The sequence below is a fragment of the Anolis sagrei genome, chromosome 4 (genome assembly GCF_037176765.1).
Source record: "Anolis sagrei isolate rAnoSag1 chromosome 4, rAnoSag1.mat, whole genome shotgun sequence".
Classification (NCBI taxonomy): Eukaryota; Metazoa; Chordata; class Lepidosauria; order Squamata; family Dactyloidae; genus Anolis; species Anolis sagrei.
In genome coordinates this window covers 4,872,170-4,944,258 of record NC_090024.1, presented here as the reverse complement: position 1 = coordinate 4,944,258, position 72,089 = coordinate 4,872,170, and the positions used below count along the sequence as shown (strand labels likewise).

The window sequence follows — 72,089 nt, the reverse complement described above, 5'->3', positions numbered from 1 at the left end:
CTTTTGTCTTCCAACAAAAGTGTTGGAACACCAAAGCTTTCAGCAACGGAAAAGCAAACCTTCGAGATGCATATATGCCTTGGCTCAATGTTATGATGCTGATGCCTCATCAAACTACATATCCCGGCATTGCATAGCATTGAGCCAAGACCATTAAATTGAAGGCGACGTCCCACAACGTGGAGTGCCTGGAGCAGTTTCCCCTTTTGCTTTGGCTCAGCACTAAGATTATCATATCACACCAATCTAATTTTGGAGGTCTCGTTTAGCCAAAGCAAGGTGAGCATTAGATTTGAGTAAATATGATAGATTTAGAGAAACCTTCTCTAAAGATTTCCAAACAGAACATAAATGCCCCTCTGTTAGAAGCACTTGGATTGTGTGTTCCTGCCTGGCAGAAAAATGTTGGACTGGATGACCTTTAGAGATCCCAGGCTCTAGGATTCTACGAATCCTTGAGGAAAAAACTGCAAGGCAGATCAGCTGGCACGAAGGCGAGGAAGCAAAGGGCTCAGCAAATTCCAAGATCAGGGGAGAAGGTGAAATTGCGTGGGAGGAAAGAAAGGAGAGAGGCCTCAAAATGCCCCCCAAAGCTGGCCTTGGCTTTGGAGGGTCAGCATTTCAAGAGGTGGGATCGAATGCTGCACCTGCGCCGTACGGATCCGCACATCTGCAGAGGAGACCGCGGTGCCATCCGCAAAGTCAATGGGGAGAATGCGGCAAAACCTTTCCCAGAGACCATTTCCCATGTGGGATTAGGGGCTTGGGGGTTTCCCATCCCCTAACAATAGTTTCTCCAAGGTTTGAGGTGGATATGGACATCTGAAAAGCCAATAGGATCACACGGTGCATCTAAAATTTGTCAAGTTTGACACTACTTTGACTGCCAAAGTTCAATACTATTGTATCATGGGACTTGCAGAGAAGGCTAAAGACATTAGCAAAACTACAACTCCCAGGCTTGCATAGCATTGATCCATTGCTGTTAAAATGGTGTCAAATAGCATTCACTCCACAATATATGGTTCCTGGGTGAGGTTTGCATCAGAACTCTTTGGCAAAGAAGGTGAAAGACCTCGTAAAACTACAGCTTCCAGAGCATTGAAGCATGGCCATTAAAATGGTATCTACCAGCATTGATTCTACAGTATGGATGCATCCTCACTTTCTCAAATGCCCATTTAATTAACGACTGCAAACTTGCAGATAAGCAAAGCTGTGAAAGTTAAACCCTCAAAAGTTCAGGTTTGACTGCATCATTCAGGATATGGTCTGAGTGTATAAAAGGTCTTTACTAGGCTTGGTTGATTAAAAAAATGGTTCAAAACTCATTTCGCATGAAGGGGGCGCTGGTGGTTCAATTCTAAAGTCACTTCCGAATTTTTCCGAAAAAAGTCGGAACTTTCCGAAACTCCCAAAACTTCTGAATTGATTCGTTAATGGCAGACGCAATTGCGCAATAGGCGGAAAACAGGACTGGCACTTGGGAAACTTTCTCCCTCACTCACTTTACACCAGTCTTGATGAAACATGATATACTGCTACAACACATCCTCTTCTGTTAGCATACCAAATTTCAACATGTTCAGGTAATCCACCGATTTTAAAGAATTTTTTAAACAATTTCAGCATTTGAAGCCATGGAGAAGAAGAACTCAACAGGTTCCTGGACCATCTTAACAGCATCCACACAAACATCCAGTTCACCATGGAAAAAGAAAATGAAGGAAGACTGCCTCTTCTAGATGTCCTAGTCATCCGCAAACCAGATCAACAATTGGGTCACCCCGTCTACAGAAAACCCCCACACACGGATAGATATCTACATAAAAACTCCAACCATCACCCAAGTCAAAAAAGAAGCCCCATCAAAGCCTTGGCAGACCGTGCAAAAAGAATCGGCGAAGCCCACCTCCTTCAAGATGAACTGAACCACCTCAACTGGGCTCTCCAGGCCAATGGAGACTCCACCTCAGACATCAGAAGAGCTGCAAGACAACCGAGAAGAAGCCACGAGAGTCAAGACCAAGATCCACCCAGAGGGAAAGTGTTCCTGCCATACATCAAGGGAACCACTGACCGCAGAGGGAAGCTGATGAGGAAACACAACATACAAACTATCTCCAGACCCACCAAGAAAATCCAACAAATGCTCCGTTCAGCAAAGGACAAGAGGGATCCTCTCACCTCTGCAGGAGTCTACCGTGTACCATGCAGCTGTGGACAAGAAGTCTACCTAGGGATCACCAAACGCAGCAGCATTGCCTAATACATGAATCAAGGAACATGAAAGGTGGCCCTGAAGACTCCTTCAACCAGAGAAGTCAGCCACAGCAGAGCACTTGATGAACCAACCTCGACACAGCATATTATTTGAGAACACAGAAATGCTGGACCACTCTCACAACCACCATGTCAGACGACACAGAGAAGCCACTGAAATCCACAAGCATGTGGACAATTTCAACAGAAAGGAGGAAACCATGAAAATGAACAAAATCTGGCTACCAGTATTAAAAAACTCTAAAATTGCAACAGCACAACAACAGAGAGGAAGCAGGCAGGGACATCTACCTCTCAATAAAAGTTTGCCCCAGGCACTGCCAGGCCATTGTATGCTAATGAAGGTGGTCAGCTGAAACATTCCCACCTAGCTCCAGCAGAGAAGAGTCCTTTGTCTCACCCTGGTCATTCCACCGATATATAAACCCTTTTGCCTAGTTCCAACAGACCTCACTACCTCTGAGGATGCCTGCCATAGATGCAGGCGAAACGTCAGGAGAGAATGCCTCTAGACCATGGCCATATAGCCCGAAAAAACCTACAACAACCTAATAAAAGAGCTACTTCCTTGAATTTTTAAGGAAATAACAAAAGGTTATAGGGGATAACTCCTCACAACTTTCAGACTCATTCATACTGTTGGAAGTCACTGTTTGCTGAGGCCTAGCAAAGTTGGGAAATGTAGTGTCGAGTCCCCAAAACACAACCCAGAAAAATAAAAATAGCAAAGGTTTAGTGGTGAGCAAAAAAGAAGTTTCCAGAAATGACTTTATTAATTTCACCTTCTCCTTGCCTCCCAAACAATCATTTCCTTCTTTCTCTCTCTTCTCTGGCTCCAAACCCTTCCTCTCTCAAAATCTTCTCTTCTCCCTTGCCTTCCTCCGTTCTCCAAACCTCCTTTCCTCTGGCTCCAAACCCTTTCTTACACCCCACACTGGGGTGAGAAGGGCAGAATATAAATACAGTAAGTAAATAACAATGCTTTTCTCCACAATCTTCAAGCCCAGGCCCACGAACAATGTGCAGTAGTAGTCTAGCTTAGCCTTATTCAGAACTGAAGGAGTGATGTAGAAATCTCAGCATTCCTTTCTGATGGTTATGGATGAGAGGACACTTTCCCATACAGAGGCTCAGAAATGAGGAAATTAAGAAAGGGAGGTCCCCCCGGCAGCATTAACCCCGGTCCTCCTTGATGCATGTCGCATTCTTAATTACTGTTTGTGCAATTAAATGTAGCCTGCAATACAGGCAGCAGGGGGGATTCACTCCGCTCTGGGGAAAGAGAAGGCTGGCTTTTCAAAAATTGCAGACTGCAGGCAATGCGATGGAATTGCAAACAAGAAATGTGGAGTGTTGTTGGGACTCAGCCTGTGCTTGAACCTGAGCCTGTGCTTGGACCTGTGAATGTGTTTCAGTCTCCTGATGTTTCTGTGTCTGATGTGGGTAATGAGGAGGGAAACCAGTCCCCTGTTGCTTCTGATGTGGGGGATGCTGGGACTGACTCTGGGGTGCAAGATGGAGACACTCTGGTCAATGAGTTTCATGCAGACACTGACAGAGAGGCTTCGGTGCAAAGGGCAGATTCTCATGAGAATGTTCCTGTCAGGCCTTGGGAGAAAGGTTTATTCCCTCCGCCTGTGAGCTTTCCGGGTTCTAGTTTGGAAAACCTGCTTTATTTATCGTGTCAGGGGCAACCAGACCATTGTATTACATTTCTAATAGAACAAAACAAACAAACAGGTTTAAAAAACCCCACAAAGTTTGCAAACTTGGTAGTTGATTAAATGCCCTTTGAGCAGTATCTGGCCACTTGGAGTGCCTCTGGTGTTGCCGCAAGAAGGTCCTCCATTGTGCATGTAGCAGGGCTCAGGTTGCATTGCAGCAGGTGGTTAGTGGTTTGCTCTTCTCCACACGCGCATGTTGTGGGCTCCACCTGCTAAAGTTAATGAGGAGTCAGATAAGCAGAGTCAGCAGCTGGAGATTAGCCAGAATCAACAAGAGGCTCAATGTTTATGTAGATTCGAAAGAATTCGTCAGTTAAGGTCAAAGACTGGAAGAAAACGAAACCAGTTCTTGGGATTTAAGGTTTGCCAGTAGAAAATCTTGTCAGATCAGGCATCATTTGGAAACCTAGCACAAGCCTCATGGAATTCCTCTTCAAGTGATCTCGTCTTCATGGTTTTTTCTAGCCTTTCAACTTGACTAGCAGTGTCTGGTCTGTTCTTGCTTCTTGGTTGATTCCTGTCTCGATTAGCAGTGCCTTGGAATATTATTTTATGCTTTTTGAACATTGCTTTTGAATGCTACGTTTGGACGCTGTGTCTTCTTCCTGCCTTTAAATGCCTTGTTGCTTTTTGGAACCTTATCTATCTTTACAAGCATTTATTTCTACTGGCTTTTTTTTTTTGCTAAGCTTTAATAAAAAGGATTGTTCCTTCACTCAATGTGTGGTGTGTTTATAGTCAGATGGGCCATTCCCTGTTCTGGAGTGCAACAAGTGTGTATACATTGCAGAACTGATGTAGTTTGACATCACTTTGTAATCATTGACTCATGTAGTTTGGCGAGGCACCAACTCCATTTGGCAGTGAAAGCTATAATGACAACTTCTAGGATTCCTTAGCGTTGAGATGTAGGGGTTAAAGTGGTGTCAAACTGCATTGGTTCTTTGTGTAGACACATCCCTGGAAGCTTCAGAAGATGCTGGATTTGGGGTATAATAAGTGGGCAGAAACCCAGGACAGAGTCCATAAGGCCCCATTCTGAGATATTGATCATCCTTAGGAATGCTATTCGCTCATCTCCTCTTCTGTCCACTTTCTTCAGTGCCGGGGAAGCAAAGCCGGTTTTATTTTTCTCCAGGCTTTTAGTGGACGATGTGTTTCGCTTTTAATGGATGGGGCTTGGACAATAGATCAGTGGAGTATTTTATTTTTCTCCCCACTCTATGATTTCACTGCTTTGGCGCTTGCTTTTTATGCTCCTTGGAGAATAATGTGTTTTGATATTCACAAAGATTGCTTCTTATCAGCTTGGCCTTTTGGAGCTTCTGTGCTGTGTCCAAACGGATGCATCTACACCAGGCACGGGCAAACTTTGGCCCTCCAGGTGTTTTGGACTCCAACTCCCACAATTCCTCACAGCCTCAGGCCCTTTCCTTTTTCCCCTCATCTGCATAAATACTGTAAATAAAAAATGCTTTTCTCCACAATCTTCAAGCCCAGGCCCATGAACAATGTGCAGTAGTAATCTAGTCTAGCCTTATTCAGAACTGAAGAAGTTTCAGTTTGGACATGCTTTATACTCAAGTAACTTCTATATGAGAAACTGCTAACCAGTGTCGTAGTGGATTGACATGTGTTAGGCTACTAAATTGTTTAGTGTTCCTCAAAGGTCATCTATGGAATAAGAAACCATGGCATACAGCCTCTACGCTCATCAGATGGAACCAAACTTCTGAAGGACAAAAAATCAATTGCACTACGTTGGAAAGAATACTACCAAAGCATCCTGAATCACAGCTCCAATGTGGCCAAAGAGATTCTCTCACAAATCCCGCAACAACAAACCAGGGATGAGCTTGCAGTACTGCCTAGTTTGGAAGAAGTCAGCAATGCGATCAGCCAACAAAAAAATAACAAATCCAGCGGACCTGATGGGATCCCTGCTGAAATCTTTAAAGAGGGAGGACCTGAGCTGACACACCAACTCCACCAGCTCATAGAAAAAGTGTGGGAGACCAAGAAAATCCCAGGAGATTTCAAGAATGCCACCATCATCACTCTCTTCAAAAAAAGGGGAAAGAACAGAGTGCGGAAACTATCAAGGTATCTCCCTTCTAACCTCCGCTGGGAAAATCCTCGCAAGAATCCTTGCAAACCGCCTTCTACCCCCCCCCCCCCCCCCCCCACGGAAAATCCTGCAAATCTCTTGGGAAGACAAGCGGACAAATGTCAGTGTGCTGGAAGAAGCAAAAACCACCAGCATTGAAGCGATGGTCCTCCGCCATCAACTCCGCTGGACTGGCCACATTGTCCGGATGCCTGACCACCGTCTCCCAAAGCAGTTGCTCTACTCCGAACTCAAAAATGGGAAATGGAATGTTGGTGGGCAGGAAAAGAGATTGAAAGATGGGCTCAAAGCCAACCTTAAAAACTCTGGCATAGACACTGAGAACTGGGAAACCCTGGCCTGTGAGCGCTCCAGTTGGAGGTCAACTGTGACCAGCAGTGCTGCAGAATTTGTAGACTCACGAAAGAGAGAAATGTGCCAAGAGGAAGGCGCGTCAAGCCAACCCTGACCGGGACCGCCTTCCACCTGGAAACCAATGCCCTCAATGCGGGAGATGATGCAAATCAAGAATAGGGCTCCACAGTCACTTACGGACCCACCCTGGAGGATTATCCTACTTGGACAATGAGGGATCACCTAAGTAAATAAGTAAGTAAGTAAGTTCTTCAACTAAAACATATTGTCTTACTGAGGAGCCGGAATTGCCTCCCATAATCGGAAGCCGGGGGAGAGGTGTCCCTTTTGGGGCGAAGGAAGCCCATTATGCCTCCCTCGAGGTTTCCATTGACTCTCTTGGGATGCGCTTTCCTTTCCAACGGTTGCAAATCATCCAAGAAGGGCAGGCATCCAGAAGACCGTCCATGGCCAAGAAAGCATTGCACTTTCCCCAAAAGAAAAATGCACAAAAGGACTTCCTCTAGCTGAGCTGGGAAGATGGAAGCCTGAGAGGCAGAGCAGAAATAGTCCCGCAAAGGCAAAGCAAGAACGGACTTTAAGAGTCCCAGTTCCAATGTTTGTTTGTTTATTTATTTATTTATTTTACTATATTTATATATCGCCCCTCTCAGCCCAGAGGTGACTTGGAACGGTTCACAAATTGGCAACAATTCAATGCCTCAACAATTATACCAAGTAAAAACAATCAAGAAATTCTGTTAAAAACAATGGCATATGATATAAAAAATATATAAACTGTACAAAGCCTTAAAACATTATCCTAAGTGTCTCCATGTCAAGTCATTATTCAATAGCTGTTGTAGTTCAGCGTGTTGGTAGCGTTGCTACTCCTGGTAGCAGGGAGAAAAGGTCTGCTCAGGAGTCGGAGGGAGAACAACAGCGAAAGCGCATTATTTATTTATTTATTTACTTACTTTATTTGTATACCACTGTTCTCAGCTCTTAGGCGACTCACAGCGGTTAACAACAAGAACAGCAAAAATTCAATGCTATCAACACACGGTATAAAAAACAGTTAACATTATAACATATTATAGAAAAGTATACAATTAACAACAATATACAATTAACACCAATAGCCATTCACTGGTGTCTCATCACTAAAAACATGATCCAGATCCGTTATCCATTGTTCCATTCCTATGTTCATTACATTCATTGCGCTGACTATTCGAATGCCTGCTCAAACAAACAGGTTTTCACTTTTTTGCAGAATACCATTAGTGATGGAGCTAGTTAATGTCCGTGGAAAGGGCGTTCCACAGTCGTGGGGTCACCACTGAGAAGGCCCTATCTCTCGTCCCCGCCAGCCGTGCCTGTGAGGCAGGCAGGATCGAGAGCAGGGCCTCCCCGGAAGATCTCAAAGTCCTGGTGGATTCATAGGCAGAGATGCGGTCGGATAGGTAGCTTGGGCCAGAACCGTTTAGGGTTTTAAAGGCCAACGCCAGCACTTTGAATTCAGCCCGGTAGCAGATCGGTAGCCAGTGGAGTTGGCGCAACAGGAGGGTTGTATGCTCCCTGCGCTCCGCTCCCGTTAGAATCATGGCTGCCGAGCGTTGGACTAGTTGAAGCTTCCGAGCCATCTTCAAAGGCAACCCCACGTAGAGAGCGTTGCAGTAGTCTAAACGGGGTGTAACCAGAGCGTGGACTACCGTGGCCAAGTCAGACTTTCCAAGGTACGGGCGCAGCTGGCGCACAAGCTTTAGCTGTGCAAATGCTCCCTTGGTCACCGCCGAAACTTGGGGTTCCAGGCTCAGCGATGAGTCCAGGATCACACCCAAGCTGCGAACCTGTGTCTTCAGGGGGAGTGCGACCCCATCCAACACAGGCTGTAACCCTATGCCCTGTTCGGCCTTGCGACTGACCAGGAGTACCTTTGTCTTGTCTGAATTCAATTTCAATTTGTTCGCCCTCATCCAGACCGTCACAGCGGCCAAGCACCGGTTCAGGACCTGAACAGCCTCCTTAGTAGCAGGTGGGAAGGAGTGACAGAGTTGGACATCATCTGCGTATAGATGACACTGTACCCCGAAACTCCGGATGATCTCCCCCAGCGGCTTCATGTAGATGTTAAACAACATGGGAGACAATATTGAGCCCTATGGAACCCCACAAGACAAAGGTTGTGGGGTTGAACAGGTTTCTCCCAGTAACACCTTCTGAGATCGACCCTCTAGAAATGACCGGAGCCACTGCAAAACAGTTCCTCCAAGACCCATCCCCGCGAGGCATCCCAGAAGGATACCGTGGTCGACGGTATCGAAGGCCGCTGAGAGGTCCAGCAGCACCAACAGGGACACACTCCCCCTGTCGAGCTCCCAGAGCAGATCATCCACTAAGGCGACCAAGGCTGTCTCGGTACCATGTCCCGGCCTAAAGCCAGACTGTGCATTAGGGAAATCATTATGGCCCCAAGTGATACTGATACATTTCAAGGCTTCTCAGATTGCGAAATGGGGGATGGGGAGGAGAGCAGAGGGTAAAGAGGTCTGCTCGCGGTCCGGAGTCCGAAGGGGAATTGCAAAGGAAGCGCATCCGGGAAATACTTAGTGCACCAACAGAGGATGAGGACTTCCTGGGGTTTGAAAGGAGTTCTGGGTCTGGGAGTGATATGGATGAGGAGGAATTAGATTGGACCCGTGTGCAACAAATAAGGGACATTTGTAACCAACCCACCTCTAGTGAGGAATTTGAAGGGTTCACGGAGGATTGGCAGCCAGGGGACTCTTGGCAGGATCTAAGTCTTAGCAGACGCTGGCAGAGGTGGAGGGATGGGTGCTCGGATTCAGCTGTGGGGATGGAGGCAGCTGAGAGCGATGAGGAAAGGGTGGGGAGCTCATCAAGCTCTGATGAGGAACTTTGAGATAAAAGTGGGGTCTGTGGACATGATACTTCGCAGAAGGCAAAGTGTCTTTATTGGACATAACTCTTTGTACTGCCAACTCTTGAATTTGGGTCCTGGGCTGCAGCTTCGTGTGTTCCTGTTTTCCTGCTCCTCTGTGATTCCTGCATTCCAGTGTTTGTTTACCAACGGCTTGACTACAGAACGGTTTGACCATCGCTTTTGGCTTTCTGGACTTTGATCCTTATAACTCTGTACTTGAACAATTCCTTGTTTTGGGACTTCGTTTTTCCATCTTCTATGACTGTGTTTTTGTGCTTTACCAACTTTCAAGCGAATTGTTTAACTTTGAGTTTAATCTGGATTATAAGGCAGTGCTATAATCCAGGTTATATTTTTGTTACTGGTATCGCTTTATTTTTGATGCCAAATTACTCCTGAAACTCTTTGCACTGAAGTTAAGTGCTTTGAAAGACTATTTTTGTACAATAAAGCTATGTTTTGAACTCTTATCTTGTGTTTGGCTCTAATTAAGGCTTCTGGGTCCCAACAATTGCATCATCAAATGGTTCCATGATTTTATATAACTATGTAAATATAGATGCACTCATTAGCAAAGAAGGCTAAAGTCCTTGGAAAACTACAACCCCAAGCTGTATTAAGTGTAGGTGGGCTGTTTTGGCAGAGAAGGCTAAAGTCCTAGGAAAACTACAGTTCCCAGGATTCCCGAGCATTCAGCCACAGCCCTTAAAGTGGTGTCACATCGCAGTAATTCTCCAGTGTAGATGTACCCCACGGTGAAGGAGAGGGAGAATATCAAACACTAGCTGTCCCCTGCCACGAGTTGCTGTGGCCCAGTCTGTTGATCTGGAAAATAAAGTAATGAGAAAGTGTTGGTTTCTAATCTATGTAATGTCTTTCTGCTTGTGAGTAAACAGTATTTCTTGTTGTGTCTTTGTCAGTGTTGATGTGGAGAGTGTCTGGTTTGCCTACTCTGGAACATGCAACATATCATAAGGGTCTCTTTCAAATCTATGATACTATATCTGTGTGTGTGAGAGAGAGAATCATATCTATCTATCTACATTTATGACTGGATGGTTCTTTGTCAGGAGGGCTCTGATTACATTTTCTTGCCCTGGTGAAGAGAGTTGGACTGGATGGCCTTAAGTATTTTCTGTTGGTCATGGGGGTTCTGTGTGGGAAGTTTGCCCCATTTCTGTCGTTTGTGGGTTTCAGAATGCTCTTTAATTGTAGTGAACTATAAATCCCAGTAACTACAAATCCCAAATGTTAAGGTCTATTTCCTCCAAACTCCATCTGTGTTCATAATTGGGCGTATTGAGTGCTTGTATCAAGTTTGGTCCAGATCCATCATTGTTTGAGTCCACACTGCTCTCTGGATGTAGGTGAACTACAACTCCCAAACTCAAGGTCAATGCCCACCAAACCCTTCCAGTGTGTTCTGTTGGTCATGGAAGTCCTGTAAGCCATGTTTGGTTGAATTCCATCATTGGTGGCGTTCAGAATGCTCTTTGATTGTAGGTGAACTATAAATCCCAGCAACTACAACTCCCAAATGTCAAGGTCTATTTCCCTTAAACTCCATCTGTGTTCATATTTGAGCATATGGAATATTCGTGCCAAGTTTGGTCCAGATCCATCATTGTTTATAAATCCCACCAATGACCATTCTCAAATGACAAAATCAATTTTTTTGAGTCGAGGACATACATTCGACTGTGAGGTGTCTTGTGTCCAAATTTGGTGTCAATTCCCCCAGTGGTTTTTGAGTTCTGATGGTAGCACGAACTAACATTACATTTTTATTTATATAGATTGCCCTGGCCACAGATCATTTGCATTTGGACTCAACAGTGTGCAAACTCCCTTTCTTGCTTTCGTCTCTCTCTTGTCTTGTCTTGCATGGAGGACGTTCTGCTGAGCTGGCATTTTGCAGCCGCTTTTCCAAATGGCTGAGCAATTTCTGTTTTGGTCTCTTTCGGGTTGCAAGGGCCGTCAGTTTGCACTGGCATTTTCACAACAACAACACGGCATTTTGAGCCCATTCCCTCACTTTGGCATAACTCTGATGTGCCGCCAATGAACTGAATGCAAATAATTCAGAATTATTGCTGGGATTGTTTTACACACACAAGCAGACTGCAATAAAAAGTCTGTTAGGCATGAACGAAGTCTGATGGAGCATGTACAATGCCTCTACATTGGAGAGTTAATGCGATTTGACACCAATAGGATCTTGGGAGTTGTAGTTTTGCAAGGTCTTTAGCCTTCTCTGCTAAAGAGTAGAGGCATTGAATGTTTGCTTATGTATGTAAATACTGTAATTTGCTCTTAGGGGAGAAGGGCGGAATATAAATAAAGATTATTATTATTATTATTATTATTGTTATTATTAAGAAACAGCCCCCATGATTCCATAGCACCAAACTATGGCAGTTAAAGTGGTATCAAACTGCATTAATTCTGCATTGTAGATGTACCCTGGGTGTACATGTTCAGCTTCTGCCTTGTCAGCTTGTTTACTCTGCTTGAGTCATCCACACTTCTTATCTACCTTTGCAAACTGCATTAATTCCACAGTGTAGATGCACGCTGGGTGAGAATGGTCAGCTTCTGCCTTGTCAGTTTGTTTACTCTGCTTGAGTAATCCACACTTCTTATCTACCTTTGCAAACTGCATTAATTCCACAGTGTAGATGCACGCTGGGTGAGAATGTTCAGCTTCTGCCTTGTCAGCTTGTTTTTTCTGCTTGAGTAATCTATGCTTCTTACTGGCATCTATACAAACTGCATTAATTTTACAGCATAGTAGATGCATCCTTATAGTTGGAAAGTGAATTCATTCTGGATTCTAAATCAAATCTTAAAGGACTCCCCACCCCAAAAAATATAGATTCAACACCTTGGATTTCTCATTTAAAGTTCAGATTAAATCAGACTCCAAGAAATGAGATGGGAGATTGAAATTACTATATTTGCAGCTGGTATTGAGTAAGGGGGATTTGGGGCAAGAAAAATATCCAAAAGCATCGAAAATTTTGCTTTAACTAAAGTATGGATAGGAAGCTTTCATGGTTGTGACGTAAGAATGTGGTTCAGGAACAATACTTTCTCACTAAAACATTTACTGGCTTCATTGTTTGCAGCTATCAGCTTTCCAGGTGAACTGGTTCTGTAAGTTTCGGTTCTTGAGCATGTACAGAATGCCTGGGTAAAAAATGGCAATGGGAGCAAAGCAACCAAGCGCAAACTGTGGAGGTCTCTTTGCCTTGGAGAGAAAGGGACCGTTCCAGCCTGCTGGGTTGTATTCCAAAGGCCCCGGAGGAAAGCAATTATTTTTCTCTGATTTTTAATTAATGCAATTGGAAGCGGAGCGTGTTGGGAAAACAGAGAGGAAAAGGCCCCTCCGAGGGACACACTCTGACAACCCTGTCATCGCCGATTAGCGGGTAATGACCTCCGTGACGCCTGTTGTTATTAATCAGATTAATAAAAAACGGTGGCGTGATCCTTGAAGATTGGCTGACTCCGGATAAAAATGTCCGGGGAGGAGGGAAACCATTGCAAAGGGGGAGAGCGGAGATTTGTAGTCCTCCCTGCCTCACAATAACCAGTTGCAACAAGTCTTGGGCATGGATGCAACAGCATATAGGTGCAAAACTACATCTCTTCCATAAAGACACACCAGGTGCATCTACACTATGGAACGAATGCAGTTTTACACCACTTTCATTTCCATGATTTGATGCTATGGAATCATAGGCGTCTGTAATTTTACCAAGCCTGAAGCCATCTCTTAAGAACAGACAAGCATCCCGAGCTCTGAGGATGACCTGGGAAGGAATCCCACTGGAGCACTGCAACACACCCAAATACCTGGTAGTCACTCTGGACCGTGCTCTGACCTACAAGAAGCACTGCCTGAACATCAAGCAAAAAGTAGGCGCGAGAAACAACATCATACGAAAGCTGACTGGCACAACCTGGGGATCACAACCAGAAACAGTGAAGATATCTGCCCTTCTGCTATGCTACTCTGCTGCTGCTGAGTATGCATGCCCAGTGTGGAACACATCTCACCACACTAAAACAGTGGATGTGGCTCTTAATGAGACATGCCGCATTATCACGGGGTGTCTGTGCCCTACACCACTGGAGAAGTTACACTGTTTAGCTGGTATTGCACCACCTGACATCCTCCAGGAAGTAGCAGCCAATAGTGAAAGGACCAAGGCAGAGACATCTCCAGCTCATCCCCTGTTTGGGTATCAGCCAGCAGGTCAACGACTTAAATCAAGACATAGTTTTCTTAGATCTACAGAGACACTCACTGGAACACCTCAGCAAGCGAGAGTCCAAAAGTGGCAGGCCCAAACCCAGCACCTCAATCCGTGGGTGATACCAGATGAGAGACTCCCCCCTGGGCACACAGAAGACTGGGCGACTTGGAAGGCACTGAACAGACTGCGCTCTGGCACCACAAGATGCAGAGCCAACCTCAAGAAATGGGGCCACAAAGTGGAATCCTCGACATGCGAGTGTGGAGAAGAGCAAACCAACTACCAAGTTTGCAAAATCTGTGTTTTTTTTTAATCTGTTTGTTTGTTTTGTTCTATTAGAAATGTAATACAATGGTATGGTTGCTGATGACATGATAAATAAATAAATAAATAAGCCATCTCTGCCAAAGGGTGCAGCTTTGTCTGCAAACTACACATCCCAAGATACCGTTGCACAGAGCTATGGTAGTTCCAATGGTGTCAAACTGTGTTAAGTCTGCAGTGTAGATACCCACCAGAAGTTCAAAATAAACACATCATCCCAGCCATACAATGGTGCTGTTCAACCTAACACAAATCAACAAAGAATCATAGACTTGGGGAGAAAGTGCAGATGAATTGCTTCTCATTTACTTTGAGTAGTGGTTTAATATTATTATTATTATTATTATTATTATTATTATTATTATTATTGGGTTGTTGTAGGTTTTTCAGGCTGTATGGGCATGTTCTAGAAGCATTCTCTCCTGATATTTTGCCTGCATCGGTGGCAATTGCCCTCAAAGGTTGTGAGATCTGTCATAGATGCAGGTGAAACGTCAGGAGATATTTTCATGGTCCAGAAGGTAGAAGAGGCAACAAGGGGATTGGCTACTCTTGATCTCATCCTAACAAATGCGGAGGACCTGATCAATGCGGTCAAAGTGGTAGGATCCTTACGGGCAAGTGACCATGTGCTCCTGCAATTTGAGGTACAAAGGAAGGCCGAAACTAAGACAAGTCAAACCCGCATTTTGGACTTTAGGAGAGCTGATTTCCAAAAAATGAAGGAAACGCTGAGCAGCATTCCGTGGACACAGATACTAAAAGACAAGGGAGTTACGGATGGATGGGAATTTCTCAAGAGTGAAATACTCAAGGCGCAATTGCAAACCGTGCCAACAAAGAGAAAAAATAGGACAAGTGCAAGGAAGCCAGATGGATGTCCAAAGAACTTCTAACTGTGCTAAGACACAAAAGAGACATGCACAAGAAGTGGAAAAAGGGAGAAATCACCAAAGAAGAATTCAAACAAATAGCCAACACCTGTAGGGAAAAGGTCCGCAAAGCCAAAGCAAAAAACGAGCTCAGACTTGCCAGGGACATTAAAAACAATAAAAAGGGCTTCTATTCTTATGTCAGTAGAAAAAGGAAAAACAAGGAGGCGATAGGACCTCTTCGAGGAGAAGATGGGGCAATGCTGACAGGGGATAGGGAAAAGGCAGAACTACTTAATGCCTTCTTTGCCTCGGTCTTCTCACAAAAAGAGAGTCTTCAACCTCAGCAAGATGGAGTTGATGAGGGATTGGAGGACATCCAACCCCAAATTGGGAAAGAAGTCGTCCAGGAATACCTGGCCGCTCTTAATGAGTTCAAGTCCCCAGGGCCAGATCAACTACACCCCAGAGTATTGAAGGAACTAGCGGAAGTCATTTCGGAACCATTGGCAACCATCTTTGAGAGTTCTTGGAGAACGGGAGAAGTTCCAGCAGATTGGAGGAGGGCCAATGTGGTCCCAATCTTCAAGAAGGGGAAAAAAGACGACCCAAACAACTACCGTCCGGTCAGCCTCACGTCGATACCGGGCAAGATTCTGGAAAAGATTGTTAAGGAAGCGGTCTGTAAACACTTAGAAACAAATGCAGTCATCGCTAATAGTCAACATGGATTTATCAAAAACAAGTCATGCCAGACTAATCTGATCTCTTTCTTCGATAGAGCTACAAGCTGGGTAGATGTGGGGAATGCCGTGGATGTAGCGTACCTGGATTTCAGTAAGGCCTTCGACAAGGTCCCCATGACCTTCTGGCAAGGAAACTAGTCCAATGTGGGCTAGGCAAAACTACAGTGAGGTGGATCTGTCATTGGTTAAGTGGACGAACACAGAGAGTGCTCACTAATGCTTCCTCTTCATCTTGGAAAGAAGTGACAAGTGGAGTGCCGCAGGGTTCCGTCCTGGGCCCGGTCCTGTTCAACATCTTTATTAATGACTTAGATGAAGGGCTAGAAGGCAGGATCATCAAGTTTGCAGACAACATCAAATTGGGAGGGATAGCCAATAGTCCAGAGGACAGGAGCAGGACTCAAAACGATCTTGACAGATTAGAGAGATGGGCCAAATCTAACAAAATGAAGTTCAACAGTGACAAATGCAAGATACTCCACTTTGGCAGAAAAAATGAAATGCAAAGATACAGAATGGGGGACGCCTGGCTCGAGAGCAGTACGTGTGAGAAAGATTTTGGAGTCCTCGTGGACAACAAGTTAAACATGAGCCAACAATGTGATGTGGCGGCAAAAAAAGCCGATGGGATTTTGGCCTGCATCAATAGGAGCATAGTGTCTAGATCTAAGGAAGTAATGCTACCCCTCTATTCTGCTTTGGTTAGACCACATCTGGAATATTGTGTCCAATTCTGGGCACCACAATTCAAGAGAGATATTGACAAGCTGGAATGTGTCCAGAGGAGGGCGACTAAAATGATCAAGGGTCTGGAGAACAAGCCCTATGAGGAGCGGCTTAGGGAACTGGGCATGTTTAGCCTGAAGAAAAGAAGGCTGAGAAGAGATATGATAGCCATGTATAAATATGTGAGAGGAAGCCACAGGGAGGAGGAGGGAGCAAGCTTCCTTTCTGCTTCCTTGGAGACTAGGACGCAAGGGAACAATGGCTTCAAACTACAAGAGAGGAGATTCCATCTGAACATTAGGAAGAACTTCCTGACTGTGAGAGCCGTTCAGCAGTGGAACTCTCTGCCCCGGAGTGTGGTGGAGGCTCCTTCTTTGGAAGCTTTTAAGCAGAGGCTGGATGGCCATTTGTCAGGGGTGATTTGAATGTAATATTCCTGCTTCTTGGCAGGGGGTTGGACTGGATGGCCCATGAGGTCTCTTCCAACTCTTTGATTCTATGATTCTATGATTCTAACGCTTCCGGAACATGGCCATACAGCCCAAAAAACCTCCAATAACCCAGTGATTCTGGCCATGAAAGCCTTTGACAATATTATTATTATTATTATTATTATTATTATTATTATTACATTTATGTTTATTTATACCCCACTTTTCTCTCCAACAAGGAGATGCAGAATCCTAGAGTTGGAAGAGACCCCCCAAAGACCATCCAGTCCAGCCCCCTTCAGCAAAGTAGAAAGACACAATCAAAGCCCTCCCGCCAGATGGTCATCTAGCCTGTTTCAAAATAGAAGGAGACTCCACTGGACTCCCAATTAGCAGCAGATTCCACTGCAGAGGAGCCCCCGGTGGCGCAGTGGGTTAAAGCACTGAGCTGCTGAGCTTGTTGATCGAAAGGTCGCAGGTTCGATTCCGGGGAGCGGCGTGAGCTTCCGCTTTCTTCTGCCAACCTAGCAGTTCGAAAACATGCAAATGTGAGTAGATCAATAGGTACTGCTCCAGCGGGAAGGTAACGGCGCTCCATGCAGTCATGCCGGCCACGTGACCTTGGAGGTGTCTACGGACAACGCTGGCTCTTCGGCTTAGAAATGGAGATGAGCACCACACCCCAGAGTCAGACATGACTGGACTTAATGTCAGGGGACTACCTTTACCTTTATTCCACTGCCGAAATGCTCTTACCGGCAAAATGTTCTTCCAAATGTTTAGGTGGAATCTCAATTCCTGCCATTTGTAATCCATTGCTGCATTGTGTCCCAGCCTCTGGAACCTCCCATTTGTTAATATGATCTCCTTTCCAATATTTAAACATGGTTCTCATGTCACATCTCAATCTTCTCTCCTACATCTAAACATCCCCATCTCTCTTAGCCACTCCTCATTGGGACTCATAGTTTCCAGACCTTTGATCATTTTGGTCTCCCTTTTCTAGAAATCTTCCAACTTGAGTTCTGGTCCCCAGAACCGGGCACGTGCCTTATTCCAGGTGACATCTGACCAAAGCACGAGAGAGTGAGACTGGGACTTCCCTTGATCCCTACACTACAGTCCTGTTGGTGTAGCCTAGAATCACACTGGTGTCATGTCCCACAGTTGAGTGTGGTTGGTATAGTGGCATGTTGGTGGTGGTTTGAATATATAATGCCTGGCAGTCTGGTGATGGTTAAGACAGTATCATACTTAGCAGGTTGGTGGATGCTGTGACAGGTATGGAAGGGGCTCATTTCCCCCCCTGGTTCTAAAGGTCAGAGCGATCTGTATGTAAGGAGGCTGTCGAGGTCCTGAACCGGTGCCTGGCCGCTGTAACGGTCTGGATGAGGGCGAACAAACTGAAACTAAATCCAGACAAGACAGAGGTACTCCTGGTCAGTCGCAAGGCCGAACGGGGTATAGGGTTACAGCCTGTGCTGGATGGGGTCGCACTCCCCTTGAAGGCGCAGGTTCGCAGCTTGGGTGTGACCCTGGACTCATCGTTGAGCCTGGATCCCCAGGTTTCAGCGGTGACCAGGGGAGCATTTGCACAGCTCAGGCTCGTGCGCCAGCTGCGCCCGTACCTTGGGAAGTCTGACTTGGCCTCGGTGGTACACGCTCTGGTCACATCCCGCCTTGACTACTGCAACGCTCTCTACGTGGGGCTGCCCTTGAAGACGGCCCGGAAGCTTCAGCTGGTTCAGCGAGCGGCAGCCATGTTACTAACTGGAGCGGGATGCAGGGAGCACACAACGCCCTTGTTGTCCCAGCTCCATTGGCTGCCGATTTGCTACCGGACCCAATTTAAGGTGCTGGTTTTGGCCTACAAAGCCCTAAACGGCTCCGGCCCAAAATACCTTTCGGACCGCATCTTGGCCTACGAGCCCACGAGGACCTTGAGATCATCTGGGGAGGCCCTTCTCTCGATCCCGCCTGCCTCACAGGCACGTTTGGCGGGGACGAGAGAGAGGGCCTTCTCGGTGGTGGCCCCCGGCTGTGGAACACTCTCCCTGCAGACATCAGACAGGCGCCCTCCCTCATGTCCTTCCGAAAAAGCCTCAAGACATGGCTGTTCGAGAAGGCATTTAATTAAGTGCTTTAATAATGTGGTAAAGATGACTGGAATGGAACAAGGAATATGAGATTGGTTATGATTCCACTATGAGACGAAGCGGATTATTTAGTGTAACTTTGTAATTGTTGTATTGTTAATATGTTGTTTGTAATTGCCTTTTTGTAAATTGCCTTTTTATATGTGTTGTACACCGCCATGAGTCGCCCTAAAGGGCTGAGAATGGCGGTTAATAAATGCATCAAATAAAATAAATAAATAAATTCACAGGCTGTAGTGATTGGCCTTTTTTTGCTGCTGCATCCCATAAGTCCAAATAACTTGAAGGCACACAATGGTAGCAAGACGCTCACCAAGAAACACCTGTTGTTGGCAAAATCTGACCAAAAATTGTACTTTGTGGCAAATGCTATCTATGAAAGCCATGAAACCACTGATGTGGCTTAGAATAGAACCTTATACTACCAGGCATGGGCAAACTTTGGCCCTCCTCCAGGTGTTTTGGACTTCAACTCCCACAATTCCCAACAGCCTACCAGCTGTTAGGAATCGTGGGAGTTGAAGTCCAAAACACCTGGAGGGAGGGCCAAAGTTGGCCCATGTCAGTCCTAGGCTCCCAATAGCTTCAGCACCTTGGAAAGCTCCTTTGGAAGCCTGTGTACCTGTGTTTGCCCATGCCTGTCTGTAAATGCACCATAGGATACTGGAAATATCAATGCTGACCGCTTGGCCCTTTGCATTGGATGAAGACCCCCACCCGGCTTCTTCACGGCTCCCCCAGGGCTTGCCCTCTCCTCGCCGGCCGATGGAGCCTCAATTAAATTCGGAAATACATTTTTTTAATACGACTTTCACCTCGTCTCCCTCTTGGGCCATTAAACCCATTATGGCAGAGTTAAGTAAAGGGCTGGGAGGGGGGCAGCAAGGAGGCTGAGAGCCCCGGCGGATTTGGGGAGGGAGGGAGGGGGGGTCTGCTGTCATGCCATCTTTATGGCCCAGCCGATGAGGTCTTTATTAAAGATTCAGCAGCCATTTCCTCCTCCCGCAAGACAGGCCGCTGTCCCTTCCATTAAAGGCCAGGCTCAACCGATGGATGGATGGATGGAGGGATGGAGGGATGGATGGATGGAAAGATGAAGGAAGGAAGGAAGGAAGGAAGGAAGGAGCACAGGAAGGAAGGAAGGAAGGAAGGAAGGAAGGAGCGCAGGAAGGAAAGAAAGAAGGAAGAAGGGAAACAACGCAAGAAGGAAGGAAGGAAGGAGAGGGGGGGAAGGTAGGAGTGAAGGAAGGAAAGAAGGAAGGCAAGAAGAAATGAAGGAAGAAGGGAAACAGCTCAGGAAGGAAGGAAGGAGGGGAGGGGAGGGAAAAGGGAGGAAGGAAAAAGAAGCACAAGAAGGAAGAAGAGAAGGAAGGAAAGAAGGATAGAAGGAGGGAGGGAGGGGAGGTAGGAGTGAAGGAAGGAAAGAAGGAAGGCAAGAAGAAATGAAGGAAGAAGGGAAACAGCTCAGGAAGGAAGGAAGGAGAGGAGGGGAGGGAAAAGGGAGGAAGGAAAAAGAAGCACAAGAAGGAAGAAGAGAAGGAAGGAAAGAAGGATAGAAGGAGGGAGGGAGGGAAGGTAGGAGTGAAGGAAGGAAAGAAGGAAGGCAAGAAGAAATGAAGGAAGAAGGGAAACAGCTCAGGAAGGAAGGAAGGAGGGAGGGAAGGTAGGAGTGAAGGAAGGAAAGAAGAAAGGAAAGAATGAAGAAGAGAAACAGTGCACGAAGGAAGGAAAGAAGGGAGGAAGGGAAGAGTGAAGGAAGGAAAGGAGAATGGGAAGAAGGAAGAAGGGGAACAGTGCAGGCAGGCAGGAAGGAAGGAAGGAAGGAAGGAAGGAAGGAAGGAAGGAAGGACGGAAGGGAAGAAGGGAAGAAGGAACGAAGGAAGGAAGGAAGGAAGGAAGGAAGGAAGGAAGGAAGGAAGGAAAAAAGAAGCACAAGAAGGAAGAAGAGAAGGAAGGAAAGAAGGATAGAAGGAGGGAGGGAAGGTAGGAGTGAAGGAATGAAAGAAGAAAGGAAAGAATGAAGAAGAGAAACAGTGCACAAAGGAGGGAAGGAAGGGAGGAAGGGAGGAGTGAAAGAAGGAAGGGAAGAAGGAAGAAGGGAAACAGTGCTGAAGGAAAGAAGGAAGGAAGGAGAGAGGGAGAGAGGGAAGGTAGGAGTGAATGAAGGAAAAAAGAAGCACAGGAAGGAAGAAGGGAAGGAAGGCAGGAAGGAGGGAGGGAGGGAAGGCAGGAGTGAAGAAAGGTAAGAAGGAAGGAAAAAGGGAAACAGCGCAGGCAGGCAAACAGGAAGGAAGGGAGGAAGGAAGGAAGGAAGGAAGGAAGGAAGGAAGGAAGATGGGAGGAGAGAAGGAGGGAAGGAGGGAAGGAGGGAAAGAAGGAGCAAAAGAAAGACAAAAGGAAGGAAGAAGGGAAACAGTGCAGGAAGGAAGGAAGCAAGGGAGGGAAAAAAGAAGAAAGGAAGGAAGCAAGGAAGTCAGGAAGGAAGGAAGGAAGGAAGGAAGGAAGGAAGGAAGGAAGGAAAGAGAGGGAGGGAGGGAGGGAGGGAGGGAGGGAGGGAGGGAGGGAGGGAGGGAGAGAGAGAGGGAGGGAGGGAGGGAGAAAGGCACCTACCGACTGTAGGTAGCAGGAAAGCAACACATTTGCTCCAAGATTTTAGTCCAAAATCGAAAGGAGCTGTATTCCAAATGGCTAAATGATAGAGGAAATAAAGGGAGTAGAAGATGTTTGGATCCACTCCACTCCGGGTTATAGTCTGACTTTTAAAGGGACTTTCCCAAATGGTTGAAAGTGATCTTGTTGGGACGAAGCAGAGAGGAATTTGCAGAATTTGCTCAATCCAGCCTGAACTTTAAAGAAGCTCGCCCATTTGGTGGGATGAGGGAGGAAAACAAGACTTGCTTCGGAAAGAGAGACTCATTCCAGTTGATTCCGCTTTGGGTTTTAGTCTGAATGTTAAAGGAGTCCACCCAAAGTATTGCATTTTGAAGTATGGGATGAAGAAGGGAGAAGAAACTTGGCGTAAAGGGAGGAGACTCATTCTGATCATTTTATTCTCAATTTTGTCTGGATCGTTGTTCTTCTCCTGTGAGCATGGAGAGGGACAAGATGCCTGCTGCGAGTTAGACAGTTACTAACCCCACTGAAAAAAAGCAAAAGCCCAGTGGAGTCAATGCATTCCAATCTGTCTGGATTCAATATGTACATGCTCCTCCTCTCCAAAGCATATTTGCAACCGTTTAAGTCTGATGGAGTCCCCAGTGGCACAGCGGGTTAAACCGCTGATCTGCTGAACTTGCTGACCGAAAGGTTGCTGGTTCAAATCCGGTGAGCGGGTTGAGCTCCCAGCTTCTGCCAACCTAGCAATTCAAAAACATGCAAATGTGAGTAGATCAATAGGTACTGCTCCGGCGGGAAGGTAACGGTGCTCCATGCAGGCATGCTGGACCTTGGAGGTGTCTGCGGACAATGCCAGCTCTTCAGCTTAGAAATGGAGATGGGCAGCAACCCCCAGTCAGACTCGTCTAGACTTAATTACCTTTATTTAAGCCCCAAAGTTAAAATTCTAAAGGAGCTCTCCATGGTGCTGAATCTATTGAGGTGCATATATATATACATGCACCTCAATAGATTCAGTTAACACACATGAAATGTGCAGATATGCATGGAGTAAGATGCGCTGATATGCCCAGAGCCAGGAACAGCTTGCAATCCACCACCTCCATGGCAGATAATATAATTCCAATTCCAGTGGGTGAAGCAAGCAACCCAATGGAGAATCCCAGTGAAGCCTCCCCAGGGCTGGCTATAACTTGTCATCCCTTGGCTCCTTTGGCTCTGGCACCATGCAAAAACCCCATAGAGGAACAGCTGGCCTCTTTGGCGCATGTTCCAGGCAAGTGGCGCATGGGGAGGCCAGGCCTGGAGTCTCAGAGAAATAGACGGAGGCCTGGGGGAAATGCCATGCTCCTCTGGGCTTCTCCAAAGGGAGAATGGATGTCGTTAAATCCCGCTAGAAGGCAGCAAAGTCTGGCTTGATTGCACGCAATTGGGCTTTTGCCGCTTGGGAGCAAAAAAGGGAAGAGATGCAATGACAGTTAGACTTTGCTTAGCTTAGGCGATCCCTCCTACCTCAAGGATGATGGTCTTCCAAATGTGTTGTCTTGGTAGTAGGTCCGTAAGCGGCTGTGGAGCCCTATTCTTGACCTGCATGTTCTCCCGCAGTGAGGACATCAGTTTCCAGATGGAAGGTGGTCCTGGTCAGGGTTGGCTTGATGCGCTTTCCTCTTGGCACGTTTCTCCCTTTCGCCCTCCATTTGTGCCTCTTCGAATTCTGCAGCACTGCTAGTCATAGCTGACCTCCAGTTAGAGTGCTCAAGGGCCAGGGCTTCCCAGTTCTCAGTGTCTATGCCAGAGTTTTTGAGGTTGACTTAAGCCCATCTTTCAATCTCTTTTCCTGTCCACCAACATTATTATTATTATTATTATTATTATTATTATTATTATTATTTACAGTTTTTATATTCTGCCCTTCTCACCCCGCAGGGGACTCAGGGTGGATCAAAGTATACACATATATGGCAAACATTCAATGCCAGTTTGACAAACAACATATACAGACAATACATAGAGGCTATTTTAACTTTTTTCTGGCCGCCAGGCAAGCTGCTGCTTTCATCGTCCACCAGCGACACCGATGAAGTTCTTCCGCATTCCACATTCCCCGGAGTCTTTTCTTTATGGCCTCATAAATTAGTTAATTTAGCCTCCCACACAAGGTGGTACCTTATTTTCCAACTTGACAGATGCAACTGTCTTTCGGGTTGCAAAGGTTGACAACAGGCTACACAATGGCTGGACACCCACTCCAGCCCGGGCTGGCTTTGAACTCCTGACCTTTTGGTCAGAGTGATCTTAATGCAGCTGACACTCAGCCAGCTGTGCCACAATCCCGGTGCCATTCCATTCCATTCCATTTTCCATTCTTGAGTTTGGAGTAGCGTAACTGCTTTGGGAGGTGGTGGTCAGGCATTTGGACAACGTGGCCAGTCCAGTGGGGTTGATGGAGGAGGACCATTGCTTCAATGCTGGGAGGTCTTTATTTATTTATTGGCAACATTTGTATACCACCCCTCTCAGCCCGCAGGCGACTCGGAGTGGTTCACAAGGCAACAATTCAATGCCAACATCGTAAAAACATTTAAAAGCAGTAATATATCAGTTAAAACCATAACAATAGTAAAAAAAACAACATTTTGTCTCCTAATTAAAACGTCATCCAAAGTCATAATCCAATTGTTCCATAATATAATGTCTGCTACACTGCCTTTTCAAGCGCCTGCTCGAACAGCAAGGTTTTGACTCCTTTTCGGAAAATCAAAAGGGAGGGAGCTGATCTAATGTCCCTAGGAAGGGCGTTCCACAGCTGAGGGACCACCACTGAGAAGGCCCTGTCTCTTGACCCCACCAAGTGTACTTGTGACGCAGACAGTCAAGAGCAGGGCCACCACTGAGAAGGCCCTGTCTCTCGTCCCCACCAAGTGTACTTGTGACGCAGACAGAGTCAAGAGCAGGGCCTCCCCAGATGATCTTAACAACCTAGATGGTTCATAAGGGGAGATGCGTTCAGACAGATAAGTGGGGCCAGAACCGTTTAGGGCGAAAGCCAGCACTTCGAATTGTGCCCGGTAGCAAACTGACATCTAGTGGAGCTGGTGCTGCAGAGGAGTTGTGTGCTCCCTGAGCGCCGCTCCTGTTAGCAATCTGGCTGCCATGTATTGGACCAATTGAAGCTTCTGGACAGTCTTCAAGGGCAACCCCACGTAGAGCGCATTGCAGTAGTCTATACGGGATGTAACCAGAGCATGGACTACTGTGGCCAAGTCAGACTTCCCAAGGTACGGGCGAAGCTGGTGCACAAGTTTTAACTGTGCAAATGCTCTCCTGGTTACCGCCGAAACCCGGGGTTCTAGGCTCAGCGATGAATCCAGGTTCACACCCAAGCTGCGAACTTGCGTCTTCAGGGGTTCACAAGTTGGGTGTGATCCTGGATTCATAGCTGCGTCTTCAGGGGTTTGTCTGCCTGCCTTCCCAAGAGTAGGCAAACCAGACCATCTCCACGTCAACACTGACAAAGAAACAGCAAGAAATACTGTTTACCCACAAGCAGAAAAACATGACATAGATTAGAAACCAACACTTTCTCATTACTTTGTTTTCCAGATCACCAGACTGGGCCACAGCAACGCCTGGCAGGGGACGGCTAGTGTGTGTGTGTGAGAGAGAGCAAATATGTGTGTGTTTGTGTATGTATGTGTGTGTGGGTGTGTAGATATATATATATACACACACACAACCACACACATATTTAATGTTAATATATTTTTTAAATATTTTTAAAATAATAATTATTATTTAAATAATTATTAATTATTAATTAATTACACACACATACATATTTCAAAATCCAAAACACTTCTGGTCCCAAGCATTTGAGATAAGAGGCAATCAACCTGTATTTATGGTTTCCTTCCATCCATAAGACAGTGTCCTACTGCCCCCTAGTGGCCTTGAGAAGAAAATCCAACTTTTCCAATTTTATTTCTGGTTTTTGCTTTTCTGATAAGACATAATAACTAACAAGGACATCTAATCACCTCCCAACAAAAGATTGCCTCAGGCACTGCCAGGCCATCAAATGCTAATCAAGGTGGTCAGTTGAAACACTCACACCTAGCTCCAGCAGACAAGAGTTCTTGGTCCCATCCTGGTCATTCCACAGATATATAAACCCAATTTTCCTAGTTCCAACAGATCTCACTACCTCTGAGGATGCTTGCCATAGATGCAGGCGAAACGTCAGGAGAGAATGCCACTAGAACATGGCCATATAGCCCGAAAAAACCTACAACAACCCAGTGATTCCTGCCATGAAAGCCTTCGATAATCCATAATAACTAAGTTTCGCCTAAGGCTAGAGTTCTAGAGACCGTGGTTTGAATCTCCACTTGGTCTCACTCTCTCAGCCTCAGAGGAAGGTAAAGGCATTAAGACCCCTAGATCCCTTTTCCACATGGACTGTTATTAAGAAAGGTGTCATCGGTGCATTTCCTTTTTGTTGCCTTATGTTGGTTGTGGCCCAGCTCTTGTTTGTCGAGGTCGTTCTGGTTCAATCATAAAACATGGGAAAAGTGGAAAGGACTTAACCCCCCTCCCAAAAAAAAACCCCTAAATGATGGTACAGTGCATATGTGGAAACAACTCCCCTGAATCCTGCACAAAGGAAAGAGTTGGCCATACCAGCTTTGAGAGGAAAGAAAGAGGAAGAGAAGTAAGAAAGGAAAGATGAAGGGAAAGAAAAAGTAGAGAAGGAAGGAAAAGGGAGGGAAAGAAGGAAGGAAGGAGAAAAGGAAAGAAAAAACAAGGGAATGAAAGCAGGAGGGAAGGAATGAAAGAGAGAAAGAATGAAGGAAGGAAAGAGACATGAAAGGATGGAGAGAAGGAGGGAGGGAAAGACAGAAGGAAGGAGAGAAGAAAGGAAGGAAAAAGGTAGAGAAGGAAGGAAGAAGAGAAAGAGGAAGGGACAGAAAAGGGGGCAGATAAGGAAAGAAAGAGGTAGGGAAGGAAGAAACCAGACTGAGGGCACAGCAAAGCATGCCTGGGGACAGCTAGTATCTATATACATAAAAATGTAATGTTCGTTTGTGGGGTTAACATAACTCAAAAATCACTGGGCGGATTGACACCAAATTTGGACACAAGACACCTCTCAGGCCAATGAGTGACCATCACTCATAAAAACACTGAAAAACACAGTGGGGGAAATAGACCTTGACATTTCGGTGTTGTAGTTACTAGGATTTATAGTTCACCTACAATCAAAGAGCATTCTGAACCCCACCAACGACAGAATTGGGGCAAACTTCCCACACAGAACCCCCATGACAAACAGAAAATACTTGAGGTCATCCAGTTCAACTCCCTTCACAAGAGCAAGAAAACGTAACCAAAGCACTCCCGACAAAGAGCCATCCAACCATAGATATAGATACATACACAGACACAGATATAGTATCATAGATTTGAAAGGGACCCCTAAAGAAGGACAATTGTATGTTGCATGTTCCAGAGTAGGCAAACCAGACACTCTCCACATCAACACTGAGAAAGAAAGAGCAAGAAATACTGTTTACCCACAAGCATAAAAAAATTACATATATTAGAAACCAACACTTTCTCATTACTTTCTTTTCCAGATCAACAGACTGGGCCACAGCACCGCGTGGCAGGGGACAGCTAGTCTCCAATAAAAGTATTGTTTTTTCCTATTCAACACGTGGTGTTTAAAGTCAGAGGATTATTCCTGTTCTGGAGTGCAACAATTTTAATAAAAGAGCACTGCTCCTAAAATGCCTTGCAATCCAGATCTTGTGGATTCAGTTCAATCAACCTGTGGTGCGATCTTCCTCTTTTCCTACTTCCTACAAGCATATCCGATGCTGGTATTATGTATTGTTTTGGGGTGAGGCTAGAAGACGATGTTCATCATGGAAGCCTTGGGCAAGCCACACTCTCTCAGCCTCAAACAATGCCATCCTCCCCCAGGAAAGAATATTGTGATAGGATTGCTGTTAAGTCTCAAAGTGACTTGAAGGCACATAATAGCAACTGAAAAAACCAAAACAAATCCAAGATCTAAAATATAATATGAAATATATTTATTTGCTTAGAACCAGTGTACAATTATATTGTAGTGTGTGTGTTGTTTTCTGTGTCAGGCATGGGCCAACTTAGACCCTCTAGGTGCTTTGGACTTCAACTCCCATCATTCCTAACAGCCTCAGGCCCTTTCCTTTCCCCCCTCAGCCGCTTAAGCGGCTGAGGGGGAAAAGGAAAGGGCCTGAGGCTGTTAGGAATGGTGGGAGTTGAAGTCCAAAACACCTGGAAGGCCCAAGTTGGCCCATGCTTGCTTTATAAGATCCAGTTGTGCTATTTGTATTCAAGCAATTCTGCAATGTCAGCATCGTCCCCAAGTAAAATCCTGAAATCTTTCAGTTTAGTGTCAACTTCGGCTTCTCTGGAAATATCTGAAACCCAAAACACTTATCCGGTTGGGACTTCACATTCATTGGGGCGGAAACACTTTTAAAAACCCATCATTGAGAGAACACGTCTATAGGAATCTCTACGTCCTTTGGCACAACTCTGTGCAAGAATTCCAGAGAGAGCATATTAATGAAACGAGGAAAAATTAGGCCCCACAAATATGCAAGGTCAACCGAACTTCTTAAAGTATGTGATAACTTGTAAATATTACAACTCTGGGTTGCTGTGAGTTTTCCAGGCTGTCTGGCCATGTGCCAGAAGCATTCTCTCCTGACGTTTCGCCTGCATCTATGGCAGGCATTCTCAGAGGTTGTGAAGTCTGTTGGAAACTAGGAAAATGGGGTTGTTGGGAATCAGTCTGTGTTTGTGTTTCAGGATCCTGATGTGGGAAATGATGGTGCCGAGGCTGAGGTGCAAGATGGAGATGGTTTTGTTAATGATTTTCATGCAGACAATGACAGAGAGGCCCCAGTGCAAAGGGTAGTTTCTCATGAGAATATCCCTGCTGGGCTTAAGGATGATGGTTTACTCCCTCTTTCTGTGAGCTCTCAAGATTTGGGTTTGGAAAACAATCTGACACCTGGGAATTTTAATGAGCAGCCAGATAGGGAGCTGAAGAAAAGGCGGTTGGAGATTAGCCAGGATTGACAGCAAACTCAGTGTTTATGTCTCTCCGAAAGGCTTCGTCTGATAAAGGGGAAATGTGTGGGGAAGCGAAACCAGTTTCTGAGTTTTGGGATATAAGGTTTGCCTCAAGGGGAAACCTGTTAGATCAGGCATCATTTGGAAACCAAGTTCATGGGTCATGGAAATCCTGTTCAAGGAGTCTTGTTACTGTGGAGTTTTTTAGCCTTTTGGATTGTCTTTGCATCTTGTCTGGTTAAATGTTGTCTTGGATTGCTTTTATTACTTGTGTGGACATTGCTTTGTGTTCCTGCTTTTTATGGACTTATTACTTTTTGGAAACTTATTTTCTTACAAGCATTTATTTCTTCTGGCTATTTACTAGGCTTCAATAAAAGAAGATTTGTTTCTTCACTCTTTGTGTGGTGTGTTTTAAAGTCAGAGGGCTTCTTCCTGACCTGGAGTGCAACAGGCGTTTATATATCTGTGGAATAGTGTCCAGGGTGGGAGAAAAAACTCTTTGTCTGTTGGAGACAAGTGTGAACGTTGCTATTGGGCACCTTGATTAGCATTTAATGGCCTAGCAATTTCAAGGTCTGGCTTCTTACTGCCTGGGGGAATCCTTTGTTGGGAGATGATTAGCTGTCCCTAATTGTTTCTTGTCTGGAGTTCCCCTGTTTTTCAATGTTGTTCTTTATTTACTGTTATGATTTTAGAGTTTTTTAATACTAATAGCTAGATTTTGTTCCTTTTCATGGTTTACTCTTCCCTGTTGAAATTGCCCACATGTTTGTGGATGTCAATGGCTTCTCTGTGTAGCCTGACATGGTGGTTGTGAGAGTGGTCCAGCATTTCTGTGTTCTCAAATAATATGCTGTGCCCAGATTGGTTCATCATGTGCTCTGCTATGGCTGACTTCTCTGGCTGAAGGAGTCTGCAGTGCCTTTCATGTTCCTTGATTCGTGTTTGGATGCTGCACAGAATCCAGGTCTAAGCACACAAGTCTACATAGGGACCACCAAACGCAGCATTGCCCAAACACAAATTATTGGAGAACACAGAAATGCTGGACCTCTCTCACAACCACCATGTCAGGCTACACAAAGAAGCCACTGAGATCCACAAGCATGTGGACAATTTCAAGAGAAAGGAGGAAATCATGAATATGGACAAAATCTGGCTACCAGTATTTAAAAAACTCTAAAATATGAACAGTAAATAAAGATCAACACTCAAACACAGGGGAATTCCAGACAGAAAACAATCAGGGCCAGCTAATCACCTCCCAACAAAGGATTCCCCCAGGCAGGAAGCAGCCAGACCTTGAAACTGTTACAGTAAGTTGTAGCAGGACCAAGTGTGTATGTGTGTTTGTGTTGAAGAAAAACCTTATGATGGTAATTATGATGTGCAGCTGGTAATGTAGGTCAACCAGCAAACTTGGATCACACCCGATAGGGTATAACTGTATAGGTTTTTAGAATACATTTCTGGAGAGCTTTACAGTAAGTTGTAGCAGGACCAAGTGTGCATGTGTGTTTGTGTTGAAGAAAAACCTTATGATGGTAATTATGATGTGCAGCTGGTAATGTAGGTCAACCAGCAAACTTGGATCACACCCGATAGGGTATAACTGTATAGGTTTTTAGAATACATTTCTGGAGAGCTTTACAGTAAGTTGTAGCAGGACCAAGTGTGCATGTGTGTTTGTGTTGAAGAAAAACCTTATGATGGTAATTATGATGTGCAGCTGGTAATGTAGGTCAACCAGCAAACTTGGATCACACCCGATAGGGTATAACCGTATAGGTTTTTAGAATACAGTTCTGGAGAGCTTTTTCTCTGAGGAGATCTATGCTCAAAGGCTCTGCTCTGAGGAGCAGGTTGAAGAGAAGCTTTCATGCTTTCAAGATGGAATAGCTGTTTGCTCAAGGTTTATGTTTTGCTTTCTCATTTGACTTAAGATGAAGATGCCTTATTTTGTGTTACTTACAAAGAGTATATAAGTTTCTTGCACTGTTTGTTTTTTGTGTGCAACATTGCAATTTTGCATTTCATCTCTGTTTTTTTGTTCATCTCTACTCTTGTCTGTGTGTCTTGTGCATGGGACATGGCTAAGATCCGCTTGCTGCACAACAGAAACTGCTAGGCCATTAGTGCTAATCAAGGTGGACAATTACAACATTCACACTTGCCTCCAAAAGAAAAGAGTTCTTTCTTCCTCCCTGGACTTTCCACAGATATATGAACCTCACTTGCCTAGTTTCCAACAGACTCACAACCTCTGCAGGCGAAACGTCAGGAGAGAATGCTTCTGGAATACGGCCAGACAGCCCAGAAAACTCACAACAACCCAGTGATTCCAGCCATGAAAGCCTCCGACAAAACATTAGAACTCTTTTTGTTAAAATAAGACATAACTCTCATTCAGAAACCATAATATCCCAGTGAAACTGGTCACTCCTGAATGCCCATTCCAGCGAAAGGCATCTGATTGGCACAGTATTGGCATCGTCTTTGGGTGATATAATAAGGCCGGCTATTATCGTATGGATATGAAAAGGCATTTAGAGAAAAGCCAGGTACGATGAAGTAGCTTTATGAAGGCAAGGTTTCGTCCTGACAAGCTCGTTTTTAAGGACATACCGGCCCAAAAAATTAAAAAGGGTTGAGAATTGTCAATATTTGAAGGAGACGCTAAGGAATACAGACTTGCAAACGTTCCCCTTTGGCTCCCAATTCTGATTTTGCTCAAAGCTAAACTGCTTTGGAAGACAGATGGATAGTCCTGGCTTGAGGTCCATAAACTTATGAACGTTTTAAAAACTAAAATCTTAATAATATTGGGGAGAAGGAGAGAAGCCCTCCTCACTTAAGCCAGATGGGGGGAAATGAGCTGCAAAGTCCAAAGCCATTAAAAACAACACAAAGTGACCTATGTGCAAATGAGTAAAACATCCGAGGAAGAGGGACGTTGTCAAGGCACTCAGCAATTTCTGCTTCAAATACAGTCTCCATGTCCGCCTATACTGCATAAAGGCATATTTGGAAGAAGAAACCCCCTCCAAGGCTTGCCTTTCCTCTCCTTTTCTGTTGCCACCCTTCTGGAAAGGAAAAGAAGGCTGGTTTTCTCTCCAAGAAAGTCTGCCATGGCTGCCGCTTCCGGATCAGGAATGACTCAAGGACGGATCCGATTCGAAGATATCCAAGCCAAATCTAAAGCCAGGCCATTTTGGAAAAGAGAGAGAGGAGAAACCGGCCTCCTTCAGCTGCTCTTCCGGTCACTCTGACCCTGGAAGTCCGGGCAACTGGAGGAGAGCTCTTCAATCACCTTCCGCTTCTTCCTCTGGATGAGTTTCCCGCCCGTGAAGCCCAGCACGCCTCCGCCGATGGCCGCAGCAACACCGGCGATCTTGAAGCCGGCCAGGAGCCCGATGGGGCCCCCCACCATGCCGCCCAGCACGGCCCCCGCGACCGGGAGCGCCGCCAGCTTGTACTTGGCAGCCTGAGAGAAAGAAGGCAGAAGGGTCACCATTAGAACAGGCCTTCAGGTCCCTTGATGGCATTTCATACTACATGCTAAGATGACATCATCTTGACATCACAAGATGATGTCAAGAATGGCTGGGAGAGTTGGGGAAAGAGTCATAGATTTGGAGGCAACTCCTCAAAGGCTTCCAGTCCAACCCCTTTCTGTTGTCAAAGGCTTTCATGGCCGGAATTACTGGGTTGCTGTAGGTTTTTTGGGCTATATGGCCATGTTCTAGAAGCATTCTCTCCTGATGTTTCACCTGCATCTATGGCAAGCATCCTCAGAGGTTGTGAGACCTCACAACCTCTGAGGATGCTTGCTGTAATGAATCCCTTACCTTGGCAAGCTAGCTTAGGCCTAAGAGAGTGGGCCTGGTGAAGCCACGGCATCCATTTTAGAGAAGGGAGACAGAGAGACGCCATCTTAGGTTAGGAGAAAATTAGAAGGCTAAGATTGGTTAGAAAGATGGGGGCGGAGCCTACGTGGTCTGAAAGAAAAATTGGCATTGAATGTTTGCCATATGTGTGTACACTGTAATCCGCCTTGAGTCCCCTGCGGGGTGAGAAGAGCGGAATATAAAAGCTGTAAATAAATAAATAAATAAATAAATAAATAAGTGACTTTTGAGCTGAGGCTTGAGTTCCCAGATTGTCAGTTGGAGCTTGGAAAGGGCTGAGAGAAGAAGGGTGTTAGCGAGAGCAGCTTGGGTTAGTCTTTTGAGTAGTATTCAGAATAACTATCGAGAAACATAGCTAGAATACTGTGTGGAGCAGTACCCCCATTAGTGGTCTGTTCTTTTCCTAAAGAAGGCTAGTTCAGGCTTTTGGCTAGATTCCAAAGGCGGATTTTTGGGAGTTACTTTCAGAGATTCATTTCCTGAAGTAATTTTCTGTGGTGACTAGAAGACTTGTAACCCAGAAGTTTTCTAAGATCTTTGCTCAAACGTATCCACAAGCTTTTTTATGCCAGTATTTTACTGAAACCATCAAGCATTTGTACCTGAAATATTCAAACCTGTTCAATAAACATTCTTGTTATTTTTATCAACTTATACCAGCCTCAGTGTGAATACCTTTGTGGTTAAAACATTATTCCAGTCAGCTTTCAGCAGCCTCTAAAAATACTATAGTAATACAGAGTGTGTTACTGAGCAACCTCTCAAGAATACCTCAGCTTGTTTATTGTTAATATGGTGGCAGCGGAAATCTTTTGAAAAATCAGTTTAATTCTCTCAGTTTCAGTGGTCCCCAGTTCCTAGCTTTTAAATATACAGTTGGTTTATCAACAACCATACTCCCTATATTATTTTGGTGAGCTAGCCAGTAGTGGAGGTGTGCCTCGTTATAATTTGGCTGAGCAGCGTTGTGGGATTATTTTCCAATATTTCCCTGTCTGATAAATCAAATTTTAAAATCTTCTCTGCTACCCTCCTGCTGATCGTTATACTTGCCATAGATGCAGGTGAAACATCAGGAGAGAATGCTTCTAGAAAATGGCCATATAGCCCGAAAAACCTACAACAACCCAATCCCTGTTAGAAAGAAATGTCAAAGTATTTCTAATCATAGAATACAATACTGTTTGATGAACATGTGGAATACTGATAGCACCTGGGTAGTGACTGAAAAGAGCTACAGTGGCACAATGGGTTAAACTGGACTGTTGACCTGAAGGTTGGGTTGCTGAAGGTTGCCAATTCAAATCTACGAGATGTGGTGAGCTCCCAGCTGTCAGCTCTAGCATGCAGGGACATGCGAGAAGCCTCCCAGCAGGGTGGTAACACATCCGGGTGTCCCCTGGGCAACGTCTTTGTTGACGGCCCATTCTCTCACACTTGAAGCAACCCTTAGAATCATAGAATCAAAGAGTTGGAAGAGACCTCCTGGGCCATCCAGTCCAACCCCATTCTGCCAAGAAGCAGGAATATTGCATTCAAATCACCCCTGACAGATGGCCATCCAGCCTCTGTTTGAAAGCTTCCAAAGAAGGAGCCTCCACCACACTCCGGGGCAGAGAGTTCCACTGCTGAACGGCTCTCACAGTCAGGAAGTTCTTCCTCATGTTCAGATGGAATCTCCTCTCTTGAAGTTTGAAGCCATTGTTCCATTGTGTCCTAGTCTCCAGGGAAGCAGAAAACAAGCTTGCTCCCTCCTCCCTGTGGCTTCCTCTCACATATTTATACATGGCTATCATATCCCCTCTCAGCCTTCTCTTCTTCAGGCTAAACATGCCCAGCTCCTTAAGCCGCTCCTCATAGGGCTTGTTCTCCAGCCCTATGAGGCTATGTGTCTGCAGGCTGTGTGTCTGCAGGACCCTTGTGTCTGCAGGACTGAAGACTGACAAGTCGTAGGTTCAAATCCAGGGGGAGCGTGGATGAGCTCCCTCTGTCAGCTCCAGCTCCCCTTGTGGGGACATGAGGGAAGCCTCCCACAAGGATGGTAAAACATCAAAACGCCCAGGCATTCCCTGGGCAACGTCCTTACAGGCAGCCAATTCTCTCACACCAGAAGCAACTTGCAGTTTCTCAAGTCGCTCCTGACACAAGAAAAAAAAATAGCCTAGAATCACATTGGCTTTTCTAGATTCAGTTGTGGCCTATTAATACTCCTAGATCCCTTCAGGTTAGTGATACAAAGGAGTCCCCGGTGGCGCAGTGGGTTAAAGCTCTGTGCCAGCAGGACTGAAGACCGACAGGTCGCAGGTTCGAATCCGGGGAGAGGCGGATGAGCTCCCTCTATCAGCTCCAGCTCCTCATGCGGGGACATGAGAGAAGCCTCCCACAAGGATGATAAAAACATTAAATTATCCAGGCGTCCCCTGGGCAACGTCCTTGCAGACGGCCAATTCTCTCACAACAGAAGCGACTTGCAGTTTCTCAAGTTGCTCCTGACATGACCAAAAAAAAAAGTGTTACGAAGACGAAAAGAGTTGACATCACAGCCTTCTTTAAACACTAAAGGGAAGTCACACTGACCACTGAAAAGTCCTTCAGACATCAAAGGAAAAGTCTTTCAGACCTCAAAAACCAAACCCAAGATGACCAACCTTGGACAAACTTTTGGTCCCCTCTTCGACATTTGCAACAGCATTATTGACGTTGTCTTCAATCCGGTCAACTTTCTCCTGCTGAGCCTGGATGCAAAAGAAATGCCGTTTTAAGCCTTGCAAACGAATCCACAGAGCAGCTAACTCACCCCAAAAATGGCTTCTTAGTTTTGCATTTGATATCCCACTTTCCCCCCAACATGGGAGCCAAGATGGATCATTTTCCCTTTAGAATGAAGCCCCCAAAAGAAGAGTGTCCCTTGACCAGCAATGGATTTCCTTATCACTGGATACAAGCGAAGTCTGGACGGGGTTGCAAACTCCCAATCCCAGTGGCTTTAAATGACATTTTTATTAATATGCATCATGATTACTAGGCTTGGGCGGTTTCGTTCGTTAATTTCGTAATTCGTTATTAATTCGTATTTAAATTAGCTTACGATCCGATATTGAGCCATGTAGGAATAGTGTGAGGAGTAATTAAGAATCGAAACAATTTTTCCAATTTTCGTAATTATTTCGTAATTATTTTCGTAACATAATATAATAATATATAATATATAATACAATATATTATAATAATATAATATACAATAATATAATATAATAATATTATAATAATATAATATAATAATATATAATATATAATACAATATATTATAATAATGTAATATACAATAATATAATATAATAATATTATAATAATATAATATAATAATATATAATATAATAATATTATTATAATATAATATATAATAATATATATAATATAATAATATAATATAATATACAATAATATTATTTATTTATTTATTTACTACACTTATATACCGCAATTCTCAGCCTACTGAGAATTATATATTATATAATTATAATATTATTATTATAATATTATAATAATATAATATACAATAATATAATATAATAATATTATAATAATATAATATTATAATAATATAATATAATAATATATAATGTAATATATATTATATAATATAATAATATATAATATTATAATATTATAATAATATAATATATAATAATATATATGATATAATAATATATAATATAGTAATATTATAATAATATTATAATAATATAATATAATAATATATAATATATATAATAACATTATAATATAATATTATAATAATATAATATAATATACAATAATATAATATTATAATAATATAATATAATAATATACAATAATATAATATAATAATATTATAATAATATAATATATAATAATATATATAATATAATAATATAATATAATAATATTATAATAATATAATATAATATACAATAATATTTATTTATTTATTTATTTATTTACTACACATATATTTATTTACTACACTTATATCTACTGAGAATTATATATTATATAATTATAATATTATTATAATAATATTATAATAATATAATATATAATAATATATATGATATAATAATATATAATATAGTAATATTATAATAATATTATAATAATATAATATAATAATATATAATATATATAATAACATTATAATATAATATTATAATAATATAATATAATATACAATAATATAATAATATACAATAATATAATATAATAATATTATAATAATATAATATATAATAATATATATAATATAATAATATAATATAATAATATTATAATAATATAATATAATATACAATAATATTTATTTATTTATTTATTTATTTACTACACATATATTTATTTACTACACTTATATCTACTGAGAATTATATATTATATAATTATAATATTATTATAATAATATAATAATAATATAATATATAATAATATATATGATATAATAATATATAATATAGTAATATTATAATAATATTATAATTATATAATATAATATACAATAATATAATATAATAACATTATAATATAATATTATAATTATATAATATAATATACAATAATATAATATTATAATAATATAATATAATAATATATAATATTATAATAATATAATAATATGATAATAATATAATATAATATAATATAATATATAATAATATAATATAATATAATATATAATAATATAATATAATATAATATATAATAATATAATATAATATAATATAGTTGTTGTTTGTTTTATCACACCAACAGTCAACAACAGAGGGAGAGGGAAGCTTCAGAAGTTCCCCCTGTCCCATTTGGAGGTCTTTTTAGCATATTGCGCAATCGCGTCCGCCATTAACGAATCAATTCGAAATTTACGAAATTTCGTAAATTTCAAAAAAATTTAAAAAAAAATCGGAATTCTTTTAAAAAACGAAATGCAATGGACCCCTAAAAACGAAACGAGTTTAGAAACAAATTTTTCCGTTGTTACCCAAGCCTAATGATTACATTTCAAAATGTTTTGCTTACATTCACCAGGAGAGAGAAATCCGTCACCAAGTTGCCGAGTTCAATCAGGTCCTACAACGAGACCACAGGGCCAGGATTACTTTTATCTTATTGTCCAAGGAAATGGTAACAATAAGCAAAGGAATTGCCAACAGCAAGGGAAGCGTGACCTATACCTCTTCCAGCGTCTCCCAGGATTCTGCCGCATTTTGATCCTGGGGGATTTCGGGAAGTGGGGAAAACATCTGGGTCAAATTCTCCGAACTTCCTTCGTCTCCAGTGTTATAAAACGTTTCTGGGTGGAAACAGGACAAATGGGTGTAGACGTAAAATATCAAGGTGAAACAAATGTAAGAGACACCACTTAGGCAGAAAATGCCTATATGGCCATGTTCTAGAGGCATTCTCTCCTGACGTTTTGCCTGCATCTATGGCAAGCATCCTCAGAGGTAGTGAGGTCTGTTGGAACTAGGAAAAAGGTTTATATATCTGTGGAATGACCAGGGTGAGACAAAGGACTCTTGTCTGTTGGAGCTAGGTGTGAATGTTTCAGCTGAGCACCTTGATGAGCATTTGATGGATTGCTGTAGTTTTTTCGGGCTATATGGCCATGGTCTAGAGGCATTCTCTCCTGACATTTCGTCTGCATCTATAGCAAGCATCCTCAGAGGTAGTGAGGGCTGTTGGAACTAGGAAAATGGGGTTTATATATCTGGGGAATGACCAGGGTGGGACAAAGGACTCTAGGCTGCTGGAGCTAGGTGTGAATGTTTCAACTGAGCACCTTGATTAGCATTTGATGGGTTGTTGTAGGTTTTTTGGGGCTATATGGCCATGTTCTAGAGGCATTCTCTCCTGACGTTTCGCCTGCATCTATGGCAAGCATCCTCAGAGTTTGTGAGGTCTGTTGGAACTAGGAAAAAGGGTTTATATGTCTGTGGAATGACCAGGGTGGGACAAAGGACTCTAGTCTGCTGGAGCTAGGTGTGAATGTTTCAACTAACCAACTTGATTAGCATTTGATGGTCTAGAGGCATTCTTTCCTGACATTTCGCCTGCATCTATGGCAAGCACCCTCAGAGGTAATGAGGTCTGTTGGAACTAGGAAAAAGGGTTTATATATCTGTGGAATGACCAGGGTGGGACAAAGGACTCTTGTCTGCTGGAGCTAGGTGTGAATGTTTCAACTGAGCACCTTGATTAGCATTTGATGGGTTGTTGTAGGTTTTTTCGGGCTATATGGCCATGGTCTAGAGGCATTCTCTCCTGACGTTTCGCCTGCATCGATGGCAAGCATCCTCAGAGGTTGTGAGGTCTGTTGGAACTAGGAAAAAGGGTTTATATGTCTGTGGAATGACCAGGGTGGGACAAAGGACTCTAGTCTGCTGGAGCTAGGTGTGAATGTTTCAACTAACCAACTTGATTAGCATTTGATGGTCTAGAGGCATTCTTTCCTGACATTTCGCCTGCATCTATGGCAAGCACCCTCAGAGGTAATGAGGTCTGTTGGAACTAGGAAAAAGGGTTTATATATCTGTGGAACGACCAGGGTGGGACAAAGGACTCTTGTCTGCTGGAGCTAGGTGTGAATGTTTCAACTGAGCACCTTGATGAGCATTTGATGGGGTGTTGTAGGTTTTTTTCTGGCTATATGGCCATGTTCTAGAGGCATTCTCTCCTGACGTTTCACCTGCATCTATGGCAAACATCCTCAGAGGTTGTGAGGTCTGCTGGAACTAGGAAAATGGGTTTATATATCTGTGGAATGACCAGGGTGGGACAAAGAGCTCTTGTCTGCTGGAGCTAGGTGTGAATGTCTCAACTGACCACCTTGATGACCATTTGATGGCCTGGCAGTGCCTGGGGCAATCTTTTGTTGAGAGGTGATTAACTGTCCCAGATTGTTTTTCCTCTGTTGTTTTGCTGTTGTAATTTTTGAGTTTTTTAATACTGGTAGCCAGATTTTGTTCATTTTCATGGTTTCCTCCTTTCTGTTGAAATTGTCCACATGCTTCTTGTGGATTTCAATGGCTTCTCTGCGTATTTATTATTATTTATTTATTGACTTTACTTCTATACCGCTTTTGTCAGCCCTTAGGCGACTCAAAGCGGTTTACATAATACAAAATCACAAGACAGTATCAAAAGCAGGTTAAAACACATTACACATTCTACATAACAATCAATATCAGAAGACAATCATTGTCATAATCATATCGCCTCAACAACAAATCAGAATCCTTTCTCGCAATCCTTTGTTCCATATTCCTATGTTCGATTGCACCGTGTTCCTATATTCCATTGCACTGATTAGCCAAACGCTTGTTCGAAGAGCCAGGTCTTCACCTTCCTCTGGAACGCCAGCAGCAAGGGAGCCTGTGTGATGTCTGCAGGTAGGGCATTCCATAGCCGAGGGGCCACCACCGAGAAGGCCCTGTCTCTCGTCCCCGCCAGGCGCGCCTGCGATGCAGGCGGGACCGAGAGCAGGGCCTCCCCAGACGATCTTAACGTCCTGGTCGGTTCATAGGTGGAGATGCGTTCGAAGAGGTAAGGAGGGCCGGAACCGTTTAGGGCTTTATAGGCTAGCTCCAGCACTTTGAATTGTGCCCGGGAGCAAATTGGCAGCCAGTGGAGCTGGCGCAACAGCGGAGTGGTGTGCTCCCTGAGTGCCGCTCCTGTTAGTAACCTGGCTGCCGAGCGCTGGACCATTTGAAGCTTCCGAGCAGTCTTCAAGGGCAACCCCACGTAGAGAGCGTTGCAGTAGTCTAAACGGGATGTAACCAGAGCGTGGACCACCGTGGTCAAGTCAGACTTCCCAAGGTACGGGCGCAGCTGGTTTTAATTGTGCAAAAGCTCCCCTGACCACCGCCAACATCTAATCAACTTTCAACAAAAGACTGCCCCAGGCACTGCCAGGACATCAAATGCTAATCAAGGTGGTCAGTTGAAATATTCACTCCTATCTCCAACAGACAAGAGTTCTTTGTCCCACCCTGGTCGAATATAAGCCCAGGGGGACTTTTTCAGTCTAAAAAAAGGGCTTATACTCGAGTATATACAGTAACCTGTTACGGACATATTTATGAAACTTAAACCACTTCTGATGGCAAGAATTTCGCATAAAGGACGGTCACTTTGTTACTAAGAATACCCTGATTTGAATCGGCCCCGACAGACCTGTTCCTACGGTGGTAGACCTGGTTAAAGAAGCCGAAAGTGACCCGTCTGCCTCTCTGAACTGCTTCTTAAGCTCTTCGGCAGACTCCGAATGCAGCTGCAGGAACTCCCTGATGGCCGAAGAAGCCTGGTCCTTCACCGGGTGGATCAGTCTCTGCAAAGTCAGCATGTCTTCCTTCCGGACCCGCAAACAAAGCGTCTCCATCTCTCGGATGTTGGCTCGCAATTGCTGCAAAGGTTCAAAAAGACACAGATTTAGGGGGACACACCCCAGCGAGAAGTATTATTTCCATACTCAAAGCAAAACAATAAAGATGCAGGAGACAGCTCCAAAGACAAAGGTTCAAATCTCCTCTTGGCCATGGGACTAACTGGCTGATCTGGGGCCAGTCATAGAATCATAGAATCAAAGAGTTGGAAGAGACCTCATGGGCCATCCAGTCAACCCCATTCTGTCAAGAAGCAGGAATGTTGCATTCAAATCACCCCTGACAGATGGCCATCCAGCCTCTGCTTAAAAGCTTCCAAAGAAGGAGCCTCCACCACACTCCGGGGCAGAGAGTCCCACTGCTGAACGGCTCTCACAGTCAGGAAGTTCTTCCTCATGTTCAGATGGAATCTCCTCTCTTGTAGTTTGAAGCCATTGTTTCGCGTCCTAGTCTCCAGGGAAGCAGAAAACAAGCTTGCTCCCTCCTCCCTGTGGCTTCCTCTCACATATTTATACATGACTATCATATCTCCTCTCAGCCTTCTCTTCTTCAGGCTAAACATGCCCAGCTCCTTAAGCCGCTCCTCATAGGGCTTGTTCTTCAGACCCTTGATCATTTTAGTCACCCTCCTCTGGACACATTCCAGCTTGTCCATATCTCTCTTGAATTGTGGTGCCCAGAATTGGACACAATATCCCATGTGTGGTCTAACCAAAGCGGAATAGAGCATGGGGAGCATGACTTCCCTGGATCTAGACACTATGCTCCTCTTGATGCAGGCCAAAATCCCAGTCTTAAGAAGGAGGGAGCAAGCTTGTTTTCTGCTTCCCTGGAGATTAGGATGCAATGGAACAATGGCTTCAAACTGCAAGAGAGGAGATTCCATCTGAACATGAAGAAGAACTTCCTGACTGTGAGAGCCGTTCAGCAGTGGAACTCTCTGCCCCAGAGTGTGGTGGAGGCTCCTTCTTTGGAGGCTTTTAAACAGAGGCTGGATGGCTATCTGTCAGGGGTGATTTGAATTCAATATTCCTGCTTCTTGGCAGAATGGGGTTGGACTGGATGGCCCATGAGGTCTCTTTCAACTCTTTGCTTCTATGATTCTATTATTCTAGGGCAGTGGTTCTCAAACTTTCTGATGCTGTGACCCCTTAATACAGTTCTATATGTTGTGCTGACCCCCAACCATGAAATTATTTTTGTTGCTACTTCATAACTGCAGTTTTGTTACTGTTAGGAATCATCATGCAAATAACTGATATGTAAGGTATATTTTAATTCAGTGGATCAAATTTGGCAAATACCCAATACGCCCACATTTGAATACTGGTGGAGTGGGGGGGGGGGGCTGATTTTGTCGTTTGGGAGTTGTAGTTGGTGGGAGTTATAGTTTACCTACAATCAAAGAGCATTCTGAACTCCACCAACGATGGCATTGAACCAAATTTGGCAGACAGAACTCCCATGCCCAACAGAAAATATTGGAAGGGTTTGGTGGGCATTGACCTTGAGTTTGGGAGTTGTAGTTCACCTACATCCAAGGAGCACTGTGGACTCAAACAATAATAGATCTGGACCAAACTTCACACAAATACTCAATATGCCCAAATGTGAACACTGGTGGTGTTTGGGGAAATTAAAGCTTTGTATTTGGGAGTTGTTGAAGTGACTGGACTGACCTTGAGGGAGCTGGGGGTGGTAACGGCTGACAGGGAGCTCTGGCGTGGGCTGGTCCATGAGGTCACGAAGAGTCGGAGACGACTGAACGAATGAACAACAACAATTTGGGAGTTGTAGTTGCTGAGATGTATAGTTCACCTACAATCAAAGAGTCCCTTGAACCCCACCAACGATAGAATTGGCCCAAACTTCCAACACAGAACCCCCATGACCAACAGAATGTACTGGAGGGATTTGGGATGAATTTACACTGATTTAGGGGAGATGTAGTTCACCTTCCAACTTTCTGATGGGTCTTTGGTGACCCCTCTGGCACCCCCTCACGACCCCCCCCAGGGGTCCCGACCCCCAGGTTGAGAAACGCTGTTCTAGGGGATGAGCTGGAGATGTCTCTGCACATCTGGGCATTGTTCACTCTATAACTCAGCATGGATTATACATTTTTCTTATTTAAACTATAAATATTGCCATTTTTTTCTTGAAGTGACACCCCACCCAAGTTATGCTCAGGTTTTTGGCAAATTTTGACACACCAACCGCAAAAAGTTGCCCATCACTGGTATAGGGCTTTATAAGTCAAAACCAGCACTTTGAATTGAGCTCAGGAGTGGACCGGCAGCCAGTGGAGCTGGCACAACAAGGGGGTGGTGTTTTCCCTATATGTCGCTCTAGTTAGCAATCTGGCTGCAGCCCTTTCGATTAGTTGTAGTTTCCAAACAGTCTTCAAAGGCAGCCCCACGTAGAGTGCGTTGCAGTAATCTATTCGGGATGTAACAAGAGCGTGGACCACCGTAATGTGGTCGACTAAGACTCCCTTTCACGCAAACATTGTCAAAGCAGGAATCACAATAATCCACAACAGTTTCCTGTCTAAACTCCAATCTTTACCTGGACAGTACGGCCTGCATTGATGTGTTCTTGGTGTAACCTGTCCCATAGTCCACACCTCTGGTACTAGAAATAAAGAGAATAGAGAAAAAATTACCATCCATTTCGTAGTCACTCATTGTTGGTTGAAACTAGAGGCAGGAATAATAACTAATCCTTTTTCATTTCTGAATGGCTCCAAGTTGCAAACTCTTGTGTACAAACAACTTGGAAATTCCTGGCAAGGAAGAAGAGAAATGTGGTCTGACGCATAGAAAACCTCTTCTATATCGGACTGTAACTTAAATCAGAGTTTGGCAAACGTGTAGTTTTATGTACAACAACTTCCATAATGGTTTGCTGTGAGTTTTCCAGTTTTTCTGGCCACGTTCCAGAAGCATTCTCTCCTGACGTTTCACCTACATCTATGGCAGGCATCTTCAGAGGCTGTGAGGATGTTTATATCCCTGTGGAATGATGTCCAGGGTGGAAAAAATAACTTTTGTTTGAGTTAATTGTGAGGTAAATGTGAATGTTGCAATTGGCCACCTTGATTACCATTGCATAGCCTTGCAGCTTCAAAGCTTGACTGTTTCCTGCCTTCCAGTTTTAAAAATCTGGCAAATAGTACTAAAAAAAACGCTAAAAAATCAGGAGAGTAAATAGGTGAGGGAAAGAACTCTTGTCTGCTTGAGGCAGGTGTGAATTTTGCAATTGGCCACTTTAATTAGAACTGAATAGCCTAGCAGCTTCAAAGCTTGGCTGCTTCCTGCCTTCCAGTTTAAAAAATCTGGCAAATAGTATTAAAAAAACACTAAAAATCAGGTGAGGGAAAGAACTCTTGTCTGCTTGAGGCAGGTGTCAATGTTGCAATTGGCCACCTTGATTAGCATTGCATAGCCTTGCAGCTTCAAAGCTTGGCTGCTTCCTGCCTTCCAGTTTTAAAAATCTGGCAAATAGTAAAAAAAAAAAAAAAACTAAAAAATCAGGAGAGTAAATAGGTGAGGGAAAGAACACTTGTCTGCTTGAGGCAGGTGTGAATGTTGCAGTTGGCCACCTTGATTAGCGTTGCATAGCCTTGCAGCTTCAAAGCTTGGCTGCTTCCTGCCTTCCAGTTTTAAAAATCTGGCAAATAGTACTAAAAAAAACACTAAAAATCAGGGGAGTAAATAGGTGAGGGAAAGAACTCTTGTCTGCTTGAGGCAGGTGTGAATGTTGCAATTGCCACCTTGATTAGCATTGCATAGCCTTGCAGCTTCAAAGCTTGGCTGCTTCCTGCCTTCCAGTTTTAAAAATCTGGCAAATAGTAAAAAAAACAAAAACTAAAAAATCAGGAGAGTAAATAGGTGAGGGAAAGAACACTTGTCTGCTTGAGGCAGGTGTGAATGTTGCAGTTGGCCACCTTGATTAGCGTTGCATAGCCTTGCAGCTTCAAAGCTTGGCTGCTTCCTGCCTTCCAGTTTTAAAAATCTGGCAAGTAGTACTAAAAAAAATGCTAAAAATCAGGAGAGTAAATAGGTGAGGGAAAGAACTCTTGTCTGCTTGAGGCAGGTGTGAATGTTGCAATTGGCCACCTTGATTAGCATTGCATAGCCTTGCAGCTTCAAAGCTTGGCTGCTTCCTGCCTACTAGTATTAAAAATCTGGCAAATAGTACTAAAAAAAACGCTAAAAATCAGGAGAGTAAATAGGTGAGGGAAAGAACTCTTGTCTGCTTGAGGCAGGTGTGAATGTTGCAGTTGGCCACCTTGATTAGCATTGCATAGCCTTGCAGCTTCAAAGCTTGGCTGCTTCCTGCCAGAGAGTTTTAAAAATCTGACTAAGTCTACTTAAAAAACCTCTAAAAATCAGACAGGTGTGAATGTTGCAATTGGTCACCTTGATTAGCACTGAACAGCCTAGCAACTTCAAAGCTTGGCTGCTTCCTGCCTACCAGTATTAAAAATCTGGCTAAGTCTACTAAAAAAACCTCTAAAAATCAGGAGAGTAAATAAAGAACAACACTCACAAACAGGGGAATTCCAGACAAGAAACCATCAGGGCCAGCTAATCACCTCCCAACAAAGGATTCCCCCAGGCAGGAAGTAGCCAAGCTCTGAAGCTGCAAGACTATTCAATGCTAATCAAGGTGCATCTTGATTAGCACTGAATAGCACATCTAATCACCTCTCAACAAAAGATTCCCCCAGGCACTGCCAAGCCGTCAAATGCTAATCAAGGTGGTCAGTTGAAACATTCACACCTAGCTCCAACAGACAAGAGTCCTTTGTCCCACCCTGGTCATTCCACAGATATATAAACCCATTTTTCCTAGTTCCAACAGACCTCACTACCTCTGAGGATGCTTGCCATAGATGCAGGCGAAACGTCAGGAGAAAATGCCTCTAGAACACGGCCATATAATCCGGAAAAACCTACAACAACCCAGTGATTAGCATTGATTTCACCTTTTCAAGCTGTGAATTTAGGTGGCATTCAGGAGATTATTGGACTAAAGGTAAACACTTCCTGCAATATCGCCCTTGGTGGAAAACAAAGATTAAATGGAAACACAGACAATAATCCTGCTCATTCCCAGTCCAGGAAAACATGGCTTGATCCAGATGGTGTGCCTACTGTGCAGATTGGTAGGTCTCACTTTCAACATTTGAAAAGTCAAAATATTTCAGCTTGGCTTAATTCAAACATTGAGACGTTTTCCCGCCCATGTGCCTAATGCATACTTTAAAATTAAAGGGAAAACAACAACCACCGCCACCAAACCTTTTCAATGTTTATCTGATGCTTCCGCAACCGCTCCAGATCTGTCGGAATGGCGACTTTAATGAACTTCTGGATGGCTGGCTCAAGGCGACGCAAGTTAACCTTCTCATCGTCAGGCATTGTTTCCAGGGTCAGCCAGTCTTCATTTGCCTATAAATAATGTGGAAAATCAAATATTATAACTGTAAGTAACAATTGGACTCATCAGTTCAAGGACTAACAGGATTCAGTCTGTATTGTTGAAGGCTTTCATGGCCGGAATCACTGGTTTGTTGTAGGTTTTTCCGGGCTATATGGCCATGGTCTAGAGGCATTCTCTCCTGACGTTTCGCCTGCATCTGTGGCAAGCATCCTCAGAGGTTGTGAGGTCTGTTGGAACTAGGAAAATGCGTTTATATATCTGTGGAATGACCAGGGTGGGACAAAGGACTCTTGTCTGCTGGAGCTAGGTGTGAATGACTCAACTGACCACCTTAATGACCATTTGATGGCCTGGCAGTGCCTGGGGCAATCTTTTGTTGAGAGGTGATTAGATGTCCTTGTTTGTTTCCTTTCTGTTGTTGTGCTGTTGTAATTTTGCAGAATTCAGTCTCCTCTCGCTTTTTCTGTGCACAGGTTGAACACCCTAGATCGAGAATTGCAGAATTCCAAAATACTGCAAAATTGTATTGTCAAAGGCTTTCATGGCCGGAATCACTCAGTTCTTGTGGGTTTTTTCGGGCTATATGGGACCACACCTCTGAGGAAGCTTGCCATAGATGCAGGTGAAACGTCAGGAGAAATGCCTCTAGAACATGGCCATATAGCCCGAAAAAACCCACAAGAACTACTGCAAAATTGTCTATATGGGTAGCTGAGAGAGTGATATTTTTGCTTTCCGATAGCTCAGTATGCTTCATTCACAAAATTATTTAAACCAGCAATAGCAATGTTTGATCATTTTCTAAGGATTTTGTATAACTTTAACTGTTTGGCCTAACAGTTCTTATGTTAAATTCTATTTTAATCTTTAAGTGTCATAGATGGTAGATTGTCATTTAACACCTGCAACAAATAGTTTTTAATGCCACTTTGAGTCTTAAGAAGAGTCAGTGAGACATAAATATAATTCATAGAATCCTAGAATCAAAGAGTTGGAAGAGACCTCCTGGGCCATCCAGTCCAACCCCATTCTGCCAAGAAGCAGGAATATTGCATTCAAATCACCCCTGACAGATGGCCATCCAGCCTCTGCTTAAAAGCTTCCAAAGAAGGAGCCTCCACCACACTCCGGGGCAGAGAGTTCCACTGCTGAACGGCTCTCACAGTCAGGAAGTTCTTCCTCATGTTCAGGTGGAATCTCCTCTCTTGTAGTTTGAAGCCATTGTTCCATTGCGTCCTAGTCTCCAGGGAAGCAGAAAACAAGCTTGCTCCCTCCTCCTCCCTGTGGCTTCCTCTCACATATTTATACATGGCTATCATATCTCCTCTCAGCCTTCTCTTCTTCAGGCTAAACATGCCCAGCTCCTTAAGCCGCTCTTCATAGGGCTTGTTCTCCAGACCCTTGATCATTTTAGTCACCTTCCTCTGGGCACATTCCAGCTTGTCAATATCTCTCTTGAATTGTGGTGCCCAGAATTGGACACAATATTCCAATATAATTATTGTTATATTTATTATTAATATTATTATTATTGATATAATAATATAATATTGTATTGTTAAATCATTATTAAATGACTTCTGGGTCCAAGAAGTTACTTTCTCTGCTTTTCCAGAAATTTATTTTTTTATTTTCGTCTTTTCCTGTTGACCCAAAGCCAATCCACTATTATTGTTATTATTATTATATTTTATTATTATTATAGATATAATAATATAATAATACTGTATTTTTAAATTATTATTAAATGACTTTTTACACACAAAAAATCTTTCCTTCTTTTCCTGTTGCTTCAAAGCCAATCCACCATTATTATTATTATTATTGATATTATTTTATTTTATATTTTTATTATTTTATTTTATTGTTATATTTTATTAAATTATTGTTGTCATATTATTATATTCTTATATTCTTATATTAGTATTTTATTTTTATGTATTATTCTTTATTATAAATATATTATCACACATTCTTATTTTATATTATTTTATTTTATTATATTTATATTATTTTATTATTATATTTTATTAAATTATTGTTGTCATATTATATTCTTACATTAGTATTTTATTATTTATTATTATTATTTATTATAAATATATTATCACACATTATATTATATTATATTATTTTTACATTTCTATTATTATATTATATTTTATTAAATTATTGTTGTCATATTATTATATTCTTACATTAGTATTTTATTATTTATTATTATTATTTATTATAAATATATTATCACACATTATATTATATTATATTATTTTTACATTTCTATTATGATATTATATTTTATTAAATTATTGTTTTCATATTATTATATTCTTACATTAGTATTTTATTTTTATTTATTATTATTATTATTTATTATGAATATATTATCACACATTATATTATTTTATATTATTTTATTTTTATATTTCTATTATTTTATTATATTATTGTTGTTATATTATTATATTCTTATATTAGTATTTTATTTTTATTTATTTATTTTAATTATAAATATATTATCACATTATATTATTTTATATTATTTTATATTTCTATTATTTTATTATTATTTATTATAAATATATTATCACACATTCTATTATTTTATTTTTTATATTTCTATTATTATATTATATTTTATACTATTGTTGTCATATTATTATATTCTTATATTAGTATTTTATTTTTTTATTTATTATAAATATATTATCACACATTATACTATTTTATTATTATATTTTATTAAATTATTGTTGTCATATTCTTATATTCTTATATTAGTATTTTAATTATTATTATAAATATATGATCACACATTATATTATATTATTTTATATTATTTTATTATATTTCTATTATTTTATTATTATATTATATTATATTATTATATATTATTATTATTATCATTTTCCCCAAAACTGGGACTCAAATTAAACATCAGCAGAATTGAAATACACCCTTCAACCCCAATAAATGTATTTAATTCAATATTATATATATATTATTTCTAATTCTTTCTTTCTCACCAGAACTGAAGCAGCTCCAAACTTCACTTTCCAAACCCGGAAGAGGGAGAGCAGGGAAGGAAAACAGGAAGCCGCTCTGGAATACACCTGAGCATAGAGTCAGAGAAGCCGACTGCCCAGGATGGGACGGAACTTCCGGTTTTCGAAAAGATCGCCATTTTGCATCCCCCTCTCCGTCAATGGAATCGCCCATGGAATTAATAGAATCATAGCGTTGGAAGAGACCACTAGGGCCATAATGGGGGGGGGGGAGAAGGGAGGAGGCGGAATAAGCCCTTAATTAACTTTATCTGATATGCAGGATGTATTTTCAAATCCCAAATACCAAATATTTTGTCATTTGGGAGTTGTAGTTGCTGGGATTTATAGTTCACCTAGAATCAAAGAGCATTCTGAACTCCACCAATGATGGCATTGAACCAAATATGGCTCAATGCCATCATAAATCCCAGTTGCTGGGATTTATAGTTCGCCTGCAATCAAAGAGCATTCTGAACTCCACCAACGATGGAATTGAACCAAACTTGGCACAAAGAATTCCCATGACCAAAAGAAAATACTGGAAGGGTTTGGTGGACACTGACCTTGAGTTTTGGAGTTGTAGTTCACCTATATCCAGAGAGCACTGTGGACTCAAACAATGATGGATCTGGACCAAACTCTAGACGAATACTCAATATGCTGAAATGTGGACACTGGAGGAGTTTGAGAAAAATAGACCTTAACATTTGAGAGTTGTAGTTGCTGGGATTTATAGTTCACCTACAATGAAATAACATTCTGAACCCCACCAACGATAGAATTGGGCCAAACTTGTCACACAGAATTCCCATGAGCAACAGAAAATACTATGTTTTCTGATGGTCTTTGGTGACCCCTCTGACACCCCCTCGTGACCCCCACAGGGGTCCAGACCCCCAGGTTGAGAAACACTGCTTTAGATGCATCTATACACTGTGGATATCATGCAGTTTGACACCACTGGAACTGCCATAGTTCTGTGTTATGGAACCCTGGGATTTGTAGTTTGGTGAAGCACCCAATTCTTAGGCAGAGAAGGCTCAAGACCTTGCAAAGCTGCAACTCCCATCCTTCATTACCTCTGAGTCATGGCAGTTCAAGTTTATCTGTTGATATTTAATATTTATTTACAGTATTTTTATTCCGCCCTCCTCACCCTGCAGGGGACTCAGGGCGGATTACAATGTACACATAGATGGCAAACATTCCATGCCAAAGACACACAACAGATATAGACAGACAGTCAGAGGCTATTTAACTTCTCTGGCCGCCCGGGGAGCTGTCGCTTTCATCATCCATCTGCGACACTGATTAAGTACTTATAGAATCATAGAATCGGAAGAGACCTCATGGGCCATCCAGTCCAACCCCATTCTGCCAAGAAGCAGGAATATTGCATTCAAATCACCCCTAACAAATGGCCATCCAGCCTCTGCTTAAAAGCTTCCAAAGAAGGAGCCTCCACCACACTCCGGGGCAGAGAGTTCCACTGCTGAACGGCTCTCACAGTCAGGAAGTTCTTCCTCATGTTCAGATGGAATCTCCTCTCTTGTAGTTTGAAGCCATTGTTTCGCATCCTAGTCTCCAGGGAAGCAGAAAGGAAGCTTGCTCCCTCCTCCCTGTGGCTTCCTTTCCCATATTTATACATGGCTATCATATCTCCTCTCAGCCTTCTCTTCTTCAGGCTAAACATGCCCAGCTTCTTAAGCCGCTCCTCACAGGGCTTGTTCCCCAGGCCCTTGATCATCTTAGTCACCCTCCTCTGGATACATTCCAGCTTGTCAACATCTCTCTTGAATTGTGGTGCCCTGAATTGGACACAATATTCCAGATGTGGTCTAACCAAGGCGTAATAGAGCATGGGGAACATGACTTCCCTAGATCTAGACACTAGGCTCCTATTGATGCAGGCCAAAATCCCATTGGCTTTTTTTGCCGCCACATCACATTGTTGGCTCATGTTTAACTTCTTGTCCACAAGGACTCCAAGATCTTTTTCACACGTCCTGCTCTCGAGCCAGGCATCATCGTCCCCCATTCTGTCTCTTTGCATTTCGTTTTTCCTGCCTAAGTGGAGTATCTTGCATTTGTCACTGTTGAACTTCATTTTGTTAATTTTGCCCCATCATCTCTCTAATCTGTCAAGATCGTGTTGAATCCTGCTCCTGTCCTCTGGAGTATTGGTTATCCCTCCCCATTTGGTGTCGTCTGCAAACTTAATGATCCTGCCTTCTAGCCCTTCAGCTAAGTCATAAATGAAGATCCTGAGCAGGACCGGGCCCAGGACGGAATCCTGCTTGTGGCACTCCACTTGTCCCTTCTTTCCAGGATGAAGAGGAAGCCTTGGGGAGAATCACCCTCTGGGTTCGTCCACTTAACCAACTACAGATCCACCTCACCCATATTGGACTAGTTCATTTGCCAGAAGGTCATGTAGTAGCATAATATCAGGCCTGGGCCAACTTTGGCCCTCCAGGTGTTTTGGACTTCAACTCCCACAATTCCTAACAGCCGGTAGGCTGTTAGGAATTGTGGGAGTTGAAGTCCAAAACACCTGGAGGGCCAAAGTTGGCCCAGGCCTGGTCTAACTGCCTTAATTTTACCATGTAGATGCATCGCAAGCGTCTCCTGAAACTATATGTTGGCCTGAAACAGGTCCAGATAATGTGTTTCATCTAACAGCTTCTCAAACCGCACTTGACCCCATGGGCACTCATTCCCTTTGCCCTTCTGCAATTATCTCAGAATATATCTATATAAATAAAAATGTTATGTTCGTTTGTGGGATTAACAGAACTCAAAAACCACTGGACGAATTGGCATCAAATTTGGACACAAGACTCCTAACAACCCAATGTTTGTCCTTCACTCAAAAAAAAACCTGATTTTGTCATTTGGGAGATGTAGTTGCTGGGGTTCATAGTTCACCTACAATCAAAGAGCATTCTGAACCCCACCAACGATGGAATTGAACCAAACTTGGCACACAGTTCTCCCATGAACAACACAAAATACTGGAAGGGTTTGGAGGGGAATGTCCTTTGGTTTTGGAGTTGTAGTTCACCTACATCCAGAGATCACTGTGGACTCAAACAATGATGGATCTGGACCAGACTCTACACGAATACTCAATATGCCCAAATGTGAACACTGGTAGAGTTTGGGGAAAATAGAATCTTGACATTCGGGAGTTATAGTTGCTGGGATTTATAGTTCACCTACAATCAAAGAGCGTTCTGAACCCCACCAACGATGGAGTTGAACCAAACTTGGCACACAGTTCTCCCATGACCAACAGAAAATACTGGAAGGGTTTGGTGGGCAGTGTCCTTTGGTTTTGGAGTTGTAGTTCACCTACATCCAGAGATCACTGTGGACTCAAGCAATGACAGAACTGGACCAAACTCTACACAAATACTCAATATGACCAAATGTGAAAACTGGTAGAGTTTGGGGAAAATAGAATCTTGACATTCGGGAGTTGTAGTTGCTAGGATTTATAGTTCACCTACATTCACAGAGCATTCTGAATCCCACCAACGATAAAACTAGGCCAAACCTCCCACACAGAACCCCCGTGTGGGCCACAGCAACGCGTGGCAGGGGACGGCTAGTGATTACATAAAACACATCCTTTTCAAAGAAAGACATGGTTTCAATAGAACTTTTTATTTACAGGACTCCACTGAGTTTATTTCAATCCGAAGTGCAAAACTGGCAGCTGAATGCATACTATCTGCAATATCTATATCCAATTTCCATCCGCCTCTGGAAGGCTTCGGCAGGGAAACGACCCACCGCCTGGTTTTTTACCGTATTGGCAAGAGTAGCATTGGTTTCACTTAAAATTTACGCATCTGTTCCGTGCGCAGATGAGCCCAAAACACACAACATTGGCTTCTCCAAGATCCAAGATGACACGCCAAAGCTGGAAAAGGGCTTTTTTTCCCTTCTCCTTTTACTTTTTTTTGCTTGTTAGCGTTTTTTAAACTAGAATAACTAACACTACGATCGCGATATTTGGCAAAAGAAACATGGAGAGATCTTTAAAAATAGTTTTCAGGTGATGGAAAATACTTCTGTTTTTTTCCTGAATGTTTACATCAGTCTCTAGAAGTAATTTCTCAACACAGCTTTAAAATCAAACGAACCTTACACTTGAACTGCGAACAGGGTATAACTTGAGCGATTTTACAAAGACCAAGTGCTTGTTTAACTCTTCGCCAAGGAACACAGCGGCCAACGAAAGCCTGCAGAGTACATTCGTGTTTAGCACAAAAGGAAGAGACACCCAAATGTGGCGTTTAGTTACAAATATACTGCAGTTAAAACGAGTTCTGCACCTGGAAAATACAAACCTATCTGTCGTTCAGTTCAGCCTAAGCCTGCTACGGATCACTTTATGCACAAAAAACAGGAATAAAAGAGAAGCAAAGGATTACGCTAACGCTGCTCTAGTAACTAATATACAACTGATAATAGAAAAAAAGGAGGAGGAATGTAACAGAAGAGGGATAAGTGAGGGAGTGGGAATAAGTTTTGTCGATTTTTTAATTATTTTTGTGCATTTTTTTCCGGTTTAAAAAAAAAAAGGTTAACATCTACAGCTTCTTTGGTGCCCAACGGTCATCAGCGTACAAAAAAAATGTAAAAGACTAATTTATTCACAAATAATAAAAACACAAGCCCAACCTAAACGACGTGTTTCCAGAGTTAGTGCATATCATGACAAAATTCCGCTTACAAACACACAGAAATTACTGCAGAAATAAATAGAAACGTCCTGTAAAAAGCAGCAATTTTCATGAACTTTGTAAACTTTTGTGTGGTTTTTTTGTTTTGTTTTTTTTACAATACAGCACTGTTCAAAATAAAAATCCCCAAAGGGACAGGGGTGTCTCACTGGGGCCAAGCTGGGCACCGCTCTCAATCTCCCTCTTTTCCCAGCTGAGTTGGTCCAGCGGCCTTTCTCTTTCTGCCCTCAATTCTGCTTTAGAGTCCAACCTGCGGCAGTCTTAGCAAAGGTGCTTGCCTCAATTCGCCTCACCAGGAACGGGCCCGCTTATAAAATAACTTTCCTGCTTTCAAACACAAACGGATAGATCTGCTCCACTGCCGTAGCCACCGTCTTTACGTTTGGCCCTGAGGAGGAACAAGGGGAGGAAAACATGAGAAAGCATCAAGGCGGACAGCGAAAACAACGCCAGAAAGCTACAATCCCGCCCTCATTTATTTATTTATTTTATTTAGCAGTTTTGTATACCGGTCTTCTCACCTCCATCGAGGGACTCAGGCCGGTTTCCAACATCAATATTACAAACAATCATTAAAAACATCGTATTCCAAATTACACTAAGACATTAAAAGCAAAAAATACAGTCATATCATTACAGTCGTCATCATAAAATCATTGTTCGTCAACATCCACCCATATCACAGGATCTTGACTCATTCTTTGAATGCCAGTTTCCAGAGCCAAGTTTTCACCTGTTTTCTCAACATCAAGATAGAAGGGGCAGTTCTGATCTTCGGTGGAAGGGAGTTCCAGAGTCGAGGGGCCACCACCGAGAAGGCCGTCCCTCATCCCCACCAGACGCTCTTGTGAGGCCAGTGGGACCAAGAACAGGGCCCCTCCAGACGATCTTAGCAATCTTGATGGTTCATAGGGGAGAATACGTTCAGACAGGTAAACTGGGCCGGAGTCGTTTAGGGCTTTATAGGTTAACACCAGCACTTTGAATTGTGCTCGGAAGCTAATTGGCAGCCAGTGGAGCTGGTGTAACAGTGGAGTGGTGTGCTCCCTGTACCCAGCACCCGTTAGTAGTCTGGCTGCTGAGCGTTGGACTTGCTGCAGCTTCCGAGCAGTCTTCAGAGGCAACCCCACGGAGAGAGCGTTGCAGTAATCTTGTTATCTGAACTCATATAAATTGAAAACACACCTGAAGAATTATCTCTTCTGGCAGAAGGCCTCCCCAGCCACTTTTAGAATAGAATAGCTTTGTTGCCATTATGCTACTGCAAAAGGAAATGAAATGCTTTCCCCAGCACACCCCACAAAACAACACACCTATCCCTCCATACATACCCCAACACAGCCCCCAATACCACATTTATTTATTATTTATTTATTTAAAACTTTTCTATCCCGATCTTCTCTACCTCCATAGAGGGACTCAGACCAGCTAACAGCAAAAATTCAATGCTAACACTAAAATATAAATAATAATAATAATAATAATAATAATAATAAACCTTTATTTGTACCCCGCTACCATCTCCCGAAGGACTCGGTGCGGCTTACAAGAGGCCGAGCCCAAATGCAATAGTAAAAAGAACAGCAACTACGAACAACAAAATAACTCAAAAAACAAAGCAATAACATTAACAACACCTAATGACGCAATTAAAATCAATGGCAGGGTCAAATGTAATAATTAAAATTAAAAGTGCTGGACATGACCAGGTGGAGTGTTTGGAGGGGGATGGGCATGCAGATATCATGGATCTCTGATAAAGTTAGGGAGAGAGTTCCAGAGTCGAGGGGCCACCACCGAAAAAGCCCTATCCCTCGTCACCACCAATCGCGCTTGCGATGCAGGTGGGATCGTGAGCAGGGCCTCTCCAGATGATCGTAGAGATCATGTGGGTTCGTACACAGAAATGCGGTCACGCAGGTAGGTGGGTCCCAAACCATTTTGGGCTTTGTAGGTAAGCACCTGCACCTTGAATTAGGACCAGAAAATGAATGGCAACCAGTGGAGCTTCTGAAACAGGAGGGTTGACCTCTCCCTGTAAGGAGCACCAGTTATCATACATCAATATTAAAATTAGCCAATACATATAGGATAAATTACGTGCCAGGAGGAAGGCGCGTCAAGCCAACCCCAACCAGGACTGCCTTCCACATGGAAACCAATGCTCTCACTGTGGGAGAAGATGCGGGTCAAGAACAGGGCTCCACAGCCACCTACGAATCCACAAGGAAACCCATCATGGAAGACCATCTTACTCATCCAATGAGGGATTGCCTAAGTAAGTAAGTGTGAGCTCCTTGGTCTTATGGATGTTAAGAACCAGATTATTGTCCCTGCACCACGAGAGAAGCTGATCCACCCCATCCCAATAGGTCTGACCTCACAACTTGAGGATGCCTGCCATAGATACAGGCAAAACCTCAGGAGAGAATGCTTCTGGAACATGGCCTTACAGCTCAGAAAACACACAACAACCCAGTGGTTCCAGCCATTAAAGACTTTTTGTTTTGTTTCAACAGGCCTTTGGAAACAAACTTATCATTGGGAAAGGAAGAGCTTTTAATTATGTGATATATATATTTTTGTTTGTGCGATTTAAAAGCAAGCAAGGAGCACTTTGGATGCAAGACTTTCTGGATCTACAGACCTAATAATAATAATAAACTTTATTTATACCCCACCACTATCTCCCCGATGGGGACTTGGAGCGGCTTACATAGGGCCAAGCCCAAGCAACATATTACATCAAGATAAAACCAAAACATAAACAACAAGCAACACCATCAAAATTACATTAAAAATTCAATAACAAAATAGCATTACAATAAACAAAAAAACACAGACATAGTAAACAATGGGTGGGCCACATGTACAGGATAAAATGTTAAAATCTATAATGAGATAAAAATAGGGGCAAGTTATTTGCCGGGAGCTCATAAAGATACACAAGGTTGTGAAACTGGATTACTGCAACGCACTCTATGTGGCGTTGCCTTTGAAGGCTGCTCGGAAACTCCAACTGGTCCAGCGAGAGGCAGCCAGATTGCTCACCGGAGCGGCATACAGGGAGCACACCACCCCCCTGTTATGCCAGCTCCACTGGCTGCTGATCCAATTCCGAGCACAATTCAAGGTGCTGGTTTTGACCTACAAAACCCTATACAGTTCTGGCCCAGTGTATCTGTCCGAACGGATCTCCCTCTACATCCCACCTCGGAGTCTAAGATCTTCTGGGGAGGCCCTGCTCTCGACCCCGCCAGTGGCACAAGTGAGACTGGCGGGGACGAGGAGCAGGGCCTTCTCGGTAGTGGCCCCCCGCCTGTGGAACTCACTCCCCGGGGAGATCAGATCAGCAACTTCCCTTCTCTCATTCAGGAAAAAGCTGAAAACTTGGATGTGGGACCAGGCTTTTGGAAACTCTGGCAGCTAAAAAGAAAGACCATAATGATGGGCAAATAATGACGAAACCTATTGGACCTATGGAACTCGAAACACTGACCATGAGACTATTTATTGTTGTGCTATTGTGTTATATATTGATGTTTTTAATCTGTTAATTGTTTAATTATTGTAATTGTTTTATATATGTATGTATTTGGATAAGGGCATCGAATTGTGCCTTCTTTTTGTAAGCCGCCCTGAGTCCCCCCTCGGGGGTGAGAAGGGCGGGGGAAAAGTAGCAGAAATAAATAAATAAATAAATAAATAAATAAACTTCCTTTTCGCCAAAGGCGCAGCGGAAGGCCTTAGCATCACAAGAGCTCAACTCAAGGGATAATGCTTAATGCCATCAACGACTTAAGAATGTTGGTAACAGAGAGCTATAAACAGCCACCTTAGATATGGCTCACTTTTATTTTGAGCAACTGAAGCGGGTGGAATTTGACACGTCTGCTAATTCAATTATAAAGCTCTGTTTGTTCATCTCTTTGACATGAGTCTGCTTTTACACTGCTTTCAATTCTATTGACAGTTAGTTGGATTGTTATCAGTCTTGTTCTAGTATAGTTTTGTGACGTGAACTTTTGTTGGATCTCTTTTTATATTCCTAAGCTGCCTTGAGTCCCAAGACTGGGGAAAGACTAGATTAATATAGTGGGTCCTCTGTATATGCTGGAGCTCGGTTCCAGTTCCAGAATAATAATAATAATAATAATAATAATAATAATAATAATAATACTTTATTTGTACCCCGCTACCATCTCCCCAAGGGACTCGGTGCGGCTTACATAAGGCCGAGCCCGAATACAACAATACAACAACAGAACAAGCAGTCAAAACAAAACATAGACAATAAAATATACAACATTATCAATAAGACAGGAGCCCCCCGTGGCGCAGTGGGTTAAACCCCTGTGCTGGCAGGACTGAAGACCCACAGGTCACAGGTTCGAATCCGGGGAGAGGCAGATGAGCTCCGTCTATCAGCTCCAGCTCTTCATGCGGGGACATGAGAGAAGCTTCCCACAAGAATGATAAAAACATCAAATCATCCAGGCGTCCCCTGGGCAACGTCCTTGCAGACGGCCAATTCTCTCACACCAGAAGCGACATGCTCCTGACACGACCAAAAAATCAATAAGACAACACGCAATTAAAAACAGCGGGAAGGCCAAATGTAAAGTTAAAATGTGTATTTTATTTTGCTGTACTGTAATTTTGGGCTTGGCCTCATGTTAGCAGCCCCGAGCATAAATAAAGATGATGATGATGATGATTATTATTATTATTATTGTTATCTTCTCATAGAAACTACTGCTGAGTCCACTTCATGGCTCCAATTAATTAAAATTAAAATGGAGGATGATCTATATACTGTGTGTCAGTCAATATGTATCGTTGCACACCTTCTCCTTCTTTATCACCTATAATAACCCTGAAGCAAACCTATCATGGGATTTTCTTAGTGAAATTTACTTAGAGGAGGCTGCCTTTGCTTTACTCAGGTTGAGAGAGTGGGGCCTGCCCAGGATCACCTAGTGCAGTGGTTCTTAACCTGGGTTCCCCAGATGTTTTTGGCCTCCAACTCCCAGAAATCCTAATAGCTGGTAAACTGGCCAGGATTTCTGGGAGATGTAGGCCAAAAACATCTGGGGACCCCAGGTTGAGAACCACTGACCTAGTGGGTTTCCATAGCTGAGAGGAATTTGAATCCAGGTCTCCTGATGCTCAACCATGCTGGCTCTCTCAAATAACATACTCTAATTAAAATTCATGGAGCAAATTGGCTGAAATGTGTGACAATACAATTTGTTACACGGTCCTCTCCTGCCCACAGAACTAATGAGATTCCAAACCTTTTGCTAGATATAATCTACTGCTATAGTTTTGTCAGAAGAGAACTATACACAGAAATTACCCTGTTCTACAAAACCGCTTAATTACTGGAGATTTGGCACGATAAAGGTTACTCATTCACACACAAAACAGGGCAAATACCTGTCACTGTGATACTTCCTGTTGAGAAAATCTGTAGAGTCGCTCTGAGGGATTTTATTCTGTAGCACACAGCAGGGTGAAGCTCTGGCTCATAGCTAGGAAGAAGAAAATCCATTTCAAAAACCGAGTTATAAAGTAAAGACACAAACTGAAGAGGACTGAGAGTGGATTTAAGTTCTACTGTACCTGGCATGTGGCCGGTTGTTTTTTGTGAATTCGGGCAATCGGATTTCAAAGGGCATGTTGCACACTGCTAAAACGTTCACAACTTTAAAATCTGTAAAAATCACCTTTAAAGGGGAAAAAACAAAGAGTAAGTGATTAAAGGCTATTTAAACTTCCTTAAAAGAAGATCCTTCAGGCAAACTTTATCCCATGTCAACTATTTCAACTACTATTTCTTCTAATATTCGATTCCCCATAAATACAGCACTGGTGCTATATATATTAGCATCTCCTTGGCCTATAACAGGGCATTAAAAGTTTCCAAGTTCACAAACATTTTAAATACCTTTTTTCTTATTTTATTTTTTAAACAAATCTTTAATTAAAAAAAATAACATGTTTTTTTTAATCGTGTCAGAAGCAACTTGAGAAACTGCAAGTCGCTTCTGGTATGAGAGAATTGGCCATCTGCATGTTAACATGTTACAATTGCATTGTTACCCTGACTATTCCCAGATTCACATAGCTTTGTACAAATACAGCTCTGTTGTTCTCTTCTTTCCAATTTTTTACTCCATTACATATAATTGTTGTGATATGTTTTTCTATTTTTATTGGCCATTAGCTACATGTGCAAATATAATAATAATAATAATAATAATAATAATAATAATAGTAATAATAATGATGATGATGATGATGATGATAATTTTATTTATACTCTGCCACCATCTCCCCAAGAGGACTCAGGGTGGCTTACATGAGGCCAAGCCCAACAACACATCAGTAAAAGCAAAACAGAAAGCAAATAAAACAGTACAATTAATATAACCGACATATAAACAATAATACAGAGAATTTAAAACCTTATGGCCGGGCCAGATGTAATAAATTAAAAAAATTAAAATAAACACTTGGTGTGAACAGAGGTAGGATGCATCTAAGCAGGAGGGCTTTAAATGGCAAAGGATGTTACTTTTGTACATGTGGCTAATAAATGGCTTCCATGTATTTTCAAAGAAGTCTTCGTTTATTTCCCCCCTTCTATCAATTTGTAGGTTACTTTTTCCAATAGTGCTACAGCCCTATCTACTATTTCGAGACTTGCGGTACATAGCATGAGTAATATAAGATTTTTATTTACCAAGTCATTATTCCTAATCCAGCAATAGGTAACACGGTCTAGTGCCGGCAGCAATAAACTTTGGCCCTCCAGGTGTTTTGGACTTCAACTCCCACAATTTCTAACAACCTACTGGCTGTTAGAAATTGTGGGAGTTGAAGTTCAAAACACCTGGAGGGCCAAAGTTTGCCCATGCCTGCTCTAGAGGTTTCAATATTGCCCTAGGACAGAACTACGACACCTGTGGCCCTCCAGGTGTTTTGCCCTTCAGCCCCCAGAATGCCTGACCACCAGACAAGCCAACTAGGGATTCTGGGAGTTCAAGATTCCTATCATGGCTTGGACACAGAAACCTACGGGGTGGCCTTGGGCAAATCAGTCTCTCTCAGAAGAAGGCAATGGCAAACCCCTTCCCAAGAAATCTTGCTCAGAAAACCCTGTGACAGGTTCACTTCATTTTAGTAATAATAATAATAAAAAACTTTATTTATATCCCGCCACCATCTCCCAAATGGGGACTCGGAGCGGCTTACATGGGGCCAACCTGGACAACATATTACATCAAAATAAAACCAAAACATAATTTTATTTATTTATTTATTTAGAACTTTTATATACCGGTCTTTTCAACCTCCGCAGAGGGACTCAACAAAGGATTCATAAACAATAGTTTAAAATATCACATCACATAATGCACTAATACATAAAATACATTAAAATACAATCATATAATTACATAAGGCCAAGTCATCAGAATGAAAACACAAATCATCACAATCTGTCCGTGTGGTCAAGAGTTATTGACTCACTCATCGAATGCTAAATTCCAGAGCCAAACTTTCACCAGCTTTTTAAAGTCAGGAGAGAAGGGGCAGATCTAATCTCCAGTGGGAGAGAGTTCCAGAGCCGAGGAACCACCACTGAGAAGGCCCTGTCCCTCGTCCCCACCAGACGCAATTGCTAGGGTGGTGGGACTGAGAGCAGGGCCGCTCAGAAGATCTTAATAACCTTGATGGTTCATAGGGGAGAATCCATTCAGACAGGTAAATTGGGCCGGAGTCGTTTAGGGCTTTATAGGTCAACACCAGTACTTCGATTTGGCGTGATAAAGGTCACGTTGAATTGTGCTCGGAAACTGATTAGCAGCATAAACAACAAGCAACATTATCAAAGTTACATTTAAAAAAAAACACACACATGAATACAATAACAAAATAACATTTAAGGTGGCTATAATTCAGAAACAACACGACACCAAACAACAACATGGGGAAAGCTTTTGAATCAGCTCTGTCCCCATTGGGACAACATTGTTGGAGAAGAAGTCAGTGGCCTTTTTGTACAAAGGCAGAAGAATTGGAACGGCTCGCTCAACAGGCGGTCACTTGAGCAGTGCACCCCTAAAGCAGTGCTTTTCAAATCTGGGTCTCCAAGTGTTTCTGATGCCTGTTCCCACAAGCCGCAGCCAAATTGCTCAGTGGTTAGGGATTCCCAGAGCTGTAGCCTCAAATCATACAGGTTTGAGCAGCCCTGGCCTACAACTAAATGGCTCTAAGTGCATTGATTTTAGGCCAGGGGTCCTCAAACTAAGGCCCGGGGGCCGGATACAGCCCTCCGAGGTCTTTTACCGGGCCCTCGCTCAGGGTCAAACTAAGTCTGAAATGACTTGAAAGCACACAACAACAACAACAACAACAATCCTATCTCATCAGCCAAAAGCAGGCCCAAACTTCACATTGAAATAGTAATAAGTTTATATTTGTTAACATTGTTCTTCATTTTAATTATTGTATTGTTTTTAAGTGGGTTTTTTTTTTTGCACTATAAAAAAGATATGTGTAGTGTGCAGAGGGATTTATTCAAGTTTTTTTCAAATTATGATCTGGCCCTCCAACAGTTTGAGGGACTGTGACCTGGCCCTCTGTTTGAAAAGTTTGTGGACCCTTGATTTAAGCAGTAGAAAAGATTTGCCCTAAAACAAGTAACTTTAGCCAGAATGCAGTCTTTCCTACAAGAATCTTTCTGTAAAGAAAACTAATGTCCAGTTGACGAAAATATATTGACTTTAATTTAACTGATCAGCTTTAAAGTTTATTCTATTTGGGTCAATGGCTGTCAGTAATCCATAATGTCCCCAAATAGTAGGAAATATTGTAATGTAGCCTTGGTTTGGAGGTTACTCTTTCAAAACAAAGAAACCTTAACCAAAAGGTATACAGTATGTATTTACAACAGCAATATAGAACCCTCAGACAGCAATATTGTTGGGTTGTTGTAGGTTTTTTCGAGCTATATGGCCATGTTCTAGAGGCATTTTTTCCTGACGTTTCGCCTGCATCTATGGCAAGCATCCTCACTACCTCACTACCTCTGAGGATGCTTGCCATAGATGCAGGTGAAACGTCAGGAGAAAATGCCTCTAGAACATGGCCATATAGCCTGAAAAAACCTACAACAACCCAGTGATTCCGGCCATGAAAGCCTTCGACAAAGCAATATTGTTCCTCTCTCAGCAAAGAATATTCCTGTGCAGCAAGGCAAAAGGAAAACAAGGAACCAACCAACATGCTACTTCCACATCTACCTGCCACAACACAACCACCACGTACTTTAGACTTCTAGCAACATTAAAGAAAAATGTGTCTCATGAGGAAAGAGGTCAATTTCAGCACAATATTCTCCCACCCTGGCCATTTTAAGCCACAAAGAGACTTAAACCTCAAAGAGGTCCTTTTAACACCAAGAAGTAAACTGGAAGTTATTTCTATTAGTAAAACCTGCCACATCTCACAGTCCAAATTAGTCCTCCATGCCCCCTAGTCAATGGGAGGTCTTTTGAATAATAATAAAATCCCAAAATTGTATCAAAATATAAGAAAATGGCCATAGCATGCCTCCAAGTTATTTCCAGGTAGGCCAACCCTAAGACAACCTATCTTGGGGGGTTCCTGGTAAGACTTGTTCAGAGCCGGTTGCTTTTGCCTTCCTCTGAAACTGAGAAGGTGACTTATTCAAGGTCACCTGGGATGGGAAAGTGTAGCTTGTCATCCCATTGGGTTTTATAACTGAGAGGAGATTTAAGCTTGAGTCTTAGCCCCAACACTCAAACCACTCCACCCCACTAGCTCACACTGACCACATTCACTTTCTATTGCAAATAAAGAACAGGCCTCCATTTTATTTTCATCGTATCTATAGAGAACGGCAGCAATATGAGTCATGTAGCCCAGTAACCTTTTATTATTATAGCCTTTTCCACACAGCATTGTGCAAGCTAACAAGGAACAAATGTGTTGCACTAACCAACAGGAATTACTTGCATTACTTCAACAACAACAAAAACTGTCAATCAGGTTCTCAAACTATGCCCCTGCCTCACTCACTAAGCTTTTACCTGGAAAGTGTCTTCCCTCTCCTAAGGCCCACAGGATATACCCTCTGACAGGTTCACTTTGGAGTGGCTATACGTCAGAAACAACACAATGCCTGGATGTTTGGTGAAACAGCAATAAGGAAAAGATCTACTGATAAGGTGTCAATGACACAAGAACCGCTTTGGTGTTGCTCCTGCCTCTGAGCAAAGAATCCACTATTACCCTCTTTCTTCAATATTATTGCAGAACAGCCACTGGGTACTTTCTGCAAACTGCCCCTCTCTCCTGGTAGAAAACCAAGCTTGTTCACTCCCCAGAAAAAATAGGGGACTAGGGAGAAAACAAGGTCAAGAAGAAAATTTGCTGCTCCGCCAAACTCCCAGGATTCCATAGCATGGAGTTTGACAGTTCAAGTGGTGTCAAACTGCATTAATTCTACAGTGCAGAACCACCCCTTGTCAACTGGTTTTCTAAAAATACATCAAAATAGCAACCCTCTAGAAGTCAGATTTATTTCATTAGAAGAATTACCTGAAAACCTAGCTTTTGTAGACTGCGAGCTAATCGTCTGGCTCCGAATTTAGCTTCTTCTTCACTAGATATGAAAAACACACAAACAACTGGTTAAGGCATCATGGACTCAAGGTTCAGCATTTAATCAGGTGATTTTACAAGAAAGGGACCAATCCAAATGAAATGTACCTTGTGGCTCCTGTGCAAATTACTTTCCCTGAGGACCAAATGGTTGCTGTAATCCTGGGCTTCCTAAGCTTCATTAATACTTTCTGAAATGAGTTTGAAGAAGAAAAAAAAGATATTTTAAATGGAAGAAACTTCCTAATGTAAAAACCTTGAAATGCATATTATTTTGTTATAAAATTTTGTCATAAAATACTATGGTTAATAGATGTTGAATATCCCTTCTCTGAGAACAGAAATGTTTGGCATTTCAGGTTGTTTTTTTTTAGAATAACTGCATATATGTATATAATTGGACAGGCAACTTAGAGGCAAAGATATATACACACACAAAACAGGTTCCAGGAATCCATGCAGCTATATAAAACTGTAAATAATAGTGACCCCATTGAACTGGCCCCAAAATATTAGAGTTATTATTTATTTACATCACTTTTATCCCGCCCATTTCAGCCCAAAGGTGGCTCAGTAACATGGGAAGACCTAGAAAATGCCTGGAGAGGGCATGTTCTGTCACATATCGATAAATAATACTTGTATTGGGGGTTAAATTCCGTAAGAATGAGCTATTTTGGAAATGGACCCAAGCCTAAATATGAAATTTACATGTTTCATGTGCACCTTATACACATAACCTGACGGTAATTTTACACAAACCTTTAAATAACCTTGTGTATGAAACCAGGTTTGTGTACACCAAATCACCAGAAAACACTAATTCCTCAAGTGGATGATTTGGAATAAGGGATGCTCAACCTTTCTAAGTCAAAGTAATACCAAATCTCACCCCATAACCATATTCTATTCAAGTAAAATTCAGAACTGAACCAATGTTTAATTTTTTTCAGACAGAGATTTGCGCTGTTTTACTCTTGACAATTTGAACTACTGGAATGCAGTTTAAACTCATACATCTGCCTTCCTTAGTCCCAGACTAGCTGGGAAAGCCATTCTCCTTATTCTCAACTGAGGCAATGAGAAACATATTTAGAGTACCAGACAGGGAATGAGATCAGAACAGGAAATGGCAAAAGGTTTCTCTTTTAACCCATTAGCAAACTCACTTCCCCAGACAACTTATGTATTCTGCAACCAAAAGCTATTTCAGCCCTGGAAACATCTCCAACAGCCATTATTTTAATTAACCGGGACAAGAGCCAATACAACTCCTTGACAATGGGCGAACAATGAATTGATTGTGAGGGAACAATGACTTCTTAACAAATGTCTGGGCATGGCAACCCCCCATTAACAGAACAATATTCTACAGCAGATTTCACACTCTGAATATCGACTGTTTGTTACTGGTTACTATGATGCACATTTTGCTTCTGCAGAGCATGCAATGATTATTTAGCAATAATTGAAGTATACCCTATAGAGAAAACTGCCTAACTTCGCTAAGTTGTGATTTTCACACCAAAAATGGTACTAGAAAGTAGTCTAAGCAATGAGCAAAGAACACTACACAAATCCCTACATTCCTTTGCCCATGAAAACTGCATTTAGGCTACAATCCTGCATACATATTAATATAGGCTGTATTGAATTCGGTGCCTTACCTTAAGGAGGCATACATAGATTGTAGACTTGGATATTTTGGAATCCCCCCTCCCCCAGCACTCTTGAATTCTTTTCCTCAGAGCTGTCTTACTGACAACACCCTAACACAAGAGCAGAAATTCACATAACACAGGGAAAGTTCAGCTTTTTTGACCCATTTAAAAACATCATGACCGATGCCTTGCAGTGCTAGTATTGACCTTAAGTGCAAGAGCTTTTAAAATGGTTTCTGCCCAGATTTGCATTAATCCAGATCACCAAAATCCTGAAAATGTTTTGCTGCATTGGGGCTTAACTAGATAAAAACACATTAAATTCATATCGCACGAGTGATGCCCCACAGGTCAAAACTCCCAAAGAGAAATGTGAAGTCACTTACCCCGACATCACGCTTATAGATCACGTTGGCTCCCTCTAATGCAATCTTTCTCAAGTTTAAATGGCATCTTGTTCGGAAGACGCAGACTACGTTGGTGATCAAAATATCTAATGCAACATCGCTCTCTGCATCCATTGGGGTGACTTAGAACACAGTTTCCCACCTCGACACCATAAAAGAGGACATTCTGGAAGCGGAATGGGCACAGGTTAAAGGAGGAATAATCTGAACAAGATAAATTCAGATTAATCGTAGCAACAGAGTCTTAAGCAATAACTATCCAGACTGTGCAACTCTTATTTGGAATCCAAAACAAAATGATCACTCTCAATGGTAATACCTTTAAACTATCTGTATGAGGTATCAATGAAACATAGATGTCTTTCATGTTGAGGCTTGAAGCCCATCTCCAAGATATCATAGTATGGATACACAAATATTCCAAAACGCAAAAAAAATAAAAAATCTGGCCCAGTCTGTGTATATGTGCTTTGTGTGTGTATATATTTGTGTATATGTGTTTACATATATATGTGTGTGATTTTGCGCATGCGTTGTAATGTATTTTGGGGGGCTTTCAAATTCTCTTCCGCTGTGTTTTTCAGTGTTTTTATGAGTGATGGTCACTTGTTGGCCTGATAGGTGTATTGTCTCCAAATTTGGTGTCAATTCGTCCAGTAGTTTTTGAGTTATGTTAATCCCACAAACTAACATTACATTTTTATTTATATAGATACACACGCACACATATGTATGCATACATATTAATAATAATATAATATAACAATAGAAAATAAGAGGATATTCATACCCACACACATGCATTTGATACTCTCTCTAGATATACACACACATATACACCTATGTGAAGACATCTGCCCTTGTGCTATGCTACTCCATTGCTGAGTATGCATGTCCAGTGTGGAACACATCTCACCACGCTAAAACGGTAGATGTGGCTCTTAATGAAACATGCCGCATTATCATGGGGGGTCTGCGCCCTGCACCACTGGAGAAATTACACTGTTTAGCCGGTATTGCACCACCTGACATCCGCTGGGAAGTAGCAACCAATAGTGAAAGGACCAAGGCAGTGACATCTCCAGCTCATTCATTGTTTGGGTATCAGCCAGAACGTCAATGACTTAAATCAAGAAATAGTTTTCTAAGGTCTACAGAGGCACTCGCTGGAACACCTCAGCAAGCGAGAGTCCAAAAGTGGCAGGCTCAAACCTACAACCTCAATCCATGGCTGATACCAAATGAGAGACTCCCCTCTGAGCACACAAAAGACTGGGCGACTTGGAAGGCGGTGAACAGACTGTGCTCGGGTACCACGAGATGCAGAGCCAACTTTCAGAAATAGGGCCACAAAGTGAAATCTACGACATGCGAGTGTGGAAAAAAGCAAACCACAGACCACCTGCTGCAATGCAACCTGAGCACAATGGAGGACCTTCTTGCAGCAACACCAGAAGCACTCCTAGTGGCAGCTACTGGTCAAAGGACATTTAATCAACTACCAAGCTTGCAAACTCTGTTTTGTCTGTTTGTTAAAAATGTAATACAATTGTCTGGTTGCCACTGACACGATAAATAAATAATAAATAAACAATAAAATCAAACATTATAATGAAACATATTTCAATCGATAATCATTAAAACAATGTCCAGTTCCGCCATATAGTTATTCCATTATTATATCCGTTACTCCGTATTTTCAAATGCCCGCTCAAATAGCCATGTCTTAAGATTCTTCCGGAATGATAGGAGCAAGGAAGCAATAAGTTTTTAAATGCTGTATGTTTTTGATATTGTTATTGCTTATTGTGTATTTTTTTGAGTTTATTTCAATTGTTTTGTATTGATTTATTGTTATTGCTTTTGTTTATTGATGTGTTGTGGGCTTGGCCTCATTTGGCCCGGCCATTGGTTATAAATGCTTGTATGTCATTGTTGATTGTTTATTGCTTTTTTTGTTTATGTGATTTATATGAATTGTATTGTATTGATTGTTTTATTGATGTTTTTGTTTATCGATGTATTGTGGGCTTGGCCTCATGTAAGCCACATCGAGTCCCTTGGGGAGATGGTAGCAGGGTACAAATAAAGTTTTATTTATTTATTTAGTATTACTATTACTATTATTATTATTATTATTATCTACCTAGGAAGGGTGTTCCATAGCCGAGGGGCCACCACTGGGAAGGCCCTGTCTCTCGTTCCCGCCAACCGTACTTGTGATGATGGTGGAACAGAGAGTGGGGCCTCTCCAGATGATCTTAGGAGTGATGCTGGACTCATCGCTGAGCCTGGAACCCCAGGTCTCGGCGGTGGCTGGGAGAGCTTTTGCGCAATTAAAACTTGTGCACCAGTTGCGCCCGTACCTTGGGAAGCCTGATCTGGCCACAGTTGTCCACGCTCTTGTTACATCCCGAATAGATTACTGCAACGCACTCTACGTGGGGTTGCCCTTGAGGACTGTTCGGAAACTTCAACTGGTCCAGTGAGCGGCAGCCAGATTACTCACCGGAGTGTCATACAGGGAGCATACCACCCCCCTGTTATGTCAGCTCCACTGGCTGCCGGTTCAGTTCCGAGCACAATTCAAGGTGCTGGTTTTGACCTACAAAACCCTGTACGGTTCCGGTCCAGCGTATCTGTCCGAATGTATCTCCCTCTACGTCCCACCCCGGAGTCTGAGATCATCTGGGGAGGCCCTGCTCTCGACCCCACCACTGTCACAAGTGAGGCTGGTGGGGACGAGGAGCAGGGCTTTCTCAGTGGTGGCCCCTCACCTGTGGAACTCACTACCGGGGGAAATTAGCTCATCAACATCCCTCCTCTCATTCAGGAGGAAATTAAAAACGTGGTTGTGGGACCAGGCCTTCGGGTAATCTGACAACTAAATAAAGACAATTGGACGACTAGGACTGACAGGACTGACAAAGTGGAATTGGAATTTGGACTATGAGATGGCAAACGCTGAGCGTTAATTAGGTGAAATCGGTTTTATTGGTTTTATGGTTGCAGTGCTAATTGTTAATTGTGTAATTGCTGCTATATTGCTTTTATTCTACTGTTATGTGGATGCCGGCATCGAATTGTGCCTTTTTGTAAGCCGCCCTGAGTCCCCCTCTGGGGTAACCGAAATAAATAATAAATAAGTAATACACACACACAAATCAATACGTCTCTGATATATGTACATGTAATGTATATATATATATATATATACACACACACACCCCTACAGATCTAATATGTTCCCTTAAACCAGCCCTAAAGAGGAGAGCGGTGTTATGTTCTCTTCCATACCATAGATCAGGCCTGGGCCAACTTGGGCCCTCTCTCCAGGTGTTTTGGACTCCAACTCCCACAATTCCGGTGGTAGTTGGGGTCCAAAACACCTGGAGAGAGGGCCCAAGTTGGCCCAGGCCTGCCTCCAACCCTCCAGATCCAAACATCAGGCGTGAGGCCTTCTCCTCGCTCCCAAGCCTTCCTTTCCGTTCCCAAAGGGTCCAAGGGGAGGAGAGAGGAAGGGGAACCCACCCAGAGATCTCCGCTCGAAGACCGTTCGCCGCCTCTCCAATCGCCTCACGAACGCCTCGGGCCTCCAACGGTCCCGGTTGCCGCGCAACCCGCCCCTGGCCGCTTCCGCTTCCGCCACACAAGCAGGCCTCACAAAGCGGGCGCGCGGGAAGGCCCGCCCTTCCATACGCACTTCCGGAAGGAGAGGCGGGCTCCGTGATAGGGTGCAAGAATATGTCAATAACAAAAGGGGCGTGGCTAGGAATGAGGCCTGAGAGTGGGATTGGTTTTGAGGAGGCGGGCTCTGTGATAGGGTGCAAAATATGTCAATAACAGAAGGGGCGGGGAAAGGGGCGTGGCTACAGATTGCAGTGGAATGGGCCTTTCAAGGTTCGCATGCAAAGAGAAGGGACGGAAAGGGGGCGTTGCTAAGAATGAGGCCTGAGAGTGGGAGTGGTTTTGCAGGAGGCGGGCTCTGTGATAGGGTGCAAGATATGTCAATAATAAAGGGGGCGAGGAAAGGGGCGTGGCTACAGATTGCAGTAGAATGGGCCTGAGAGTGGGATTGGTTTAAGAATATGTCAATAACAAAGGGGGCGGGGAAAGGGGCGTGGCTACAGATTGCAGTAGAATGGGCCTTTCAAGGTTCGGATGCAAAGAGACTGAAAGGGGGCGTGGATAAGAATGAGGCCTGAGAGTGGGATTGGTTTAACAATATGTCAATAACAAAAGGGGCGGGGAAAGCGGCGTGGCTACAGATTGCAGTAGAATGGGCCTTTCAAGGTTCGGATGCAAAGAGAAGAGACTGAAGGGGGGCGTGGCTAAGGATGAGGCCTGAAAGTGGGATTGGTTTAACAATATGTCAATAACAAAAGGGGCGGGGAAAGGGCGTGGCTACATAATCCAGTAGAATGGGCCTTTCAAGGTTCGGATGCAAAGAGAAGGGACTGAAAGGGGCGTGGCTAAGAATGAGGCCTGAGAGTGGGATTGGTTTAACAATATGTCAATAACAAAAGGGGCGGGGGAAAGGGCGTGGCTACATAATCCAGTAGAATGGGCCTTTCAAGGTTCGGATGCAAAGAGAAGGGACTGAAAGGGGCGTGGCTAGGAATGAGGCCTGAGAGTGGGATTGGTTTTGCAAGATTCCGATGCAAATAAGGAAGAAAAGGGCGTGGCTAGGAATGTGATTCAAGAGCGGGATTGGTTGTGCCCGCTTTCGATGCAAATGAGGAGGCGGGAGAGGGAGGAGCCACTACGGTTCTCTGGTCACGGGTTCGAATCCCGCTCGGGCATTGAAAGAAACTCATACTGATGGAGGAATAATATAATAATAATATAATAATAATAATAATAATAAAATTGCATAAAATAAAATATAAAATAATATAAAATATAAAATAATATCAGATGAAATATAAAAGGAAATAAATATAAAATATATATAAAATAAATATAAAATAAAATAATATAAAATATGATATAAAATGAACATAAACTAAATATATTATGTAAAATTACAAATATACTATAAAATAAATATAAAATATACAAATAAAATTT

General features: G+C 42.7%; 2 protein-coding genes across 2 annotated transcripts; both read right to left on the bottom strand.

The window, feature by feature from the left end:
• Positions 1-31,018: 31,018 nt before the first annotated feature.
• STX17 (syntaxin 17) lies at positions 31,019-49,559 on the bottom strand. Its single transcript, XM_067467234.1, has 8 exons — positions 49,482-49,559; positions 46,314-46,463; positions 43,573-43,638; positions 40,796-41,024; positions 37,795-37,913; positions 37,640-37,690; positions 35,236-35,322; positions 31,019-32,163 (listed from the first exon to the last, which is right to left on the bottom strand). Exons 2-8 carry the CDS (start codon positions 46,431-46,433, stop codon positions 31,924-31,926), a joined length of 912 nt encoding a protein of 303 aa, XP_067323335.1. The 5' UTR covers positions 46,434-46,463; positions 49,482-49,559; the 3' UTR covers positions 31,019-31,923.
• A 3,593-nt stretch (positions 49,560-53,152) lies between these two features.
• Positions 53,153-70,706, bottom strand: TBPL1 (TATA-box binding protein like 1). Its single transcript, XM_060775990.2, has 7 exons — positions 70,551-70,706; positions 66,999-67,185; positions 65,060-65,142; positions 64,889-64,952; positions 59,882-59,985; positions 59,696-59,790; positions 53,153-54,644 (listed from the first exon to the last, which is right to left on the bottom strand). The coding sequence occupies exons 2-7, from the start codon at positions 67,131-67,133 to the stop codon at positions 54,565-54,567; spliced, it is 561 nt and encodes a 186-aa protein (XP_060631973.1). The 5' UTR covers positions 67,134-67,185; positions 70,551-70,706; the 3' UTR covers positions 53,153-54,564.
• Between the last annotated feature and the right edge of the window lie 1,383 nt (positions 70,707-72,089).

Excerpts from the sequence above, each read along its gene's own strand:
- STX17 (XM_067467234.1), bottom strand. The coding sequence starts at position 46,433 with ATGCCTGACGATGAGAAGGTTAACTTGCGTCGCCTTGAGCCAGCCATC. Across the intron at positions 43,639-46,313 it reads ATCAGATAAACATTGAAAAG|TACCAGAGGTGTGGACTATG; the intron begins GTTTGGTGGCGG and ends CTTTATTTCTAG. Across the intron at positions 32,164-35,235 it reads GGACCAAAAGTTTGTCCAAG|GCTGCCAAGTACAAGCTGGC; the intron begins GTTGGTCATCTT and ends TCTTTCTCTCAG.
- TBPL1 (XM_060775990.2), bottom strand. The coding sequence starts at position 67,133 with ATGGATGCAGAGAGCGATGTTGCATTAGATATTTTGATCACCAACGTA. Across the intron at positions 59,791-59,881 it reads AACAACCGGCCACATGCCAG|CTATGAGCCAGAGCTTCACC; the intron begins GTACAGTAGAAC and ends TCTTCTTCCTAG. Across the intron at positions 54,645-59,695 it reads AGGAAGTATCACAGTGACAG|GGCCAAACGTAAAGACGGTG; the intron begins GTATTTGCCCTG and ends GTTCCTCCTCAG.